General features: G+C 38.8%; 1 protein-coding gene across 3 annotated transcripts; it reads left to right on the forward strand.

Annotated features, from left to right (window-relative positions):
* The first annotated feature begins 27,392 nt into the window (after positions 1–27,392).
* On the forward strand, positions 27,393–57,810 carry SLC25A36 (solute carrier family 25 member 36). 3 transcript variants are annotated; one of them, XR_003684997.2, is made up of 8 exons: positions 27,433–27,699; positions 36,409–36,573; positions 38,924–39,001; positions 41,297–41,397; positions 45,299–45,400; positions 49,168–49,234; positions 51,627–51,916; positions 53,791–57,810. XR_003684997.2 is itself a non-coding variant. In XM_028518013.2 (7 exons), exons 1-7 carry the CDS (start codon positions 27,659–27,661, stop codon positions 53,982–53,984), a joined length of 936 nt encoding a protein of 311 aa, XP_028373814.1. In that variant the 5' UTR covers positions 27,393–27,658; the 3' UTR covers positions 53,985–57,810. The 3 variants fall into 3 exon arrangements, 1 of the variants encoding a protein (XP_028373814.1); XR_003684998.2 differs by having other exon boundaries at positions 27,434–27,699; positions 45,365–45,400; XM_028518013.2 differs by lacking the exon at positions 45,299–45,400 and having other exon boundaries at positions 27,393–27,699.
* Positions 57,811–72,089: the final 14,279 nt, after the last annotated feature.

The raw sequence follows: 72,089 nt of genomic DNA on the forward strand, positions 1-72,089 counted from the left end.
GTCCAAGGAGGAAGTTAGTTTGTTCCTTAAAGTCTTACAGCTCTTTGACCCTGACTCAAAATAGACCCTCAGAGTTCCTTGTTTGATCCTTACTTCCTTGCAATGAGTAATGTGCTTCACCTGAATTCTTATGCAAAACGAACCCAATAAAAGCCAGTTTGGACGGTAAATCGGCGCACTCCCCACTACAGGGGGTGGCCGTTCTGTCCCTACTTCTCCACAGAAACTGGTCTGTCTCTGTGCATGTTTTTTTCTTGCGTTTCGATGAGCCATCCGCAGTGTTCCGTGATCACTGCTGGCCAGTGACCAATGCATCATTATGATTTATTATTATGTCTCTATTTTTTGCACAAATTGTCCCAGATTTGGCCATTGGGAGCTCTTTCAAGTGACCCCTGTGTTTTTTTGAAATGTTCTCATCACTTTCTGAGTACTTCTTTGCTTTCTGCTTTCCAGCACAGTGAAATATTCCAGCCTCATCTTGTACTTTCCCTGGCCCAGACCTGCAGCAACCTTTGCTTCACACCCTTCAGTGACTCCCAGAGAATAAAATCCTGTGGTTTTGATGCCCTCCTGTGCTTCTCAAGTCTCAATATCTGACATTCCCCATTTGCTCATTTGCACTCTGGTGACATGTATACTCTGATGGTTCCTAGGACATGCCCAACTATTGGGACCTCAGCACCTTTGCATGGCTGGCTCTCCTTCATACTTCAGCTTTTACTTTGCACCACCTGCTCAGAAACTCAGAAAGGATGCCTTGCTGCCTCTACCTAAAAGAGCTCCCACCACTCACCCGCCCATCCTTAGCACTGAGTGTAATCTCTGTCGAGTTTGCTTTAAAACATATATATTGTCAAAACTTTTTCTTTACTTTTGGCATTGCGAAATGGGGACTAAATAAATATGAATGCAACCATTGTACATGCAGACCAATAGAGGAAATGCACATTGGGCATCAGTGCTGTCACTGGTGATGTGATTTCCAGCCCCTCGAACAACCCTTGGCAAAGTTCCAAACAAAACAAAGCACATGCGTAACAGTTGAACCCTTGGAAAATTCTGTGTTTATTAAAACTGAGCAGAAAATACTTTAGTGTTTATATATGAAACAGGATTAGGTTTTAAGCTCAGAGCATCATATATGAGATCAAGATTTTCACCTCCATAAATGTCAGGCAGGGTGCTTGGGAGTCACGTGCCACCTACAGCAAGTTTTCATTGGGTAAGACTGCCCTGAACTTCATGCCCCTGACTCTGCCCTGGCCCACCTACAATCCCCATTCATGTGCCAGGCAAATGGGTCCCCATTTGATTGAGGTTTCTAAAACATTGCCTGGGGTGGTGAGGGGCATCGCTTTTTAGGAAGTCCTGACAGGAACTGAAATTCATAGACAAAGTGAGAAGAGGGACCCAGGGGTGCCTTTTGTGGTGACCTCCCCACCTAGCCACTAGAAGCTATCTCAATATTAGAAATAAGCAGTAACTGTCAGGAAGATACTCCCAAGCAGGATGGAAACAGAGCACCTTTATGTGAAGTCCTCCCTCATCCCAAGTAGGAGTCACCTTGTTACAGAACACAACAAGGGGGGCCTGGGATGATATACTATTATTGAAAGAAGGCCCCGGGTCCGTTATGTCTGCCGCCAGAGGAAAGACGTCTCTCAATGCCAGAGATTTGTGAAAAGGAAAGGAAACGTTTATTTAATGCTATACAAACTTAAAGTAGTGACCTAATGTCTTCATCAAAAATCCCAAAGTCCCTTAAAACACCCACAAACAGACATAGTCCTTCCTTCCTTCCCCCTTTGCCCAGTCCAGAGTACCGTATCTCAGGAAAGGAATAGAAGTACATGGCTTAGGCAGTCCTCTGGTTCTTCCCAGTTAGTAATCCCTCTCGACTGGGAGACCTCCCTGGGTTCCCGGCACCCTCAGCTGAGTCGCCGGGATCTCTGCTAAAACCAGGTGGTGGTTCCCCCTTCTAAAGCTGTGGGGGTCCCCACTCTGCCAGGCCGCGTGGTTCTCTCCTCCATGGCTGCCACGTGGTTCTCTTCTCAGGGCTGAAGGAGTCTACACTCCGTCAAGTCCACGTGCTTCTCCTCCTCTCAGGGCTGCGGGAGTCTTCACTCTGCTAAAGACGCGTGGTTTTCTCCCTCAGGGCTGCAGGAGTCTCCACTCTGTCAAGTCCGCGTGGTTCTCCCCTCTCAGAGCTTCGCATAGTTCTCTTTTCAGGACTGTGCATGGCTCTCCTCCTAAAGCAGCATGATTCTCCTCCTCAATGTCCGCCAAATCTGGGTTTTAAATCCCCGAGGCCAATCTTCCTCTGCAGCCTCATTTCCGACTCCTCCCACACTCGGCTTCACATGCCGGAACTCGTATCCTTCCAGCTTTACTGGGCTGCCATCATGAGTCTGGGCAGGTGTGGCCCCATGTCCTGGAGCCAATCCTCTCTGAGCTCCCACGCAGGCGCTATAACGCAGGGGACCCACCCCTCTCCCCCAGTTACATCTGGGTGGGGAAGTTACTTCGATTCCCCTGTCTTAAAGCTGATCACAGCTACTTAACTTATCTATGCAACCAGTCAAAGGTTATAGATATGCCAAACGACAATGCCAGAGCTTAGCTGCAAGGCTGTTGCTATGCTAAACAGCTCTCAATGGCCCTGCTCCATTTGTCCCTTCCCCCAACCCACACCCTGGGGGGTGGGGGGGATGGAGACATCCCAAAATCTCCAGGACACCTTAAGTTCTGGACCCCATTTCAAATGCCTATTTGGGGTCCCCCCTCTTGGCTGCACCCTGTAACAATCTCTTGGAAGCACCTTTTCCTAGATATATTATGCTTCCAGACCAACATCTATTTAAAAAGTATAAACTGATTCACTTAGCCAATTACATTATCTGCCTCAGCCTGCCTTAGTGGAGAAGACAGGCACTCAGACTTACAAAGCTCCTACTCTGTACCTTGGGGTTCCATTTACCTCACCTCATGGAGCCCTCCTCACACATCACATGACAGCATTATTTCTGCCCTCAGATGAGGAACCTGAGGCTCAAAGAGGTCATGTGACTTACCCAATATCACACAGCTCAAAAGTGGCCTCTCTCTCTCCCCCTACCCCCACACCCTTGTTGCAGCCAACACAACAATAGCCGTCCAGTGTGAATGAATCAAACTTATAGCTATTTTTTGTCAGATTGGCAAAAAACATATTTTTGGGTAGGTGGCATAATTTCAATAATTCGTTTATATGTGCTGCGAGATGGAAAAGACTGAAAATCGCTTCTCTAGAGTCACACACAGGACTGTGCTTGTGGTGCAAGTCCCTGCACTGTGGCCCTATAGTCACGTGCTTTGAGAACTTCTGTAAATAATTGCCTTGGATGGGGTCCAAGCAACTTTGTATTGAGTTCTGGTGTATACAGAGAGGTGTCCCAGTGACTTGCGGGTGGGGGGGGCGGGGCAGGGTGTTTGCTTAGTGATGGAAAGGGTCACCAAAGCCAGGAAAAACCCAGAAATCACAGCTTCTACCATAGTCGCTAGGAGAAAAATAAAAACACCTTGTGTATAACCAAATGCTTTTGGAGTTTTCTGTGCCTATGACTATCAATTTGATATTGTAACTGGAATCTCTCTGTTGCAGACGACAAAAATGCAAATCCAACTAAGTACAGAAGAGAATTTGTTGGCCTCTGTAAATGAATATTTTGGGGAAACCCTCGGGTGTGTTTGGATATGAATGCAGAAATCTCTCTCTCCCTCTCTAGAAGCTGTTGTCTTCTTTTTTGCTAAAGTCATGATGCTGTAGTTCTGTTCGAGTATCTCAGGCAAACACAGACCCAGAACTTGGTCAGAGCACATGTGGAGAATGGTGTGCCATTGGGAAGTCACTCTCCAGGCAAGGAGTGAACAAATGCAAGAAAACATAGGTGGGAGCCACCTGCCCCTGTGGAAAGAAGGATTTTATCCCTGATATTGTTTAGAATCACACAAGGTAATAAAAAGCTTGCTGACCTTTAGTCAATTTGTATTACAATTCTTAAATTATCTATAGACAGTACTCCCTTAATCACTGCACCCAGGATGATGGCTCCCACCACCCTGCTGGCTTGCCACTAGGTGTACAAGCTTCTCTCACTCAGCACACTCTCCCTGAGAGCTAATCTACTGCCACAGCTTTACCTACCACCTCTTGGCTGGTGGCTTCCAAATCTCTCTCCCTAGGTGGCTGTAGGGGAGCTTTGTTCAGCAGAGCTCCCATAGCTGTCTCAGGTAAGAATAAGTCTACCAAGACATGATCTGTTTGTGGAGGAGAGGTAGCCAATCTGTCAAAGGAGTAGGGCCTTGAGCCTGTTCCTCAATTGGCTTGTATTGGATTCAATTTGCACAGGAATACAGGTAAAGCTCCTCGATCATTGTCAGGCAGTAATGATCAAACAATAGGTAACATTCAAAGAACCACGAGGGCTTATTCTGAGTTAGGGTCAGATAGCCAAAGGGCCATAAAACTTTGGGAAACAAATTCATTTTATACTTGAACCCTTATCATTTAAATTGAGGGTATTCTTAGCAAAGCAAGTTTCACAGGATTTTATGCATTCTTTCTTAGGCCTGATTGTCCCAGGAAACTGCCTGTTCCTACCCAGGGATGTACCACCCTCCGGCATTGTTTCAGGCTTAAGTTAGGCAGGGGAAGTAAGGCAGCCAAGAGATTAGGAGACTTCTCACAGACAGAATGAGGACTCAGGCTATGTCAAAGCTGAGGGCTGAGGGTCCATCACCCCCTTTTTCTATAGCCCCCCAAGTCCTTCCTTATGGCCCTATCACAACCATGCCTGTCTTAAATTGTCCCTCCCTTAAGGAATATTACCCGTCATTGGCTAACCAGTAATCCTCCAGGGACCAAGCAGGGTAAAGTAAATGGGGGCAGAAGTGGTGTCTCTGCTGGGAAGATAAGCTTTGTCTCCTTAGTGGCTTCTGGTCCCAAGGTCTCTTACTCAACCTTAGCCATGGGAGGTTACAGCTCTGAAACCAGGCAGGGTGGTTCCCAACAGGTGGCATCATCAGCTGCCTGTAGGAAGGACATTTCCACTTAAACATCCCACTGTGTCTGATACTGAACTCCACCTTGCTTCTGCCCCTGTGCATCTGATCTCAAAACATGCATTTGCATAACAAACAGTGAGGAGAGTTATCAGGAATACATGAGATTGCAACCCTAAACTTTAAGGCAAGTCAGCAAGGCCTTCCTCAAACTGTTCTGTGTTGCACATCCTACGGGGATGACTGAATGTGACCTGATATTGACATTTGTTTATTCACAAATCTCTTTCACAGACGTCCAAGATACAAAGAGTGTATGTTTTCCCCAGCCACTTTTCAGACAAGAAAAGGAACAAAGCACAGGTCACATTTCTCACTTTGTGCCTTTGTTGCCACGTGGGTTCCTGTTTTTGTGGTGTTTGGACCTGGAGGAGTCATTCAGAAATTCCTGAAGAGGTTCTCTGAGGGGACTCCACTTTGTGGTTGACCCTGGATCCCATTTGGGGAAATGGAAGCAGAGCTTGAGGGTAGGGGAACCCAACAGAGTTCAGTCATTTCTGAAATTTATCACCAAACCCGATACTTAGATACCAGAATTTCAAAGGGACTGTTTGGATTCAACCCCAACATTTACCCACTCCCACCCCTGGTCCTGACAAGACTGGTCCATGCATAATATTCATGAAAATACTTGCCAAGTGCCCAACAGTGTCTTTTACATTTACATACTCACCTATTCCAACCTGTGAAGGCTAGAAGAGTCATTTCCTGCCTTTAGAGAAGAGGAAATTAAAGCTCAACAAAATTAACATGACTTGGCTAAAATCCCAGAGCTCATGAGTGGGAGAGCCAGGACCCAAACCTGGACCTGTGTGCCAAGATCTCATGTGATGCTCGTTGGCAGGGAAGAATGTCACCACCCTGGGCAAGGCTAGTCCATTCACAGGCACCATGCCCCCAATCACATTAGCACTCTCAGAGAGTCTTCCCTTTGAGTAACAGCGTTGAGTTGTTATATAGTAGCTGGTATAAATTTACTTATCAGGTTGCCTCCTGAGATGACAACACTGAGGATGTGGGCATATTGCCAGGGAGAAAAACAGGCAGGCAGCTAAGAGCCATGTGGAAAGGGGAGACTCGAGGGGTGAGACTTTGTAAGGAACTGAGCACCCAAGGGCATGGGATTCTTAGAGCAGAACCAGGACTAGCCAAAGGACAGAAGGCCTAGATTCTAGCTGTGTCTAGATTCTCTCCCTTGAAACGGGCAGAGAGCAGGCATGACCCCTCTGACTGTCTGTACCAAGGCTTACTGTGCACATCAGGAGGACAAACATAAGAGGGGCCAAAAGGGATTATATACAGGGGTGGGCAAGAGTAGTTAATAATAATAATAATAATAATAATAATACAGTAATAAATAGTGCAAGAATAAACTGTTTCATGTACTCGCAATTATAAACCTACTTCTCCCCACCCCTGTCTGAGTTTGTCACACTGGTGTTCTCTCCCGAAGGCTGACTGTCCTACTCTGTCACGATCTTGGAGACATCGGCTCTAATCATGTTTTTAGCAATTCATTAATCCATTTGTTCATTCATTCATTCATTCAAAAATTGCCTGAGCACTCCACGCTGGCTTCTAGGGAGCCAGGGTGACACAGTCATACCCTCCAGGCCATCACTGACTTCCCGACCTCTTCTCAAAATTCCAAGCTCCTTGGTCAACTTGACCCTAGGGTTCCTTAAGCTAGAATCCATTGACTCTTATAAGCAATCAGTGGAACACTTGCATATTTTATTTATCATTATAAATTTTTATGGGGAACAGTCCCTTCCTTGGCTTCATCAGATACCCACCAAATGGCCTGCTGCTTAGGGTCATTACCAGAGTAGCACTTATAATATTATTCTTCTATGGATATTTCCAACAATACACAGTGTGCTGGAAATCCTTCCTGATGGCAACAGCATGCTCTGTAAAAGGAATAGATGCACTAATAAGCCAACCCTGAAATTTGACTTTCTCTATATAATGAGTTCCTTTTTGGATTGAGGACTAAATTTGTTCACATTTGGTAACAGGAAGCTAGAGCTGTCAACACAGACATTTATACAAGTCAGGAAGGCCCTAAAATAGCCCTTGCAGCCAGCCACTAGATTCCATAGAGCTGATGCCTTAATGGAACCATTCTTTTCTTGTTGCAAAATAGTCTCCACTTTGATAAACATGTTGTCAACTACAGAAAAAAAATGTATATTTGGGTTTTGGGATTTTTTAAAAAATAGTTCCACTGCTGTCTTGTAAGAAGGTCTGTTTATATTGTATTTCAGATTAATATTATATTGGTATATTTTAAGAAGAGTTTTAAAGCATGAGAGCCTGTTTTCTTCTGAAGAAGCAAGATTAATTCACACTGTTCTAAAGACATTAATCCAATATGGTTTAGTAACTTCCTTGCTGATTGCTACCAATGCTTACAGTTTTAGCAGTTATTTTGGAAACCAAACAAAATCATAGCTAGAGAAAGAACATACAAAACTTTATATGCAGACATTCTCAGCAGTGTTGTACTTAGCTGCTTTGCTCCCTATTCCTTCCTCTTTCTTCCCCTCCTGAAAGTCTTCTGAGCTCAGAGTAGGGCATTCACTTTGCAACCAGCTTCCCAAGAACATGTGATATCTTGAGCAACTTCCAAGTAATTACTGTATTGAACTTTACTAGAGCCACTTAGGAAAATGCAGTTAAAATCCAACTGTGAAGTCAGGACTGACACAAAATAAGCAGAAAGTAGCATAAGATGACAGGTAGGTATTAAATTATGAAAATTTATTTGTTATTTGAGCTTAGGGAACAGAGATGGCAATGTGGGCTTGATTATTATGATAGATTTGAAGTAGAGGTAAAATTGAGTTGGACCTTGAAAGAACATGGTAGTGATAAGACTAAAACCAGTACCATTCATAGAGGAAGAAACTAAATAAACAAAGTACCAATTTTACAACCTATTTCCAGTAAATGCTTTGTATGAATTATCTTACTTAATTTTCAGAGCAACCCATGTCACAGATGAGGAAACTGAGGCCCAGAGACATTGAGAACCTTGGCCAGTAATGTAATTCATTTTGTCTGCAACCTAAGCCAGTGTTCTTTCCATCATACCACATATATCACCTCCCCAAGATGTGGGCAACAGCACCCTTCCTCTTCTCTTGATGAAAACTGTCTTAATATTTTAGAATTGTACAACTAGAATATTAAGATTTAAGATCCATTGCCTGGAGGCACCCACATTCTCAAAAGATAGATATGTTTTGTTAGCTGGGTCAGAGAAGATCTGGTCATCCCTCTGGCTAAGAAGTGCCCTAAATTGCCTAAGGAGTAGAGTGAGAAGTAGGGGACTTCCACAGTTCCCCTAGAAACAAAAGGAGGGAAGCCAAAAAGGAAAGCCCCCACTCCTGAAGTAAAAAAGAGGCAGGTGTCAGGAGCCGACCAACAGCCGACCCTTGACACAGTCGGGATGGGTGAGACGCATCTGCACAGCAGAAGTGACTGTGGCCAGATCTCCTGTCTATCTCTTCCTGTATGCCTATCCCTACTAGCAATTCAATAGGTGGTGGGATTTTTGGATACCTGTGTGTTATAACAAAAAATCTGCATGATGCTTCTGATTCTGCACAAAATGACTTGCTGACCACAGAATAGAGACCCCTAGCAACCCTAGTGCTGCCTGCTTCCCCAACCTGGGAAATTAAGGACAAAAATTAAACTATGGGCAGATCAACTGCCAGAACACTGAAGGAAGCTATCGCTAGGAATGTTTCTTAAGGAGTCACCACTTAAAAGCTTAAGATTTATTAGAGTCATTACCCCTCCCATACCCTGGGCAGGAGTGTAAAGAAGCAAGGAGTTCTAGTTGAAAATAATAATCTCAATACATAGAAATGAATACAAAATATGCCCCCCCAAGATGTATAAATAAAAAAACCTAGGCAAAAAAGCAGTTACCTAACCTAGACAAATCTAACTGCAATGGACAATAGCTAATTTCTATATAACCTATAAATTGCCCTTTGCACCCTTTTAATTTAGACCAGTCCCTAAAATCTTAATTGACACCTAGTTACTAATTGGCACCTGAAAGTTTGTGCCCATATAGCTTTGTTGGCTATCTGATTGATAACCCTCTTGGTCAAAATAACCTTTGTTTAACATGGTTGATCTGTGGGACCTCCTGTACTTTTCGGTTATTTCTTTGTTTAACATGATTGATCTGTAAAACCTTCTGTACTTTTCGAAGTTATTTCTATGGTAACTGTTTCTGTTTTAATAATCACACTATGCATTGAATGTTGTATAACCTCCCCTATAAAAATAAAGATTGATTTTTCTCGGTGAGTTAGTCAGGCCTAGAGAGCCTGGCTGTCCTCCGGCACCCCACTGGGTGTCTCACTTCAGTCGCTTCGTCTGAGCTGTGCATCCTTCGGGGATCCTGAGACCTCGACCCCAGCAGGCAAGGAAATGTCTAGCTTTCTAAGATACCTGACCCAATGCTAAGGAGATCCAGTGAAGATAAGGGGCCTCATTGAAGCCACATCAATGTCTGAGAAACCAATGTCTATATGCCATTACACTTAGGATCACAGGTGATGCCATCCAATGTAACCATATGATATGTGGCACCCAGCCTCCAAGATGGTCCCAGTGATACCACTTCTTGGATTCACACTCTCATGTAGCCCCCATACACACACCCCGCCATACGGCACCAGGGTTGGTCTGTGTGATCAATAGTGTGTGATAGCAGTGACGGGATGTCAGTTTCGAGATTAGATTCTAAAAGACTGTGGCTTCTATGGGCTTTCTTCTTTTCTCCCCTTTCCTCCCTCCCCATTCTCCTTTCCCCACCTCCCTCTCTCCCTGAAGTCAGCTACCATGTCAAAAGCATTTTTTTGTGAAGAGGTCACATGGTGAGAAACTGAAGCTTACCAACAACCAAGTGAGTGAGCTTGGAAGCAGATTCTCCACCCTGAATCAAACCTGAAGAAGATTCTGGCCCAAGAAACAGCTTCACTGCAGCTGATTGGGAGACCCAGAGTCAGATTCACCCGGCCAAGCCACCGATTCCTGACTTCGGAAACTGTGTGAGATAATGTGTTTGCTGTGTTAGGCTGCTAAATTTTATATCACACAGCTAATATAGGGCAGGATGGGCCTTAACCACCAGATGGAAGAGATGGTCCTGACACACAGAGCCTAAAAGAAGAAAGTAAGCTGTGGGATTTTCCTGCCTCCGGGTCCCAAAGCTCACTCTCCTGCTTCAGGTTTCCACGCAGGCTATTGCCTCTGCCTGGAGCATCTTGCCCTACATGTCTTCCTGTCTGCCTTTCAGGCCAAGGCTCAAACATCACCTCCTGCAGGAACCCCCCCCATCTGCTCCACTGGGTGAGTTGCTCTACCTTCTAGTATCCCACTCTCCCTTCTCCCTGTGCTTCCTTCCATCAGAGCCCTGATTTGTCATGGCCTATTGACTTGTCCATCCATCCCACTAAAACCACTAAACTGTGAGCAGCATGAGGGCAGGACTGATCCCAGCATCTAGCTAAGTACCTGGCACACAGTAGGTACCCAGGAAGGATTAGAAGTCCTTCTAGAAGCTCAGAGCCATAAAAAGCTCCCGGAGAAGAAAACCAAGTAACTGCAAAACAAATGATGACTGGTTTGAAAGCAAGGAGAGAATCTTTAGGACAAACAAGAAAGGGACTTCCTCCTCTCAGAGAAGCCAGGGACGACAGCAAAGGGATCAAGGCAACCAAGCCACCTGCCTCGGATCATAAATGCCATTTTCAAACTGGACTGCTGAGAGTGACTTGGGTCCCACAACCTGGCCTGAGACCAGGAAGCCAGCTCTGGACAGAACACAGCACCCAGCTAGGCCTGTACCATATGCCAACCCAGTTGACCTTGGCCTAAAAGCCAGCCTGTCTTTATTTAGGATCCAGACCTAGCTGCTCTGAGGGAAAGGAGCCTGGGGCCAGGTGTGAGATCAGCAGGATCAGCCAGTCTAATCTGGGGACGAGTTTGGTTAATCAGAAACTAGGTTGCTAGACGAGGCTAAGGCAGGGGAGGAAGGAGAATGCTGCACAGAAGTTTTCCATTTGTTTACTTCTTAAGGTTTTATTTAGAAAAACTCAGTTCAAACTCATAAGAAGTGAATTTTTCCTACATCTTAATGAAGACGCAGGGGTAGCAAAAGCTATCTTGGGAAAAAAAATTCTCTTGACCCCACTGTCCTCCTGTCCAACTTTGATCTACACGAATACCCTCGACCCAGACATGTGAAGTTGATATCATCACCAGCAGCACACCAGCAGTCTGAAACCAAAGCTATTTGGTAAGTGCACGATTGCACTTCTCAGTCCAGGTGGGTCACTGACCAGGTGCGTGACGCCCTGTTAACATAAGTCACTCCTGGAGGTCCTGGATGATTAACCCAACCCAAGTCCAATCACCACCCACAGTCCTCAGAACATACACCTGTGTATACAGGTATACCCCTCCCCAGGCTCAGTTTTGAATTAACATAGGTTTGTATGTATACCCTGTTTCAGTTACAGTGCAAGGGAGACCAGGTTATAAATGTTTCCCCCAGTTTGTCACTTGTTTTTATTTTGCACATGGTATTTCTTTGCCCTGCAGAAAATTTTAATGTCTATAATCAAATTTATCAATCTTTTTGTGTGTGTGTGCTATCTAGGTTTTGTGCCATGTTTAAACTGAGCCTTCCTCGTCCCAAATCATCTTTTTGAAGTCTTCCATGTATGCTTGTAAAACTTTTATAGTTTCCTTTTTTAAATCAATTTTATTGAAGTATAATTTACATATGCTACAATGCACCCATTTCAAGTATATAGTTCAATCAGTTTTGACAAACATACAGAGCCGAGTAACCAGCAATATAGGAAAGAGCATTTCCCACACCTCATTGACTGAGTTTCTCTCACTGAGTCTCCACTGCCTTTACAGTCAGTCCCCACCTCTTACCCCACTGCCAGGAAGTCACCAATCTGCTTTTTCTCTGTTAAATGTGATTTTCTTTGTCTAGACTGTCACGTTGGAATCATGCAGTGTGTCTTGTATATCCAGTTTCTTTCACTAAGCTTGATGTCTGTGAGTTGTCTCCACATCATTGCGTGTATCCTGGTTGTTGTTGTTGCTGAGCAGCATTTCATTGTATGGACAAATCACAGTTTGTTTATGCTTTCACCTGTTGGATATTTCACAGTTTTTGAATATTATGAATATAGCTACTTGGCTTCAAGTTTTTGTTTTGTTTCTGGTGGTTTAATTTTTTTAAATAGACTTTATTTTTTAGAGAAGTCTTAGGTTCACAGCAAAAGTAAGTGGAAAGTAGGGAATTTCCATACACAACCTGTTTCCACACTGTCACAACTCACTATCAACATTCCCACCAGAGTGGTGCATTTGTTATCATTGATGAACCTACACTGACACATCACTGTCACCCAAAGTCCACAGTTTACCTTTGGGTTCACTCATGATGTTGTACATTCTATGGGTTTTGTCAAGTGTATAATGAAATATATCCACCATTATAGCATCATATAGAATACTTTCACTGCCATAGAAATCCACTGTGCTCTGCTTATTCCTCCCTCCCTCCTCTAACCACTGGCGATCACTGATCTTAACAATGTCTCCACAGTTTCACTTTTTCTAGAATGTCATATGTTGGAATCATACAGTATGTAGCCTTCACAGATTGGCTCCTTTCTCTAGTAATATGCTTTAAGTGTCCTCCAGGTCTTTTCATGGCTTGATTGTTGGGAACCACCCTGCCTGGTTTCAGAAGCTGTAACCCCCCATGGCTAAGGCTGAGTAAAAAGACCTTAGGACCATAAGCCACTAAGGAGACAAAACTCATCCACCCAGCAGAGGCATTGCCTCTGCCCCCTTTACTTCACCCTGCTTGACCCCTAGAGGATGACTGGTTAGCCAATGATGGGTAAGATTCCTCAAGGGAGGGACAACCTAAGACAGGCATGATTGAGAAGGGGCCATCACAGAAGATGCCGTGACCAGCACAGCTAGATCATCAGGTCCCAAGGGAAGACGGCGGGGGATCAAGAAATAAAGATACAGAATCAAAGCAGGGTCAGGTGGAGTCCCTTCTCTGGGATGCAGAGAAGGGAACTGTTTATTGGTGAAGGCAGACTGTATATATTGAGCCAGCTTTGAAGCAGAGTGTGAGGAAGACAAACCACGAGGCTAGGTACATTTTATTTTTTAAGAACATTTGATGCTCCTTCTTGGTACAGTGATATAGCAAGCAGTCAAGTCATTCTTTTCTTACAACAATCTATCAGGCAGTCTTCTGTGGCCTAGGGCAGCTGTGCTGAACCCAAGGCCTACTTCCAACTCCCTTGGCACAAATTATCTTGCTTGGCTCTCCACAGAAGGACTTAGGGGACTATAGAAAAGGGGTGATGGACCTTCACCCCTTTGTCATAGCCTGAGTCCTCATTCTATCTGTAAAAAGTCTCTTAATCTCTTGGTTACCCACATTCCCATGATTTTAAGCCTGAAACAATGCCGGAGGCAGGTATGGCCCTGTGCTGGTGTGGGCAGTCTCCAGGGGCAATCAGGCCTAAGAAAGAATGCATAAAATCCTGTGAAACCCGCTTTGCTAAGAATACCCTCAATTTAAATGATAAGGGTCCAAGCATAAAATGAATTTGTTTCCCAAAGTTTTATGGCCCTTTGGCTATCTAACCCTAACTCAGAATACACCCTGGTGGTTCTTTGAATGTTATCTATTATTTGATCTTACTGCCCAATAGTGATCGATTAGCTTTACCTGTATTCCTGCACAAACTGAACCCAATAAAAGCCCATTGAGGAACATGCTCAAAGCCCTTCTCCCTTTAGAGATTGGCCACCTCTCCTCCCCAAGAAGATCATATCTTGGTAGACTTATTCTCATCTGTAGTGGCCAGAAGGGCTCTGTGGGCACAGCCCCCCTACATTTGATAGCTCATTTCCTTTTACTGCTAAATAATATTCCATTGTCTGGATGTAATAGAATTTATCTACCCATTTACCTATTGAAGGACACCTTGGTTGCTTCCAAGTTTTGGCAATTATGAATCAAACTGCTATAAACATCATGCACAGGTTTTTGTGTGGGCATATATTTTCAACTCTCTAGGTAAATATCAAGGAGTACAACTACTAAATCATATGATAAGAGACTTTTGGTTTTGTAAGAAACTGCCAAACTGACTTCCAAAGTGGTTGTATCATATTGCATTCCCACCAACAGTATATGAGCACCCCTGTTGCTCCATGTTCCTGTCAGCATTTGGTGGTGTCAGTGTTTGGGGTTTTGGCCATTCTTCTAGGTGTGTAGTGGTAGCTCATAGTTTTAATTCATATTTCTCTGATGATGTATAATGCTGAACATCTCTTCATATGCTTACTTGCCATCTGAATATTTTCCTTGATGAAGTGTCTGTTCAGGTTTCTTGTCCATGTTTTTGTTTGATGGTTTTCTTATTGTTGAATTTTATGAGCTCTTTCTTCATTTTGGATGACAGTCCTTTATACAACATGTGTTTTGCAAATATGGTCTCCAGTGTGTGACTTAACTTCTCATTCTCTTAACTTGGCTTAACTTTTTGTATTTAAATCTTTGATCTGGAATTTGTTTTGATCCAAGTAGTGAGATTGGGAATCCAAGTTTTGTTTTTTGTTGCAGATGTGACAATCCAGTAATTCCAACATGATTTATTGAATAACTCATTTTCCCTACTATTTTGAAATATATATTTGGATCTAAAACTAGAATGCTTTTTAAAGTCCGTATTTCATCATTGCTTAAAAGAAGAGATGCCTATATACTATGTAACACTTCTTCCAATGTGACAACCCACCATACCCATTTTCATGCATGTGTTCACCATAGCCTAGAGTTCATTGTAAACAGTGATTGTGTAAGCTACATTGCTGAAATTTTCCCCAAGGACAAATTGGGGGTTCCTTGAAAATAGAGAACATTAGCCTTGGGCCCCCTTAAACTTATCTATCCCCTTCAAACCAGCCATTCCCTAAGGGAAGTATCAGCATGTCTCCACATGGTGAGGTATTGCTTTCCCTCTCAGGGAAAAGGGCCCTTTTGCTCCTATTAAGATGGGAATTCCCTGAATCAGAAGCTACAACACCTCTGAAAAATCACTGGATCCCTGCCCCACACACTGGCCATGCCTTCCTCCTTGTCGACTATTTCTTAAACTGTTCCTGGTGCTCTCTGAAGGGAAGGTGGCAACGTATACTGTGGTCCCAGTAAAATAAAGACTACTTCTGTTAGGTGTTCATTGTGGACAGTCCTCCAGGCCAGCAGAAAAACACCTGGGCTGAAGGAGGGCCTCCTCTCACCCCACAGCGGGGCAGCTCAGGTCAGGTTCTCTTTCCTCTGCTCAGGGGTCTGTGCAGGTAGAGAAGGTCTTCAGCTTGCCTTCCCCATGCTTACTGCACCTCCTCCTGGATAGTTTCTGCTTTCCCAGCATTGCCAGTTGCCATCACTCCCACCCTGGGCTTTTCCCTCTCTCTCCTTTCCTTTGAATATTTTGTTTTCCTTTTTGCAAAAATAAGCTCGCAGCTTCCCTCAGGGGGGCCGAAGCTGAGCAGAGCGTCCTCTGCATGGAGTGGCAGTCTCTGGGGAGACAGAAGGAACTGGGTGAGTTTCAGTACTTTCAAGATCACCATAACTCAGTTATTCACCACTCCCCAGAAACTGTGTTCACTAGAGTATATGATTAATATTCCACAGAGGACAAATTAATAAAACATGCAATGAAATGGCCCCTTCTAAAAACTCTTTCTTATTAAAGGCCCACAGCCTCAGGTTTGTAGTGTAGGGCTCACTCTGCTGGCCCATCTGAGGCGGGGTCAGCTGCTCAGGGGAGAAAGAGCCAGCAGCCCTCTTCTGAGCCCCAAGGGGGCGGCCTGGGGAGGGCCCAGGCCCGGGGAAAGAGCTGGCACTGAGGGGTGTCTGGTGTGGGGGCTGGGGGGCTGGGGGCCAGAGAGGCATTCTTGGCTCTGATGCTCACAGGCTGTTTCACTAGAGCCTCCATTCCTCATGCCTACATGACAGTGGCATTTCCCTCATATGGGATTGTCCTGAAAATGAACTGAAACCACAGAGAAGCAAGTATGTGCCGCACAGTCGAGGCTCAATGCATGGCACTTCCTGTTCCAGTCAAGCCATCCAGGGCTCACTAGAATGACCTTGCCTATTCATGGGGAGTGTTCCTAAATCAGCACCTTCTACACGTGGTGATGAGGAATCCTGGCTAAAAATTACATTCTATAAAAGGTACTGTGTACTTTCTCCCTCCTCCCTGTCACCTCCCTCTTCTCCCCCTCACCTTCTCACTACTCCTTTGAGAACACTCTGTCCAGCCATCACCTGCAGTAGCACACGCAGCTCCTGGTTCCTTTCTTGCCTCCCTTCCACCCAGTTTCCACACATTACCAGAGTGATCTTTTGCAGTTGAAAACTGATTCTCACACTAGCATGCTTAAAAACTTCCAGGGGCTTTCCATCTCACTTAGACTATATAATCCTGGCCATGACCTACATACAAGTGCTTACAGGAGCTGGGCCCTGGTCACCTGTCCAACTCCGTCTCCAACCAGTCTTCCCCACTACTCTGCTCCTGCCCCACTGCAGTTCCTTTTCTTTTAACTCACTCACGGTCTTTGAGTGTGCGATTCCTGGAAATGAACCTGCACCCTGTTGTAGACTGAATTGGGCCTCCCAAAATTCATATATTGATATCTAAACCTTCAGTACCTCAGAATGTGACTGTGTTTAGACAGAGGGCCTTTAAAGAGGAAATTAAAGTAAGATGAGGTCATATGGGTGGGTTCTGATCCAATGTGACTGGAGTCTTTATGAAGGGAGAGTAGAACTCAGGCATACACAGACCATGTAAGGACACAGTGAGAAGGCAACCGTCTGCAAGCCAGGGAGAGAGATCTCTGAAGAAACCATACTTGCCAACACCTTAATCTTGGCCTCCTAGCTTCCAGAACTGGGAGAAAATAAATTTCTGTTGTCCAAGTCACCCAATCTGGTGTATTTTGTTACGGCAGCCCTAGTAAACAAATACAAACTCCATTTTCACATGGCTGGTTTTGTATCACTGTCAGCTCTGAGCATAAATGCCTCCAGAGACTACGTCTATAAACATTCAGTCTAAACTACAAACTCCCATTATTTGTTTTTCTTCACAGTAAAAGTATGAAATTATTTTATTTGTTGATCACTATATTGTCTATGGTACACTAGAATAGAAACTCAATTAGGGCTTTTTTTTCTGAGAGAGAGGGAGAGAGAACGGGGAAGAGAGGGAGAAAGAAAGGGGGAGAAACATTGATGTGGAAGAGGAACATTGACTGGTTGCCTCTTGCACTTGCTCTGACTGGGGATCAAACCTGCAACCCAGACATGTGCCCTGACCAGGAATCAAGCCAGCAACCTTTCACTTTGCAGTCAATACTCAACCAAATGAGCCACATCCTTCAGGGCAAGAGCATTTTTTAAATTGCTCTTGCCTTTGTTGCTCTGCCAAGACAGTACCTGGCACAGGGAGGAACTTGGAAAATATTTATTGAATGTCCATAATGCCAAGTGCCAAAGAGGCTACAAAGACAAATATGAAATGATTCCCAACCTGGGGAGGCATGGTGCCTGTCCCATGCCAGGGCTCCTGGTGCTCAGGAAGTGCATGGGCCTGAGGAGTGGACAGGGCATGGTCTGGAGAGGCCAGCACAGAGCTGTGGAAGGACAGAGGAGGGAAGGAAGGTGTTCTACCACGTCTGAAAGCCTGGAGGAGTGAAGCAACTGTGTGAGTATGGGCAACACCAGCAGGTTAGTTGGCACAGAGAATTGATGCCTATAGGAAGAGGGGAGAGGATGGGAGGAAAAGGTAGACAGGGACTTCACCATGAAGTGCCAAGCTAGGGGAGTTGAACTTTCTTCTCTCTGTTTCTCCCTCTCTCCCCCTCCTCTCTCTCTTTTGTTCTCTTTCCCGTATTTCTTCATCTTTGACCTCTCGACCTCTCTCCTACTCTTATAAGTATGGGGGGAAACCCCAACCTCACCACTGTGTTGTGAGAACAGAGTGAGTTAATATGTGAAAGCAAACACCCATGTGTCAGATTCCTAACTGTTAAAAAGGAGCTGAATAAAAGTTAGTTGCATAACTGTAATAAACATTTCATTTCTTGGACTTGAATGGATGGTGCATTTCTCCTCCACACCCACAATTTTACTAACTTAATACTTCATCAATCACCTAACCATTACCTACACATATCTAGAAACTCACTACATTCTGTCTACACATCCTCTCTTTGCCCATAAAGAGTGGAATCATGCACACAGTTTAAAGGAATCCAGTACTCACTAGATGCAGTCAAACTTGAAACAATCCACTGTTCAACTAAAATTATGGTTTCTAATTTAATTCTGTAGTGATTAGGGAACATATATAACATGAGCCCTCTTACATTTTTTCAGATATTTTTTGTTGGTCCAGAATCCGTTCTACCTAGTAAATGTTCCTTGTTCACTTGAAAAAAAAAATGTGTATTCTGCTTTTGTTGAGCGAAGTACTCCATAAATGTCAATTAGGACAAGGTAGTTGGTAGTGTCATTAGAAGCTAGTATATTCTTTTTGATTGTCCACTTGTTCAATCAACTTTCTTTTGACTAAAGTTAGCATGGATATCTTTTCACTCTAAGATATCTGTATCTTAATATTTAAATAATAGGGAGTACATATAGTAGGGTTGTGCTTTTTGTCCAATTTTACTACTTACTCCTTTGTATTAGGGCCATTTACATGTAACAGTTAGGTTTGCTGTAGTTAGGTTTAAACCTATCATCTTGATATTTGTTTTCTTTTTGCTCCATGTGCTCTTTGTACCCTTCTCCTGTCTTTTATTTGAATGTATATATTTTTAAGATTTTACTTATCTATTTTTAGGGAGGGAAGAGAGGGAGAAAGAGAGAGAGAGAGAAACATCAATGTGCGGTTGCTGGGGGTCATGGCCTGCAACCTAAGCATATACCCTGACTGGGAATTGAACCTGAGACACTTTGGTTCGCAGCCTGCACTCAATCCACTGAGCTACGCCAGCCAGGACTGAATGTATATTTTTTATGATTCAATTCTACCTTTGTTGTTGGCTTATTAGCTATAATTGTTATATTAATGGGTGTTTAGGGGTTTCAGTATACAGCTTTAACTTGCCATGGTTTATTTTCAAATGATACGACTCTCCTTTGCATATATATATATATATATATATATATATATATATATATATAAGAAGCGTATAATAGCATATTTTGGGCCATATATTCCTGCTTTTTTGCATGCCTGGTAATCTTTGATTGAAGCCAGACATAGTGAATTTTACCTTATCAGAGGCTGGAGATTTTTGCATTCCTATAAATATTTTTGACCTTTACTCTGCATGAATTTAATTGTACACAGTTTAATCCTTTAACATCTCACTTCTAAAGTGTATTAAGCAAGACCATAACAGTGTTTAGTCTAGGCCTAATTCTTCCCCACTAGTGAGGCCCTTCTGAGTACTGTACCCAATACCCCATGATTGGTGAGATTTCTCATTCTAACTGATGGGAGTATCCCTGGCCCTCTGTGAATGCCAAGTACTGTTCCCTCTAATTCTTTGAGGTGTTTCTTTTCTTTCTTTATCTTTTCCCCTTCCTCAGGTAGTTCCTTCATGTGCATGTACTGATCAGTACTTGGGCTAATACTTAAGGAGGACCCTCTGCAGACATCTGTGGTTCCGGCACTCTGTCCCACAAACCATAGCTGCCTTGGTCTCCTGGACTCTAAGCAGCATTTTCTCAAACCAGAGAGTCAGCCAGACTCTGCCTGTTGCATCTTCCTCACTGTAGCCTGGAAACTCTCTCCAGGCAATAAGCTGGGGCAATCATGGCTTGGTTTGTTTGTTCCCACCTCTTAGGAATCACCTTTCACTGCCTATCAAGTGTCTTAATGCTCTGGCCGGGTAGCTCAGTTGGTCAGAGTGTCATCCAGACACACCTAGGTTGAAGGTTCAATTCCCAGCCAGTCAGAGCACTTAGGAGAGGCAAGCAGTGAATGCATGGATGAGTGAAACAACAAATCAATGTTTCTCTCTCTTTTTCTCTCCTTTTCTCTCTCAAATCAATCAATAAATATAATATTGTAACTGTCTTAAAAACCATAGGTGTATATGAGTTATGTTTTGCTGGATTTTAATGATATTTCTGATCTCTATTGCTCCATCTTTTTTAAAAATAAAAGTCCTGCAGAGCCAAAATTATGAAAAAGCTGTGGAAACAGCTTTTGGTATTTCTAGTCAATGAAAACATAAAAAACAAATCGTCTAACTGTGGCCAAGAAATTGGATGCAGATGGTCTCACAGACATCCTGGAAGAAGACATTAAAGGATTAATTGAGGAGCAGACAGAAACATTAAGTACAGAAAGTTCTTAGAAGCCTGTTTCCCTGGGAGATTTAAAGGCTTTCCACAGTAAGTTTGATGAGGTTGTGGGGCTTTGCCTTCCAGCACTGATCTTTGACCCTACTCCCAAGAACAATGAGACTCCCCAGTCCTGCTCTCCATTTTCCTTTGTTCACATCACTACTAAGTGGTATTTGAGGGCATAGCCTAGAGTGGAGCCTAGAGAAAGTTGCTGAACTGGTTCTCCTCCCTCGCCCCAACACAAAGAAACTGGCCACTTGGGAAATGAAACCTCTTCTCCACCAAATATTTGTCAAGTGCTGCTTCACATTGCTGCCTAACCTGATATCTGCCTTTTAACCATCGGCCCCTGACTGTGGTCACTAAGCCAGTGCTAACTGGTGCTGTGGGAGACAAGAAACATCAACTACACTTTTTGGCTTTGGAGGTTGAAAGCTCCAAATTAGCACACATGAAACCACTGAAGAGCACTCCAATGACAAATCCCAGATTTTCATTTCCAGACTGAAAGGCCCCACTGAGTACCCAGCACAGTGAATAAAGAGACCCCACCACCAACGTGGCACTTGTCATGAAATTCCTCCAAATTCGGGGTTAAAGGAAGATCCTAAAAGGTTAAAAGAGCAAAAAACATGTTATATATAAAGGCCACAGGTACAAATGGAGTCAAATTTCTCAATATTAGTCCTGGAAGCCAGCAACCATGGGGAAATGACTTCAAAAGTCAGAGGGAAAATGAGTCTCAATCTAGAATCTTATACTTAGCCAAATTATCAAATGTGAGGATACAAGAAATGCATGCAATATCTAGTAATAATGACAATACTAATAATACCTTCTATGCACCTTTTCTTTGGCAGCTGCTGAAGGATGTACATCAGCAAAATGAAGTAACAAATAAAAACAAGCAAACAAAACCCATGAGCTCCAGGAGACAAGCAGAGATGTAGATCCAAGGATGTTACCCATGTAGGTCAAAACCAGAAGATGAAAGAACACAGCAGGGACTTCTCTAGAGGGAGGGGAAAAAAAGGGGTTGATAACACTTAAAGTTAAACATTATGAAAATTATACTTTCAGGTCATTGTCAGATATGGTATACTATGTAGAAAAATTAAAGATAGGTATAGAAAATTAAGCAAATGGGGAAAATGTGCAACTCTTAACCAAGAAAAGTAAATATTTGTACAAGAAAAATATGTACACCATGTGGCTTTTCAGGGCACAAAATTTACATAGTCATAATAAGATTGAAAAATTCTCAATTTAAGTAAAAAATTGTGATGTGACTATTTGGAAGATGAAATTGGAAAATAGGAATAGAGGAGTGAAGAAGTTAAATCTGCATCTATTGTGATCAGAAGTGTAATAGATGATGTCTGAAATTAATAAATCAAGGAAAACAGCATGAACTGCTATTACTGAGAAATATGAAACTAAAGAAAAAGTGAAAAGTTGAAAGTGGCTACCTCTAGGAGCAAAAATGAGGAAACAGAAAGAATGAAGTGGACAGTCTGAGAGTTTTCATTATAACTATTCTAATACTGTATATTTACTTTATGATAACCAGGCACAGTGTTTTCACTTTTTTATTGTAGTAAAGTATCCATAAAATAAAATTTACCATTTTAGCCATTTCTGAGCATGCAATTCAGTGGCACTGAGTACATTCACATTATGGGACAGCCATCACCACCAACATCTTCAGAACATTTTTATCATCCCAAACTGAAACTTCATATCCACTAAATGCTACTCTCCTATTCCACTTTCCCCAGCCCCTGGCAACCACTATTTTATTTTCTTTCTTTATAAATTTAACTAGTCTAGGTATTTCATATAAGTGGAATCATACAATATTTGTCCTTTGATGATGCCTTATTTCACCTTACATCATGTCTTCAAGGTTCATCTCTGTTGTAATATGTGTCAGAATTTCCCTCTGTTTCAAGGCTGAATATTCAACATTGTATGTGTCATTCATACCATAGTTTGTTTACCCATTCATCTGATGATGGACACATAGGTTGTTTCCACCTATTGGCTATTGAAAATAGTGCTGCAATGAACATTGGTGTGAACCTATCTGTTTGAGTGTTTTCAATTCTTTGGAGTACCTAGCTAGATGTGGAATTGCTATATCATGTGGTAATTCTGTTTAAGTTTTTGAGAAATTGCCATCTATTTTCCACAGAGCTGCACCATTTTACATTCCCACTGGCAACTCTCAGGGTTCCAATTTCTCCATATCCTGGCCAACACTAGATATTTTCTGTTTTTGTTTGTTTTGTCTTATTTTTATAATAGTCACTCTAATGGTGTGAAATAGTATCTCATTCTGGTTTTCATTTGCATTTTCCCAATGAGTAGTGATGTTGAGCAACTTTTAGTGTACTTATTCGTCATTTGTAAATCTTTGGAGAACTATCTATTCAAGTCTTTTGCCCACCTTATGAATTGGGTTGTTTGTTTGTCTTTATTACTTTGTAATAAAAACAAATAATTAATACTAAAAGCAAGTGCCCAAAGCCAACAAATTTCAAAACAGGGACTTTTGGTAGGCCCTTGCATAGGTTCTTAAATGGGAGATAGGGTATTACTTATGTATTACTGTTACAGGGTGCAGCCAAGAGGGGGGACCCCAAATAGGCATTTGAAATGGGGTCCAGAACTCAAGGTGTCCAGGAGATTTGAAGATGTCTTCACCCCTTCCCCCACAGGTGTGAGTTGGGGGAAGGGGCACACAGAGCAAGAACATGCAGGGCAGCTTTGCAACTAATCCATGGCATGGTCATTTAACATACCTATAGCTTTTGGCTGGTCACTTAGATATCTAAATAGCTATGGCCATGCTCAAGGCCAGGGGGATGGAAAGGGACCTCCCCCCCCCCAAGATGGGACCTGGGAGGCAGGTCCCCCGAGTTACAGCACCTGCATGGGAGCTCAGAGAAGATTGGCTCCATGACATGGGGTCACACCTGCCCAGACCCATGATGGCGACCAGAAAAGCTGGAAAAGACAGCAGATTGAGGGCAAGTGTGCCTGAGTGTAGGAGGAGTCGGAAATGGGGCTGCAGAGGAAGACTGGCGCCGGGATTTAAACCCAGACACGGCAGCCATTGAGAGGAGAACCACACAGCCTTGACAGAGTGGAGACTCCCGCAGCCCTGAGGGAGAGAACCACGTGGCTTTGGCAGAGTGGGGAGACCCCCTTCCCACAGCTTTGTAGGGGAGAGAACCACATGCCTTTACCAGAGTGGGGACCCCCGCAGCTTTAGAAGGGGGAACCACCACCTGGTTTTAGCAGAGATCCCGGCGACTCAGCTGAGGGTGCTGGGAACCCAGAGAGGTCTCCCAGTCGAGATGGAGTACTAACTGGGAATAACCAGAGGACTGCCTTAGCCATGGACTTCTATTTCCTTTCCTGAGATACAGTACTCTGGACTGGGCAAAGAGGGAAGGAAGGAAGGAAGGAAGGAAGGAAGGAAGGAAGGAAGGAAGGAAGGAAGGAAGGGAGGGAGGGAGGGAGGGAGGGAGGGAGGGAGGGAGGGAGGAAGGAAGGGAGGGAGGGAGGGAGGGAGGGAGGGAGGGAGGACTGTGTCTGTTTGTGGGTGTTTTAAGGGACTTTAGGATTTTTGATGAAGACATTAGGTCACTACTTTAAGTTTGTATAGCATTAAATAAACATTTCCTTTCCTTTTCACAAATCTCTGACATTGAGAGACGTCTTTCCTCTGGCGGCAGACATGACAGACCTGGGGGCTTTTGTTCAATAATAGCATATCGTCTCAGGCCCCCCTTGTTTGTTTTGTAACGTTATCACAAACTGTTGAAGTCCCAGGCATTATCCAGATAAAATTAAAACATGTGTTACACCTTTATCTCCACAAAATCTACGTATTTCTTTTCAAGGTCTCCCCACTGTTCTAATACTCTTGTCCTAGAGAGTTAGTTTTTTTCCCAAGCCTGTTGGGACACACTCCAGAGTTGGTGGTCCCTGAGAGACAGTGTTTTTTCACAAGCAAACTGCTAATTCATTGTGGTGAAAAATCCATTTCTACAAACTCATTATCTGTTTCCAGTGCTATCTCTGCTTGTCACCTGTGTATTAGAAGAAACTTTAACTATCATAAACTAAAAATGTGACACAGAGAAGCTGATGGGAGTGGTGGCTCCATGAGATACCAAACATGCGTACAGGAGGAGCAACTGCTCTCGCGACTCCACCTGGGGCAGAGTCTCCTTCCACGATGGCATCTGAAGGAGGTTCAAAAGGAAATGTTCACATTATCATTGTTATTGCTTATTACGAAAATAACTGGTACTGCATGTGAGAGTTCTGGCTCCCTCCTTACCAGTTTCAGAAGCTTCATTAAATGTAATAACTATGGCATTCACTATGTCAAAAACATGGAGCCAAAGCTGTTGTCTTAAAAGAAATACATCTAAAATGGTGCAGTCACTTCAGAAAATAGTGTGGCAGTTACTCAAGGGGTTAAACATTATCTTATGACTCAGCCATTCCACTCTCAGGTATATTCAAGAGAATTGAAAACATATGTCTGAGCTAAAACTTGTACATAAATGTTCATGGCATCATTACTCATAACCCAATAATGGAAATAATCCAAATGGAAATAATCCAAATGGCCATCACTTGAGAATGGATAAACAAAATGTGACATATCTATCTATACAATGGAAAATGATTCAGTCATAAAAGGTAATGAACTACCAACAGACTCTTCAACATGAATGAACATTGAAAACATTATGCTTAGTTTTAAACAAAGCCAGACACAAAAGGCCATGCATCTTATGATTCCATTTACATGAAAAGTCCAGATTATGCAAATTCAGAGCAATAGAAAGTAGATTAGTGGTTGTCAGGGGGTGGTGGAGAGAATGGGAGTGACTGCTAACAAGTGTGGGGTTTCTTATTTGGTGAGAAAGATGTTCTGGAACTAAGATGTGGTGATGGTTGTACAACCATGAGAATCTAGTAAAACCCACTAAATCGTACAATTTAAATAGGTGAGTTGTATGGCATGTGAATGATACCTCAAATAAAGCTGCTACAAAAAGAAAGGAATACTCACTAAATGTTAATGTAATGGTTTTGGGCAAGTATGACTGGGGTGCCAAGTTTTATTTTTACTTTTCTGGTTTTTTTCAAATTTCCCCCCTCTAAGGGGCAGCTATTACTTCACCAACTAAAGCCCCAGAATCAGATAGACTCTGCTAGATTCAAATCCAAGCTCCTTCTGGATGACCTGGATAATACTGGGCAAGTCACTTAATTACTTTACACTTGAGTCTCCTCATGAAAAACTTGGGGGAATACTATCACATACCTCACAGGGTAGTTGTGAGAGTTTAATCAGAGAATGCTATAAAGTGCTTAGATCAGAGCCTAGCACATCAGTAAGTGCTCAAGAAATATCAGCTGCCATTTTTGTTATTAAGAATGCAAGGTGGCAAACTACTATTAATTATTCTATGTAGGCCTTATATAACAATCCTGTAGGTACTTTACATATTTTGACATAGTTAGTCCTTACAGATACCTTATGAGGTGGGTACTCTCATGCCTCTTTTACAGATCAACATTTACTGTGGAGTGGATGAACACTTGCCAGTGGCTTGTAGTCTATATATTTTGCAGGAATTTAAGAGAAGTAAAGATAATATATAACTGAGGCAATCAGGGAGGACTTCATGAAAGGAATGGCCTAGGAAGGAAAGGAATGTGAGCCCTGGGTCATCACACATAAGTAGGAAAGGATGGTTAGGACCTTGCAGGTAGAATGGGTTACCAAAGAGGTGAAAGATATTAACATTTGTTCAGTGTGGGTAATGAGTACAGATTATGTGTTATATTAGTCTGTACTGTTCTGCACCTTTGAAACAATTACTAATTAACTTTTAAATATTTAATCATCATGTTTTGGAGTAATAAAACATTTCTTTCCTTTAATCTTTGATCTTCTTGTGTGTGTGTGTGTGTGTGTGTGTGAAACATTTGCTGATTAGAAGAATGAGTAAATGTCTTTATTCTTTCTAAATAAACCTTAGTGTTTTATTTTCCTGTTTTAGTTAGTAGGCTTGGAGATTTTTTCCCCACACAGATCTACCCCACCCCTTGTCACACTTGCATAATATTCACAATAGGAATGTTTCATGATTTACTTTCCCTATTGATGCTAATTTTCCACTATTGGAAGCATTGTTTGTAAACACTGTACTGTTCTTTGTGATTTTGCACGAGCATCCTAGTACAAGCCTTTTCATGCACTGTTACTTCTTGATAAAGAAGCAGAAATGTGGGTCGTAAGTCCCATTTTTAAAAAGTGAATTAAAAAGTGGTCAATGGGAAATCTCAATTTTGTTGAAAACCAGTTTAGCTCTAAAAAATATCTTTAAAAAAAAAAAAATAAATCAGAGACTTGGCAGGCTCGTGCCCTCACTCTGCTGGCATACCAGGAACCCAGGCAGTTTTCTCCCGTAGTCGGGGTGGGAGCGTGGTGCACTGGATCTGGTGCGCCAAAGAGGGCGCAAAAGCAGCGGAGTGCTGTGAGGGCGGTTTAGGTTGGAGGGCACAAAGACCCACTACCCTCACAGCAAGCGTTCTGGCCCCGCCTACTGGCCCCTTTCATTGAAAAAAAAAAAAAAAAAACCCTCTTGGCGATCACGTGAAACGGGCATGCCAGAATCGTGACGTCAAGCGGCGCGAACCAATGGGAGCTTCTGTTTATATCGCGGAGGGAGCAAGGGGACGGCCCCCGACTTATTCACGCCCCGTACCGGGCCGCCCTCCCGTCACCTCCGCGCGGCTCTCCGGGTCAGGTCGCGAACGCTCTGCTCGCGCGGGAGGCGGCGCGGCTCCACGCTGCTGGGAGGGCCGCGCCGGTCACTTTCTGCAGCCTCCTCTCCGCCAGCTTCCTTCGCCTACCTTGGGTTGCTGTGCGGCTCTAGTCCCGGGCCGAAGCCGCCTGCCTCAGCGCCCGGAGGACATGCGGGAGAGAGAATGAGCCAGAGGGACACGCTGGTGCATCTGTTTGCCGGAGGGTACGGTCCAGACGGGGAGTGTGGACTGAGACCCCGGGGGCTGAGCGTAGGCTGAGGGCCGTGGCCTGAGATAAGGGCGACAGTGGGGAGGGGGGCTCTGGTCCGCAGGATGCGGGGATGCGGCCCTGGCAGAGAGGGATGGGAGAATGAAGCCGAGGAAAGACGTGAGGTTTTAGGCCTGCGGAGGTGGAGCGAGACTGGGGCCTGATCCTTGGGCCTGAGGAGCGGCAGGCGGGGCTGGAGTCAACGCGGGTACCTGGAGCCAAGGCTCACCCAGGCCTCGAGCGGATTCCTAGCCGGTGTCCGGGATGCAGGCCCACGGGTGTAGTGTAGTTGAAGGCCTCACGTAGGCTACTTGGAGGAGGGTAAGGGGAGAACCGGCTGCGAATTGCGAGGCCGAGGACAAAATGGGCGCTGGGGCCGCCGCCTCCTTCCCTTCTCTCCGTGCGGGCTACGGGGTCTCCTACAGTCGCTGGGGCTCCATCGCCTACTCTAGCATCCGATTTCTGGGCCCTGCTCTGCCGGGGTGAGTCCTGGCCCCAGATAGGTTTTGGTATTGTCTCTCCCGCGGTAACTGTAGGGTTCTAGCTCTTGGAAAATTTCCTTCGCGAGCTTTTCCAGGTTATGAGGTGCGTTGCAAAGTGGCAGTGCTTTTGAGGTCAGATCCTGTTCATTGAAGCACACTCTGCTGCACCAATTGCTTTTCCTTTGCTTGAAAGAGAAAAGTATGGGGGTAGGGAGAGGTTAAAAGCTTTGACGGTATTGCGTATAAAGGATTAGGACTGAACCGTAGTCGTAGATTGCCAGTCTGAGTGGTACAGGTATTTTATTGAGCCAGTTGAGGCTCCTTTTTAGGTTTGTTACAAATTATTTGGAGAATCGTCACAGTTTTAAGTTTAAGAGTTATCTGTAGGATCATAAAGTTATCAAAAATGGCTGTGGTGAATTATGCTGAGGCATAATTTCTTTTTTGCCTATATGACCATATAAAGTCGCATCCCCTTAAGCTATAGTTTGTTTTTAAATCGACCTTTTTAAAGAGTATTACGGTAATACATACACAGTTCTATTCACAACGTCTTGATTTCAGTTAGATATATGGACTCTGTTGCCAACGATGGCGTTACTTTATTTGGGTTGTTGGCACGTTCATTCAACAAACATTTGCTGCACACCACTGTTCTGACATTAAAAATATTCCTTTTAATCCCCGATACCCAGTTTAGGCAAAGTTTGCTTTCCACATTGCTGACTCATTTACCAATAATCTTAGCAAATTAAATCATTAAGAAAAAAACTCCATAGTGGGTTTTTTTTAGCCATATAGATGTTGTTGTAAAGATGCCTTGTTATGCAAATAATTGGATTCCCTCTTGTAATTACACCGCTAGCAAATGCCTTAAAGTTAGGAGAGACTGCACTACTCTGGCCACTATTTTCAGTGAAAAATGAATAAACCCTTTGATTTTAATTGCTTCATCTGTAAAGTGGGAAGTTGTACTATGTGATTTCTAAGGCCTTTTTCTAGGTTCTATAACAATTCTATTACTCTGAATTTGAGAGCTATACATCAAGTTTTCTTCATAGTAGGGCACATTTATTTGAAATGTTTGCTCAATTGCATTAATTTCCCAGGTTGGATAGGATCATCAACTTTGTTGTAATTCATACAGGTAAAGGCCCTTCTGGTTAGCCTTTTCTTTAAAGACAGGAGTGGAGGGGTTGAGGCTGTGCAGGTTCTTTAGAATATTGAACAGAGAGACTGGTATGTAGGGTCGGACACAAGGTAGGTACTCAGCCTGGTAAGTTCCCTTCCTTTGCATTTTGACTTGATTTTACATTTATAAGTGGTTGCATAAGTTGCTCAATATAAAACTTGGCTTATCTGTTTTAGAAAAACATTAGAACTAGGAAGGATGGTAAAAACCCAGTTTAATCCCCTCTGAAATAAGGAAAAAATACTGAGGTGTGAAAATTCGACTTACCCAAGGTCAAACAGTGTTTCATACATGCAAATGAGAAGTAAATAATCTCAAGGGGGGGGGGGGAATTAGGACAACTGTAATAGCATAATCAATAAAATTTAATTTTTAAAAATAAATCTCTAAAGATTCTTCCAGCTCTATATTATATAAAATCAATGCTGTAGAATGTTCTAGAAGTCTTTATGCTAAGCATCATGGGAATGCAAATCAGGTTGTGTCAGTGACATTGTTCTTAATTGAAGATGTCTAATTTTTCTGTATCTTACAGTGGCTTAGTCAGTTTTAGGATGTTCATCATAGAAAGCTAGATGTCATTATTTCTTTTATCCTGATAGAATCAAGTAAATGAGTTAGGAAATTTCATTTTTACTTTAATAATAATTAGAGAAAAGGAGAGAGGTTTTTTCGTTTGTTTGTGTTTTAAAGCTGTTTACCTGGGCAAACACAGCTATTTGGATTAAATTATGAAACAGTATATTTTAACAGAACTAAGTAACCATTCACAGTGTTAATTTTAGGTTAAAAATTGTTTGAATGTGGAGCCTTTGCATTGTTTTCCTGAGAATTATAACAGTATTTATTCAAGTATGTGTTCATCAGGACCTCAGAGAGATTTCTGATCTCCCTGTATTATTAAATCAGGAACATTTGAAACAGACCGGCGCTGGACCTCTGGTCTGGTGACATCCTCACATGCATAACTCGTGCTTTCTTTAAGACACCCTTTGGCCCCATTATGTTTTGCCAGAGTTAATATTCAGAGTTTGTAAGATCCTTGGTTACATTAATGAGTTACAGAGCCAACCCAGCAGCCTAGTCTGCAAAAGGATGTCAGTAAGGTTTAGTTTTAGTTGTACTTTCAATAACACTATGTTTGCATATGGATATATAAAAATTTGAAATACATTTCTAAATTCTTTAATAGAACTACCCATTGTCTAGTGCTGTGTGAGCAGCACACGTCCACCAAGACACAGTTTGCTTTTTTCTCTTCTGTTTGACAGAGAGAATGTGTCAAATGGGAGGGCTGAACCTTCAGTAGTTAAGTGGGTGTTTTCCTTTGTAGCTCCTAGGAAGTGTAGCTCCTATTAAGTGGGAGCTTAATACGTGTGTAATGAGTAATGTCTTAGATTATCTAAGAAACTTTGTTACAGAATTAATTAATCCATTTATTCATTAAGAAACTCCCACTTGAGTGTCAGGTATTGATTCTGCATAAATTTATTACATTCTTTAACCTGCTTCCTTGTAAAATCAGGGCAGAAATAAAATACTTAAAAGTATAATTAATGTGGTTTATTTCTACTTTATGTTTTTTATTAGCCTATTTTCCTAATTTTTACACCTTTTCTTATTCCTCTTTTCCTTGTTAAAATGTGTTCTTTTATTCTTGCTGATAGATTACAAGACAAGGGGAAGTTGCCTTCTCATGTTCTCGAAGCTATGTTTCTGTAACTGTGTTAGTGTAGTTACAGCCGCGTGGGTCATGGACCCCCAGAAATTCCAAAGACCCTTTCAGTTGTCTCAGGTTAAAGGTTTTTTCTTCTTAACAATACTACTCCCTCTAATTTACATTAACTAGAAAAGACAGAATGGTTCAGTTATACTGCAGGGTATTATTAACATTGTTCAGTGTTTGTGAGTAGCTTATTCTAACTCAACATGTTTTCCTATTCCTTCCAAAATAGAACATAGATAGCTGAAGTATTGTATACATAGGAGAAAGCATATGCGTGTGTACGTGCGCGTGCGCACGCACACACGCATATAGATAGATAGATAGATAGATATAGCTATTGTCATAAGAATATTAAGACATTTGCTTTTTCACTGTTGGCATTTGTACTAATGGTTCAAAAGCAGTGATGGGTAAGACTGGTGGTGCCTTACCATGAACCAAGGCACTGCCATCAAATTGTACTGGTACTTGTTGACACTTGCAGTTTAAAGCACCAATTTTACTTACAAATTTCTCAAAGCAGAAATACTAATTTTATGAGTTTTACTAAAATTTTCAAAAGTTAACATCTTTCTGTGTAACACAATGGGGAATATGAATAAAGTACTCCTACATACCAAAGTAGTTCTGTGGTGGTTTCCTTTCAGGCTGAACTAGCCTCTGTTTTTATGAGAACGGTTCTTACTTGAAAGAACAATTGATAGAATGACTATTCAGACTTGACTATTTGGCATACATTTTTCTCAAAAAATAAAGGAAGTGGGCCAGTTGGTTCAAGGAAAACCACTGATAACATTTTTGCCATATGATAAAATACAAGTTTTCAAGGAAAAAGTATGGTTTTTGAAATCTTGGATTCACAGGAAGTATAACTTTTATATTGTAATAAAGCATCAACTTCAGTACTTATTTTATATGCATACATACATACACACACACACAGGCAAAACACACAGAAGTATTGTGGGCCCAGTCAGAATAGGTTTTGTCCATTTATAAATTACCTTGCCTATTAAAAACAAAGGTCCTGCTCCATACATTCTCAGAAGGTAAAAACCAAGGAAATGACAACTACAGTCTTAAAACCCCAGTTCTTCTCCATGACCCACCCTTTCCTGAGCAGAATCCTGGGGTGCCTTGGTTTCCTCCTCTGGTCAGGTTAGTAAAAACTTCTTTGAAGCCAGGGAAACTGAAGGTTCAGTGTTCCTCAGCTTGAGGCGGTCTCACTGATAAGGTTTTGTGTTTGTGCTCATGACCTAGGGATTGATGACTCTTGGCGGTAATGTGGCTGAAACTGATCTGCCGGCTATTCCTGCTTAGTGAACAATTTCTCTCTTCTGTCTCCTTCACCTCTCCCAAACTTCTTAAAATTTGGGTGGGGGAGAGCACTTAGAAGGGCCCCAGAGGTCTCTTCTTTCTTAAGACTTATTTGCACTGATTTGTGTTTTGCTTTGTTTTTTAACCAGTCTCTTGGTTACATAGTGTCTGGCTTCAAAAAAAAAAAAAAAAAGAAAATCCATTCTAAGCAGCTTTTAGCCATGTTTTACTCAAGGGATCATAGGTCCTTAAATAGTAGGACATCTGGCACACCGGGATTTTTAAACAGTTCTTTCTCTAAAATCAGTGCACAGTTGCATGAGTTCGCTAAGCAGACTTGGTCTTCCTGTATCTTTAAAATATATGACATCTGCCTATAAAACTTTAAAATGAACACTGACCCAAGTAGTTTCACTAAGAATATATAGTATCAGGTGCTGTAACCTGCATATATCAAAGGCATGGTGACAGTGAATAGTTTTATTAGATTATTAGCCTTAGAAACTGCCCCAACTAGGTTTTTGATACTACAGGATAATGAACTAGGCTCTTCTGTCAAACTTGGTTGTTCTCTTGTTAGAATTCTTTGCATTTAGAGCAGAGGAGTGAGCAACTTTTAACTATAACTTTTTAATAGTAAAGCATTCAACTTAGTCTTTTTAAAGTTAAAAAAATTTTCCCATCACTTCATCCCCCCATACCATCTTCTACCTCTACCCCACCCCACCACAGTCACCACACTGATACCTGTGCCCTTGAGTTTTTATCTCTTAAAAAACCAAGTCCGTATTAGTAACAAATTTATTAGTGATACCTGATACTAACTCATCAGTCACACCACTGGATTAGAGGGGCTCAGGACCGATTAGAATGCAAGAAATAAAAATGAAGGCTTGCTTTAAGGCAGTGGCAGTGGGAATAGTGAGGAGAAATATAAAAGGAAGTTTTGAATGTAGAACCAGTGAGACTTGAGGAGTTGGATATCAGAAAGCCTCTGCATCTCTTTGTCTCAGTTGTAGCTGATTGTTAGCCTTCAGTACCTCATACCTAGATAATTATAGGAGCTTCTTCACTTGCCATCTTAAAATTGTGTACAGATAAAGTGTACAATATGCCTCTTGTACATGCCCTGACCTGGAATCAAACCAGTGACCTTTCACTTTGCAGGACCATGCCCAACCAACTGAGCCACACTGGTCAGGGCATCTTTCTAATTTTGGGGGGGGGGGTATTTATTTATTTTTAGAGGGGAAGGGAGGGAGAATGAAGCAGAGTAACATCAGTTTGTTGCCTCTTGCATTGCCCCGGCAGGGGACCTGGCCCACAACCCAAGCATGTGCCCTAACTGGCAATCAGTCTGGTGACCTTTCAGGTCTTAGGCTGGGGCTCAGTCCACTAAGCCACACCAGCCAGGGCTATTGCTAATTTTTTAAAATGTAATATTGGCTATGCAAATTGATGTTCATGATCAATTTGCTTATAATAAAAAATATTTAAATCAGTGTTCATTGCTAAGGAACTTCCTTGTGGGGTGAGTGAATAAGACATAATTTTAAATGTCATGATTTTTATATAGAATATTTTAAAAAGTAATTTCTAGTTTTTTCCATTACTTGTTTTATTATTTGCTTGGCTTAAGAGAATAATTGTGCAGCCCATGTCTTACAAATTCATAAATGAGACAAGCAGTATATACATACAAAATATATTTTAGTTGTGAGGCTGTGAATGCATTGTCCTTGGCTGTCAGCTATTAGGTAACACATTGCTTTAATCTTGTACTGAATTGACCAGCCCATAAAAATACCTGTACCCATAAGCTATACAAGATGTGTAACAATGCAGAAAAATACACTTTTTCCTCTACCATTTTTGGTTAAATTGCATTTAATTAGTACAGTGTTTCAAATTTTATAGCAACTCAGTCGATTATGAAATGCAATTTGGTTGGTTTGTGACCAGCATGTTGGTATGGAAAATTATACAATAATTAATAATACGAGAATAAGCTCTGTGTTTTACGTATTTAAAACTGTAAGCCTACTTTTGCCCACCCCATATACTGTTTCCTTTCTCTTAAATTCTAGATATTTAATGATACAGTTTTCATTCATTCATTCAGCACATGAGTGTTTGTTATGTTGCAAGCATTATCAGAGGTTCTGGTTCATAGTAGTGTATAGAAGTTGATGCTTTCCTAATGCTTATATAGCATAGAGGGACACAAGAATAAGTATGTAAAATATTTAGTACACTAAGTGGCATTTGGTGTGATCAGAAAGGACATCACTGAAAAGTGGCAGCTGAGCAAAGATAAGGAGGTATGGTAGTAACCCATTCCCATATTCCAGACACAAATTTTACAGGTAGAGGGAACAGCAAGAACAAAGGTCCTGAGGCAGGACCATGTTTGATATATTAAGCTCAGGTACAATAGTTAAGTTTGGGGAGAGTCAAATGTTATACGTGGATTTTCAACTACAAGGTTGTTGGGAGGTTGGCACCTCTAACCCCCACATTGTACAAGGGTCACCCTTGTGAGGATTTTGGCCTTTATTCCGAATGACTGAGGATTTCTGGAAAGTTTTGAGCACAGGATTGACTGGTCTGACTTAAGTTTTTAATACAGTCTCTCTGGCTACTATATTAAAGATATATTAGAGGAGCTGGGGCAAGGGTAGAAGCAAGCAGGCACTAAATAAAAAGTGGGAAACCAAAGTCTTCCAAAACCAAAACCAAAGTGGAAGTAGTGAGAAGTGGATGAGATTCAGGATTTATTTCTAAGTTCTGAGTCAGACAGTTACACACGATACACATCATTTTTTCATGGGGTCCAATGAGTTACAGAAATGTGAACACGTTCTCCAGATAAAAACCCCTGCTGTTTTTTAAAAACACTGCTAAATTTTTGGTAAATTACAAATAGAAAAAATGTTTTAAGAAGTTTTTTTTAAGCTGCTCAAAAATATTTAAAAAACAACATTCCCCAGTTTCTCCCATATCTTCTTCCTAGTGGGACCTTCTGTAAGACTTAGCTATTCCCGTTGAAATTTCTTCAACTTTCTTTTCTGGTAGATGAGGATTTAGTTACAGAATCACCCTCCTTCTTTCCCTCTTCTTTTCCTCCTCTCAATATGTAGTTATTTACATCACAATTTTTTGTTAAATCAGTAGTTGATGCTTCCCTCATTGTGACAATATAAATATTGTTGGCAGCACTCCTAAGTTAATATAGTCAACTTCCTTTTGAATAACTTCATTTTTCCCCCCAGAGTTAATAATTGCCCCACATTTTTTAATGTTTGCTTAGTTAAGTGAGTGGTTATGTTAATACTTGAATATTTATTTTCATATGGTCAAATATATTTGTCTGTTAGACTTTTTTTGTTTCTCCCCCTGGAGATCTTTATTCCTCTGAACTCTGTCATGAAGATCCTATCTGGATTAGTTATTTTTCTAAGTTTTGACATTTCGCCGTCATCTTGGGACTCCATCCTCCCTCTCCTGGATTATTCTGTTCCTGCATTCATTCACCGCCCTGCCCCTTCATTCTCCCTCCCCCGCCCCCGTTTTACTGAAATATCATTGACACACAACACTGCATTAGTCTTAGGTGTACGACATAATAATTTGATATATTCCCTCTTTCAGTTTACCCCCTCGTGGAATACATCCTTTAATAGCCAAGTAAGAAAGACTGCAAGATAGGAAATTTCTTGAATATTTCTTTATCTTATTTGACTAATTCTTGAGGTAGAAATTAAGCTCAGTTCTTTCTAGCTACCAAAGGTACTTGTATACAGTCAAAAAATAAAACATTTGAAAAATTGTTTAGTCTCCTAAAATAAAAAATGTTACATTTTAGTACCTTGGCAAAGCTTTGACAGCCTGCATGTTTACTAACTTATAAATTTAGTGGATAAGTTTTGTTCCTTTCATGTTTTGTAGATGTGGTGGTACCGTGGGAGCTATTCTGACATGTCCACTGGAAGTTGTAAAAACACGGCTGCAGTCATCCTCTCTGACACTATACATCTCTGAAGTTCAGCTGAACACCATGGCTGGAGCCAGTGTCAACCGAGTAGTGTCTCCTGGACCTCTCCACTGCCTAAAGTGAGAGCACAGTGTTCATGAATTTGTTTAAGTCTATTTTCTATTCTGTCGTATTTTAAAAGGTGTTTTACAAGCTTAATAACAGATTACTCTCAATTATGTTCATTGAAAAACAATCCTCCCTAATGGAGAGGAACAGTTAGTTGAATATAAAATGTATTATTTCTAAATTGCATGTATTTGGAATATTTTTGTATTTATTCCGTGGGTTTATTATCTAAAACAATTATTATAAGTATTTTACTTTGAATTAAGTAAGTGTATCCAATTAATATCAGTCTGTGACTTTTATATAACCTAAACAATAATTGAGAGTTAAAGCAGACTTCAACTGATTTTAAAATGGGATGCAGTGTTTGATATTTCTTGATGCTTTAAAAATTTTGTTTTTACCTTTTATCATACTTCATTATGTTATAAATTGAATTTGAAATTTCAAAATTATTGAAATTAGATTTTGTGTGTTTAAATTTAAGTATCTAACTGAATGCCTTATGTGTCTGCCTTATCAGTTCACTTAGGACATAATCTGTTTGAACTTAGTTCGGCAGTGTTTATTTTGTAGTGGCAAATAAACTCATACTGTGTGTTTACCTTCTCCACTAAAAGATTTTATCAGTCTTTTTTTTTTTTAAACTTACCTAAGTACATGAAGAAGTGGAGTAAAATTGTTAAGAATTTTGGATTAAAATGTCATATATAAATACTTCTTTCAGATTAATAATAGAGTATTTTAACGTGATTTTGATGTTCATTAGAGCTGATTACCTCTCCTTAAAGTTCTCCCTTTGACCTTTGTGACAATACTATATATTTTTATTCTGTTTTTCAGCGATTCTGCTTTTTCTGAATTTCCTCAGTGGAACTACAGGACCCTTTGGCCTCTGCTTTAATTTCTCACTTTTTCAGGCCCTCTTAATATGAGTCAATTGCAAATGTGTATATATATATGGGGTTTGGGGTTTTTTTGTTTGTTTGTTTTTTGTTTTTAGATTTTACTTATTTATGTTTAGACAGAGGGGAAGGGTGGGAGAAAGACAAGGGGGAGGGAAACATCAATGTGTGGTTGCCCCTCAAGCGTGCCCCCCTACTGGGGACCTGGCCCGCAATCCAGGCATGTGCCCTGATGGAATTGAACCAATGATTCTTTGGTTCACAGGCTGGCACTCAATCCACTTAGCCATACCAGCAGGGCACATAATGTATATATTTTTAAAAGGACACTTAACTTTCCTTAATTTCTCAAGGGGACTTTATTTTCCCTTGAGAAATTAAGGAATTTCTCAAGGAGAAATGTGATACAGAAAGGGCTAACAAGTACTGAATCTTCAAAATGTGCTCTGTAATTTTTCATTCTTAACTCTGCTCTGTCTAATCTAATTTAACAAAACTGGTTCTATATCAGGACCTGTGTCAATTCTGGGTGCACAGTAAAAATGCAAACAGCCGAGCATTCTCTTACATTTATTGAATCAGAATACAGTCATATCTCGGCACTTGCTGGCTTCAGACCTTGTCAGACATGGAACTTCGCATTTTTTTTTAATTTTATTTATTTATTTTTAGAGAGAGGGGAAGGGAGGGGGAAAGAGAGGGAGAATAACATCCATGTGTGGTTGCCTTTCTTGAGCCCCCTACTGGGAATCTGTCCTGCAACCCAGGCATGTGCCCTGACTGGGGATTGAACCAGTGACCCTTTGGTTGGCAGACCAGCACTCAATCCACTGAGAGCCACACCAGCCAGAGCAGAACTCGTCACATTTGGACAAGAAATGTTTCAGCACTTGCTCAGGAATCATTGCGCTTGCTAGAACTTATATGAGTCACAACGCTGCCCTGCAAGAGAAAATGTCTCATGGGAAAAATCATTCAGTACTTGTTGGTTTCGGCACTTATCGCAAGTTCCAGAACAAGTTAATGACAAGAGTACCAAGTGGCCACTGTATTTTGAGACCCAATAAGAGAAATTTGCATTTTAAGCAAGTGCTTATGACTGTGAGCTAGGTACTCTTTAAGCTTTTTATATATTAACTTAGTTATTCCTCATAGTAACTCCCAAAAAGGAGTACTGTTTACTGCTGATGAAAATAAGGATAAGAGAAAAGATATTAATTATTTTATGTTGACACAGCTTGTCAGTTAACCAGAATTGGGCTTCATATTGAGAAGTCTGGCCCCATAACTCAAATCCTTAATTAGCCATTATGCTTAATGGCCCTTCAAGAAATCATTCTTACACATCTAGATTGAGAGCCACTGGCCCAGTTTGTTAACTCTAAATTAAACTATCTACTGTACCACAGTCTCTGTTTCTCATCTCCAAAACTTAAATAATATTTTTCTCTTTCAGGGTGATCTTGGAAAAAGAAGGGCCTCGTTCCTTGTTTAGAGGATTAGGCCCCAATTTAGTGGGGGTAGCTCCTTCCAGGTAAAAAAAAAAAAAATTAAGTAAAATTGTCTCAATCTTTTCTTGTTTCAAGCTTAATGAGGGGAGATGCTGAAGTCAGGGTGGTAAGGAGAAAGCACTGTGGTGTACCAAACAGGTACCGGTAAGCATCTAAAAAGGACGAGCAGGTCACACCATGTGGAGGTGCAGCAGAACTCCGCGAGATCACTGAAGCGGTTATGGCACCAGGTTTGAAAGGCAAAAAACAAACTTAAAGGAATTAGCTAAAGAAAGGGGAAGACCTGGATCTCTAGAACTAACCCTGTATATTTAGGTTTAGGGGACAAAGTAAACAGATAGAATGGTTTCAATCTCTGTTAAAGAACCTGGAAAGGCCTTGATACTCTAATTTGTCCTTTTCCTTCGATATGTTTTTACCTTAGAGTGACTTCTTCCATGGCAGAACATGCCCAACCTTTTGCATCCAAACAGTGTACCAGATCCATTCTCACTATGTATTGGGTTTTGACTTCTTATGGCTGATTTTCTTTAAAAATTATCCAAAATTTCCTTCTATTTATAAAGACTTAAAAAAAAATGTGTAGCATAAAGCTTGGAATTCCACCTTAAACGCATCACCTTTTCCTCACCCAGTGCAGTGCTCCTTCCCACACATACTCTTCTCCTTACACAAAACAATCATGAATAATGTGGTGTAATCTTTCTTTAATTTATGTAAATAAGTCTTATTAAAATTATTTTGCCCAATTTGTCTTGTAGCCCTTTCCCATGAAAATATGTAGAGTTTTTTTAATGACTATTCCATCATTATTAAGCATTTTTATTGATAAAACTGTAGATTTATTTCCAGATTTTTTATCTTAAAAACAGTGGTTTTGTGAACTTCACTGTACTCTTATATTTGAGTACTTAAATTAGCATATTTTTTAGGATAGTTACCTAAAAGTAGAATTTCTAGATAAAGGATATATCACATTAAAAATAAATGGATATTGCTCATCTGCCTTCTGAAAAGGCATTCCATATTTTTACTCTCAAGTAATAAATTAGTTGCTGTTTATCCATGTATTACCAATGTTGGCTACTATTTTATTTGTCTTTACTTGCCAAATAGACTAGGCATGATTTTTCACTACTTTAACATACAATTGTTTCATTTTTGGTGCATTCAACACCCTCCTAACAATTACTCATGTACCTTTTCTGTGAATTACCTATATGATACACAGAAGTCTGTCCAGAAGGTATCCAGCCATGTAGTGTGAAAAATAGAGACATTTAATGAAGAAGATATATTATACTTGGGACTTCACACAGTTCTCCCACTCACCATTAGCTGCCCTGTCATATTTTCCTGAATCTCATTGACAGTCTGAAATCTCTTCCCTTTCAAAGGTGATTTTAGTTTTAGGAAATCCAAATGTCACAGGGTACCAGGTGACTTGATGGGCTGAGATACCTGGGTGATTTGATGTTTCAACAGAAAAACTCTACATGAGACGTGATGTATGAGCACACACATTGTCGTGATGAAGCTGTCAATCACCACTTGCCCATAGCTGCAGACTTCTGAATCATCCGAAGTTTCCATGGAGGAATTTTCAAGCTTAATGCAAAATTTGTTGCAGATTCATTGTTCTACTTGCACAGGCATTTTGAATACGATTGCCACACAATACACATGCTTACTCAATGGCGTCTGCCACCCCCACTGACTAGTTCAGTGAAGTTATCATTGTTCACACATGCATACTCCAGTCCACTCTCCTTGGCTGCCAGGTTACATTGATGTGGCACAAACTGTTCTTGTTACACATTAACAATGACTGGGCTTTTTCCTGGACAGGCTTTGTATAGTTTGATCAGTTGGGTCAGTTTTATCTTTCTCTGCTCACTACCCCTCCCAACAGAAATCTATGTAAGTGTTCAGACCATATTTCTTTAATTCATGTATATTTAATTTAGCCTTAATGTTACATAAGTGTTTCATTCTTATTCATTTCATGTATTTTCAAAATTTTGTACAAATACTTTTAGTTGTAGTTAGTTGCTCTAAAAGTATTGGAGTGGGTTGAAGAGGGTGTCTTAAGGAACTTTACATTTGAATTTGTCTTTCTTAATGAATCAGTACAGAAAGTACATCAGGGTCTTTGTGGAAAAGTGTGAATTAACCTGATGTGTTACTTGAGCATAGACAGCTAAGACTTTGTGTATGCTTTTAGATTATTCTAAAATTGTAGTGCTTAATTTACATGTCATTTAAATCTTATAAATTAAGAAACTTGCTTATTGATAAAATTTAAATCTTTATTTTAGAGCAATATACTTCGCTGCTTATTCAAACTGCAAGGAAAAGTTGAATGGTATATTTGATCCTGATTCTACCCAGGTACACATGATTTCAGCAGCAATGGCAGGTATGAATATATAATGTTAAAAAACAAATTTTCTGAAGCCTAGAGACTTAATATTGAATTTTGATTAATTTAAGTTGTGAGGTTAAGACAATGTGCTTCTCATTGATTAGTATCCACAAACATGTATTACACAGTAAATTTGATCAGGAGGTGTATGTAAGAGCTGTTGTCAGTTGGTATTTGGTAAAGGAGTTGTAATAGCATGCAGGTAATACAGTGTTTACATTGTATTGTGTAGTTCACTGAATATTTAGTCATTACTTTTAACAAGTTTTAAGAGTCCAACCATAATTACACTATCAGCAAGTTATGGAGCTATAATTTATTCTTCTCTCCTCAATTTCTGTTAGTGCCTTTTCCTTTTTGCTGCATGTTTTGGCTTCTGTCTGAAATGTGCCGGCAGTTCTTGGTAAAGTATTCATTTTGTCCCATGCTCAAAATGCTGAAATTTTTGTGAATGATGTCTTACTAGTAACTCAGAGTTACTGTAATTTATGTATTTTGAAAAATACATTTAGCACTTCATGTAAATGACACTGGATAGCACTTGAAACTTAGGCACTGGCTATGTGTACATGCTTGCTATAAAGTGTTTCCAGGAATTCTGTCATTATTAAGTGTATATGATTCTAAATTAAAACAACCAGTCCCGGGCCTCTGCCCTGCCTTAATGATAAACTGGTAGATTGGTTGTCCAGTCTGGTTCAGAAATCATTTTTTGCTGTGCATGTTAGACAAAGCCATGACCTTTGGTTCTCAATAGAATATTCTCTACAATTTTCTGAGATATGTTGTATATTGAACCATGCCTGACATGTCTAAATTATGCTATGGCTTTATAAAGTAAGTTATATCTACTTTCTCCACTTGTTGATCAATTGTCAATTGTGTGCTTAACAATGCGTGCCTTAAACTGTTAACCATTTTCTGTTTAGAAATAAATTGGATCAATTTGAACCACATACTTAACGAACTAAGTGTAAGTTTGAAATACTAATTTCTGAAAGGCCAATTGCCATGTAATCTAGCTGATTCTAGCATATATACCTTATAGAGTATTTTCAAAGCTTTACATAGTTAGTAATTGTTGACTAACTCATTGAAGTTTTAAAGTTGGCAGAGAAAACTTTAAAGAGGAAGGTGGTAAAATAAAATACTCTTGTTTATCCATGTGGAAAGATCTTGGGCAAGTTAAGATTTGTGTGAACTTTCGTTACCTTATCCTTAGATTGAGTAGGTTGCTTTATATAGGTTTGGATCTTTAGAATTAGTTCTTCAGTACCATAGAGGTCATATAGTTATTTACAACTAGAATTATTTTTTAATGTACTTTTACGGATGTTGAGTACCAATTTTCCCTCTGCACACTCAGGGGGTATAATGTAAAAATAGCTAATATCAAACTATAGAATCTTCACATATTTCTGGATTACCAGTATTTAAGCATTTTTGGTTTTTAACCCCAGAAGATTACAAAGGGATGTTAATCCTTCTTTTTTGAAAGAATTAAAATGAAGACAGTAGACAAGCAATAATTTGAAGTGGAGGATAGTTGTTACATATTTGGTATTGCAAATTCAGGGTTTCAGAATATCTTAATTACCACTGGAACATTTTTTCATTAGAACATAGTATCAGAATTTATTATTATATTTGTATCACATTGCAAAGAATTTCAGTGGAATTGTTATTTTGCACATTTTTCTCCAAATATGTACAAGTGTTAAACTTTGTGTGTTTTTACCTAAACAGTGATACTGTTTCCCAAGTTGAATGCTTTGAATTTTGGTTAATTCATAGTATTATTCAGAGGTTATTGCACTATATATTTATTGTATAATTTGGAAATACTTCAGTGTGTTTGTGGTGACATTTTTTCTAAGAATTGTGCTTTCAGAGTTTTCTTGCACTGTTGATGAACATTAACATTTAGCTTTGTGGTTTTTATACACAACTGCGTGGTTGGTGAAACTGAATGGTTCCATGCAGACTCACTAAGGTAGCCTTTTGCCTCCTTCATTCTTGAAACAACCTAGGCCAGATTGCTCTGGTTTTTCTTCAGGATCATATTTAGAGGTCTTAAAAATATGAATTGGGATGCAAAGTGCTTAGAGGAAATCATGTGAAAAATTGGTTTTGAATTAACCATTCAAAAAAAACTGCTAACCTTGTCACTTTAGTATCAAAAAACACACTAAATAAAAGTAGTCCATTACTTACATAACCTGCTATATTTTGCCACATCAAGCTGCACACACATTAAGGATTTAATAAAATATTTTCTACATAATTTTCTTTCAAGTAACCTCTCAATTCAGTTGCATATTGCATTTTATCCATATAAACTAGAGTGTTTAGATACTAAATCCTTTTATTTAAAAGGACACTTTGAAGTAGATTTTATTTTCATTTGTTGTAGTGTTTCAAGGGAATACAAAAGAATTTTGAGCCCTAAATTTGAGCTCTAAATTTTCATGCATTGAAAATTTTATTCAACTGTGAGGCTATTTAATCAAATTAAGTAATGTTGACTCTGTGCTTTACCTGCCTTTTCCCCCCCTACATATGACCTTTGTCAGAGTAAGAGAAACTTAGCTATTGAGGGTATTTGTTTTTTTTTACTTAAATGAACTTGCATATCCCCCTGTATATACCTGTACACTGCTGGGTATACAAAAAATAAAAGTATGGGTTTTTAAAATTTCTTTAAAATTTTTTTTACATTTATTTATTTTTAGAGAGAGGGGAAGGGGGGGAGAATGAGGGAGACAAACATCAATGTGAGAGAGAAACATTTCTCGCATGTGCCCCAACTGGGGGCTGCATCTGCAACTCACTCCTGTGCCCTGACCAGGAATTGAACCTGAACTGGCAACCTTTCCCTTTGCGGGATGACGCCCAACAGAATGAGCCACACTGGTCAGGGCTTTTTCTTTCTTAATAGTAATTCTCAATTTTTAAAAGTTTTTATCTGGAATATGCATATACTTTTATACACAGCATTACAGATTTAAAAGAAATGACTTGTGACTTTTATTGGATTATATATTCAAACAGTTACTGGTCAATTTTTAAAATACACCTAATCATTTAATATTTACTACTTTAACTAGTAGGTTTTATTTATAGCATTCACTGTTAATTTTTCAAGATATGTTCCTGTTTGACTTAAAATTCATTATTAAAGGTTAAGTTTTTGAGTGAAAACTTAAATAGGAATTTTGTCTTGCATCTACAAAATATTTTTTTAAATATTTTATTTGTCCATGGCAATTCATTGACCCAGATTGATGGTTGGACAGATGCTTTGTGTGTTTATATGTAAACATTTTTCCTGTTTTTTGTTTTGTAGAACACAAGAAATTAAATACAAAATAACCCAAAATATTCCATAAAAATGGATGTGCAATATTACTGGCCATAGTGCAAAAGGTGAAAGGTACTACTGTAGCAACATATACTATACTTTATTTCATTAAAAAAGACTATAAATATTTACAAAATGAAATTACTTGAATTTTTTAAAAGATTTTCTAAATAGTCTTATTGTTGTGATTTCAGCTTCGATCATGGTAGATGGTAATAGTAGGAAAATATTTTCTTAGATCCCCCATTGACAAGGTTAGCATTTTTTTCTTTAAGGCAAAACTGGTCTTCTTTTAGGTAAGTATTTGGACTCTGAACTGCTGCAGATGGCAGAATTTTCAGTACTCGTTGCATTTTTTTAAAAAATTTATGACCCGTTCTGATATTCCTTTTTTTTTAACTTAAAATTTTCAAAAGAGTTAGATCTCACCGTAAATATTTCTCAAATCCTTCCAGTGGGATTCATTTTGTACACATGTTTCTGATGAGGTGACTGCTTGTTGTTATGATACAGAAAAGCCTGTGTCTATTTTAGGCATTTACTGTACATTTCTCCCGAGAAAAGAGTGAGATCGTGTCATCTCATGCTCCCCATCCGCAGGTCACTCCTGTAGAAATATGGACTAACTTAAACCTCGTGAGTACTGATCTGAGCATCTCTTGCAGCCTCTAGTTATAAGAAACACCCCCTGGGACACCCCCTGGGATTTATAATAGCTTTGGAATTAATAGAAGGCGGGAAATGAACTTTTATTTCCAGAATTTGTGTGTGCATTTTCTGAATATTTTATGGAATTTGAATTCTGCTCCCTTTATAATATTCCTTCTAGAAGGATGAATAGACTAGCTTTTCAGTCATCATGCAATAAAAGCCTGGGGTCCTCAACTTGGTCATCATAGTTTTAACCACCAAAGAATTTGATAGCAGTATTTAAGATATACATAGTTGTAACTGGTGGTATAGTATTCTACGACTTTGAGAAAAAATAGTTCTGTTTGCTTAGCATAACATATTTTAAAAATCTATACAGTGCTTTCTGTTTTCTTGTCTGTTGATACTTGGCTTTTTCCTACTCTCTTGCAAAAACATCAATCTTAATACCTACCATTACTTTCCAGATAAATACAGGATTAGAATATATACAGTTTTAGTTGTTTTGTTTTAATTATTTTTCAGTAGTGTTAACATATTTCCCTTAGAAAGTTAGGTGGACTTTGTTCTTATTAAAGAAGTTAATTGAAATTTAAAAAAAATACTAAAAATGCAGTACTACAGGTATCACTCACTTAATGAAATAGACATTTTCAGCAAATTTAGTATATGCAGGATTTCTGGTAATCTGGTTTTTAATTGATTTATGTCAGCGATTTTCAACCAATGTGCCACAAGAATTTTTAAAACATGTGATATCTGACTCTTTAGTCAGGGGTACTGACCTCTTTTCCCTTAGATTGTCAAGTTAAAAAATGACAACTAATATTGCAACAGATGTCTGGTGTGGATAAATCAAAATTATTCCTATTGTCTTTTGTCAGATCAGCAAAAAATATATTTTTGGTATACCACAGAATGTTAGTAATTAGTTTAGTGTGCCATGAGGTGGAAAAGGTTGAAAATTGCTGGTTTATGTTATTAAATAGAGCCTTAGGTAAAGCAAAACTTTGAAAATTGTGTTTTGAAAGTTTCTTAAAACTTTCTAATAAAATACTAACCACACTACTAACAGTTTGGCCAACATATTGCCACTTTGCTTTATCTGACAGTGAAGCAACATTAATTCTTAACTTAAAAATAGATCCTTCATATGCCACTAAATCCGTTTTAATGTTTAACAGAGTATTCAGAAGATTGCTATGAATTAGCATATTAGTAAAAGTCACAAAATTTAAATGCCAAAATAAAAAGTGATTAGAAATTTGTAAATTTCAGGGGCACCATTCTCAGTATCTTTGTGTATGTTTTTCTTAGTAAAAATAGGAAATGTTGAGCTTTGGCTGTTTGTCCACTTCAAATTGCCTTGCCACATATTATAATTCTAAAATTTGTGATACTTTTTTGTTTCTTCCCACTTGAATTAATAGATTATATTTTTCTAGATTTAATTACCCTAATAATGTCTACTTAGTTTTTTGAAGTATCTTCGGTAAAATAAGACCAGTAGCTAAAAACCTGTGTATTATTTCTCAATTCTTTAACCTAATGGTTTGCTGGCAGTTAGAATAGTATCTTTATTAAGAGCCAGTTTATTAGAAAAGATCAGCCAAAACAACTATTGTGAGCACAGGTTTCTGATAACAGCAGTAGTACAGGAATTAGATGACAGTATTCTCTCACCTAGATTTGTGTTCTGTTCTGTAGATTAATTTGTGTCTGGAAATGAATTTTAGTTAAGTGAGAAATACCTGTTGTTTGCATCCTGTTTAATATGTACAGAGAATAATTAAACCTATACTTTTATGAATATTTTGGAATTTCATTTTTAATGATATATTTATTGTAATATTTTATAGTTTAAATATCTGGGACTTTTTTCAGCCTCTAATTGAGGAATTTTGTGACTTAGAAAGGTATTAGGCTTAGGGTACTAAGTTTATAGTTTTAGAAGTACAGTGTAATTATTTTTAAAAATAATTTGGTGCTTATCTTCTTTTCAAACAAAGTATAATAAATTGAATGAGATTTTTACCTAGACAGGCTGTTTTGTTTTTGTAGTTTAATATAAGAATTTCCTGTTTTAGCTTTTCAAAATTAATAAAACTTTTTAATTTTCACAAAATAATAAAAACCATTGGGAGTAATACAGACTATTTTGTTGGTTTGTCTGCTTAGCAGCTTTTCACTAAAAACCCCCTGATGTTGCTGTACATACACTTACCTAATTCAAATATTTAAGTTTAAAAATAAAGAATTATTAAGGATATGACCAGAATACTGATTTCTGGTTCATATTAGCTTTAAAATAAAATTTGAATATCTTTAGTTTGACTTTTACTTTTAAAAAATGAGGTTTAAGAGAAGAAATATATATATACTCTATAACTTTATTCTCAATTAAAATAGGCCATACAAGAGAAATCTTTTCCAAACATAATATTTAAATTGATCTGACAGTTTCATATTTTTCTTATCTCTATCCTGTTACCAAAGTATGTACATGAAAAGAACCTTATTTAAAAATATTCCTGACAGCCTATCCAACACTTTAAATTTTTATTGAGTCCTGATACTTAGAAAATCAGTGGTCCCATTTTAGTTTATACATATGTGTGTAGTATTAAAAGTACTTACAAGAAAAGGAGACTATATAACCATCACAGGATGATTAGAGGAATTATCAAATCAAACTTATTTCATTTATCTTGCTTGATAGACTCAATGTGAGCACCCCTTTTGGACCATCGGGCAATTTCTACAGTCACAGCGGTGGCCTAGGGAGTCAAGTTGGAGTTTAACTAATTACCTAACCGTTATGGAAAGGAAAAGAACCTGTGAAACTGAATTTCACTTGTATACAATGTAATAAAATTACTTTGCATTTATCCCTAATATGCACCACAGCATTTTTGTTTCTGAAAGTAGTTGACTCATATTGAATGTGCTGGTTATTGTCCGCCTGTCTAAAAATAAGGTGCTTGACCTGTTAGTATTTGATAGGAAGTATTTACTCCACTTTTAAAGTAAACTAGAGGTACCTCTCCCCTGAGTTTCTCTCTGCAGTGTCTATAAAAGTGAGAGGGGAATTCCCATTGTAAGTTTTTGAACTTTTGAGTTTTTGTATGTGTTTAAATGGTTGAAAAATAGATTTGTCCTGTTAATCCTAACAGAAACCTTACCTCTTTGATATTGTTATTTAACAGTATTAAGTGTATGTTTATGTAAAGTATTTGTAAGGCCAAATAACAGTCCTTTCTGTTACACAGTCAGCTTAATACCTACTATTAGTAAGTGTTGACATTATAGAATCCATTTTGAATATAGTGGTTTGTGATGTTAATTGGACCCCAAATAGTGGTTGTAGAGTTTGCATGCTAGAAAGCCCTAGAGTTAGACAATTTTTGTGTGTTTGTCTACAGTAATGGGTTTCTGAATTTAGTTAGAGAGTAGAGGGCATCCCAGAGAATAGCCTAAATATGTTGGGAGAAGAATTTATGCATAGTCAGATTTTGCTCTTAAAAGATTATCTTTTAGTTACTATGGTCAGAATTTGAAAATGTAGATTGGTAATAAAATACCAATGTTCATGTTTGTATGAATCTATAAAGTAGAAGTGTAAAGCATACATCAGTTAATACGTTAAATACTTATACTCGTGTTCTTTAACATAGATTTATATAATTTTATAACCCTTAAAGTTAATAATGTATTTATTCTTACCAGAGTTCATTTTAAACATATTTGTCTAGGTTTTACCGCAATCACAGCAACCAACCCCATTTGGCTTGTAAAGACTCGGTTACAGCTTGATGCAAGGTATGTTATTTCATTAATGGTTTCAACTAATTTATTTCTGTGAACTGTTGTTAGTGAGATTTCAGTGTCTCCTTTTTTGCTACTTATTTTATTTTGCTCTTTTTTTTTAAGAACCTTGGGTCCACCATCAGAAGCAAAAGTAATACAGTAGTTGGCAGGATGAGACTTTCCAGGAAAGAGAGTGTATTATGTGTTGTGTTTTTAAGTAAAAGGAGAAGAGAGAAGGGTATATTAACCTAGCCCAGTAAATGATACTTCTACTACATGGTAATTATAATCGGCCTCTCAACAGCTATAAATAACGCACATGATCAACTAGTCTACAACTAAATCTTTGAGGATCATCGCTCAAATTCAGTAACCTTATATACAGAAAGTCCTGGCCTAGGATTTTGCTTTCCTTTATTCGTAGACTTCATCTGTTACCACTGACAACTTTGTGCTAGCAAGATTCAGTCATTCAATAAATCTATATTGAGCAGGCACTTAAAGGTTCTAGAGATATACCAGGAAACAGTGATGACCAACTTTAAGTGGAATAGTCAAGGAATGGTTTTTTGAGCCCATTTTAAGCAGAGGCAATAGTCCATGCAAACCGTGCAGATTCTAAGTTTAGGGCATGTTCTGGGATCTGAGAAAAGGCCAGAAGCAGTGCAGCTTAGTCTTGCCTTCTCAAGTCCTATTGACCTTTAGAATGAAGAATGGGGAAAAAGCAAATACAGTTAAGTAGGAAGACAATCCTATCTGGTGTATAATGATAGCAATGTTAAAGTTTTGAAGTTGATTTAGCCTTTCAGTCTGGAGTAGACTATGCATAACAAATGTCCACTATTTTTATATTTTAGGGTTTGAGAAGTAGTGTTATATCTCGTAGACTATAAATAAAACCAATCTATGAAATTATTAACAATTATGCCTGCTTAAATATCCATTTTCCACATTCTGTCATGGTGAACTGTGTATTGTTTGGAGACTTGAAATGTCTAATTTTTTTCATCTGGAATAATTTTTAATGAAATCTTAAGCGTTTTAGCAAAATTCACAGTTTGTTTCTTAAAGCCAAAGATCTGAAAGGTAATAATGGTGAGTAAAACAAGGTTTTCTTAACCTTTGGTTAAGAAACAGTGAGATGCCAGTCTATATTAAACCATTATAAACTACCAATGGTGTTCTTCACTATGTTACAGGGTAGATTTGTAGGGGATCCAGGAAAAGCATGGCTTAAAAATCTTTAATATTATTATTATTTTACTTGTAATTATAACACAAGTCAACATACCTTCTCAGGTTTGGGATTATGGAATGGGATGTGTTGGGGTAATCATGAAACATTGATTGAAGATGCTAATTTATACAGCTGAAATCAACAAGAGGGCTAATCTATTTGTGCATTACTCTTTGGGACTGGCGGCTCTTTTAACTTTGTAAGGAAAGATCATACAGCAGAAACTCATTTCAGTTGCGTACATGGATTATTCATCTAAGAAAGTATTTATTCGGTGTCATTAGTTGAAGACAGTCCTTAGTTCATAAAATTGGAGGAATCTCTAGGTTATTGTGTAGGTTGTCTTAATTGTGGTTTGATTTTATGTCAGAAACAGGTTTTGTATGATTTATAAATAGGTAAATTCTTTCCCTGTGGGTAGCATTTTAAACCCATTTCTTATATGTGGGAATCTACTGGGGGGAATCACAGTATAAATATTTTTACAGACTCAGAATTGTATGCTTAGAAGAATGGAAGCTGCACCCTTAAGTAGCAGCACTAAGAACATTTACTTGGGCCCAGTATTCAGTAAATTCTTGGTAACTGTAGAGGTCCTCATTCACTACTCATTAGGATACTGCAATGAAAGATAAGGCCATGACCTTCAAAGGTTCATAGGGAGTTCATCTTAAATGTACACAGAAATTAGATTGGTCATGTTCCCTGCTTTTTTGTGATGGACCTATCATCACAAAATGTCTCTAAATCATTCTTTTTAATGTTATTAAATGTGAAAGAAAACTCAACCTGGAACTGGATTTAATATAATGTACCATTTGTTCATTTGCATCTTGAGCTGCAGCCACAGTATATTTGAACTAAAGGATTTTGTTCCTTATCCCTGTAATATACCACCTTCAATGAGGCCATCAAACTGAAAAGTCATTGTAGTGTGTTTTGCATTCAGTAAAACAGATTACTTACATGTTACCCATCTGATATGGCAAATTTGGAACAAAAGAATACGAAATCTAAAATGAATGTTTTAAAAATCTGATTTCACTGTTTCTTGAGTTAAAGGGATTCATTCTTTATATTAGTGGTATATTTCTACTATATTTTATTTATATTAAAACCTGTGCTACTTTATTTACATTAAAAATTGTTTTTCATTTTGCTTTTCAGGAACCGTGGGGAAAAGCGAATGGGTGCTTTTGAATGTGTTCGTAAAGTGTATCAGGCAGATGGACTCAGAGGATTTTATAGGGGCATGTCTGCTTCATACGCTGGCATATCAGAGACTGTTATCCATTTTGTTATTTATGAAAGTATTAAGCAAAAACTACTGGAATATAAGATTGCTTCTACAATGGAAAGTGATGAAGAGTCTGTAAAAGATGCCTCAGATTTTATGGGAATGATGCTGGCTGCTGCCACCTCAAAAACTTGTGCCACAAGTATAGCGTATCCACACGGTAAGAGAAGCTGAGTTTTACAGGGAATATTCTGTTAATTCAGAAATGCTGCTCCACCCCAGCCAATAGCCCACTTACTATTTATAATTTTACTGGATTTCAGTATAACAAAATTAAGTTCTTAGTATTCAATCATAATGGAATTAAATCTGTATAAGTAACGTCAGGCAATTTTAATAGATCTGTATATGTTATAGTAGCATGGTGGTGATTTAGCGTGAACTCTGGACAAATTTTAACCCAGAGTCAGATTGGGCAAGTTTCTTTTTTTTTTTTTTTTCCAGTATGGATGTAAGTAAGTGTTACATATATTTTATAGATGTATAGATACATTATATACATCACTGTTAATCTACATAAAAACCCTGCAAAGCCTGGGTATGCTAGAACATAACCAGAACTGTCTTCATTTTCAAGGGGGGAATAAGAAGTGTTAAAGTTAAGTGACTTGCTCAAGGTCATGTGGAGTACTCAGTGATGGACCCCAAATTTGAATTGAAGTCTATTCCCAAAGACCAAGCTCTTTTACATTATTTCATGTTGGCAAATATGTGAATGATTTCTTTTATTTCTATCTTTAAAGTTTTACAATGTTAGCTTCTTTCATAGATAACTAAGGAAATTACTTCAGAATTGTTCTCCAACATGCTGAGTTTTAAGTGTAGCCTTTGATTTTGGTGTGTTTGAGGTTTGTTTTGGTTCAGGTTTTTAATCTAAGTGCTTCACTTTTGTCAGAGGGATTAACATTGACATTCACCCTATAAAGCTAACGCTCTGGTTAAAGCTGTGTCAGGAAAAATGAACAGGTGTAGGAAATGAGCATCTGCTTTAAAATGTAACCTGTGGATGAAACCAGCTGTTTAACCAAGTTGGACTGTGAATTTACCCCAGTTTCCTCAGGGAAGTCCTAACTTCTTTGAGCCCCAAGAGGGCAGGACAGGCAGCGGCGTTGGGCTCAGGTCTCCCACGGGAGGACTGGCACCGGGGCCACCCGGTGAGAGAGTTTGGGAGTTTGAAGTGTTCTGGCCCTTCACGGAAGGTGATGGCATTACAAGAGAAAGTGTAGTTTATAAACAGTATATTGGAGTGGAATGTATAAATGGCATGAATTTTTAAAGTAGGACACAAGGTTTCAAATGTTCACATCGACAGTGGGAATGGCTTTAGGCCATTGTCCTCAGGCCCACCAAGAGTAGTGTGTGGGAAATGCGTGACAAGTAACCAACGTGGAAAGAACAGACTCTTTGTGGACCCCTCTGAATCTGTCCGGTCTCCGCCCTCAGCTGTTGAAAAACTCAGTAACCCTAATTTCCTCATGTTTTAAAAATGAAGAAAAATTGGATTCTTTAAGATCCTTTTAAGCCCTAAAATTTTATGATTTTTGCTTAGTTGCTCCCAGATAAGGCCTTTTAGCTGGCAACTTATATTTTAAACATTTTAACCCTTATCCACATGAATTTATGTTGGTCTATACAGACCATGTGAACAGATTGGTAATTCTGTTTTCTTATTGCACTCTCCACTTTCAGAACATCCTTCACTTGTTTCAGCTTTGGTAGCATCTCCACTCCCTTTCCTGGTTTTTATTACATCTATTCTCTTATCTATACCTGCTGTAGTATACAACTGATTCTTTTATTTCATTCTGTCGTTTACTGTTCAGAAACCTATGAAATTTCATAACAAGGCAGGATTTTAGCCAGCCATCTTAAAGTTTGGTGGTGTTACAGTGTGACTAGTTTCAGTAAGTTACACATTAAAAATTACTTACCCTAAGGTTACACTTACAGGTAAATGAAATGTGCTTAGTATTAAGAGGATATAAAGATATCAGTGCTGTTTTAAAAAAATAACTTTTTTTCCCCCTTAAACAGAAGTTGTCAGGACAAGACTACGTGAAGAGGGAACAAAATACAGATCTTTCTTTCAGACGCTGTCTTTGGTTGTTCACGAAGAAGGCTATGGGTCTCTTTACCGTGGTCTAACAACTCATCTGGTGAGACAGATCCCCAACACAGCCATTATGATGGCCACCTACGAACTGGTGGTCTACCTACTCAATGGATAGCGACGCCTGGCCGCCACGCTGTGAGGAGGGATGACCAGACGACGACAGTGGACCACGGAGGAGCAGGGCCAGCATGGTGGGCAGCAGACAGCGGGTCTGGGGACGAGTGACTGGGCCTGCGTGGGTGTCTGGCTGTCGGAATTAAAGCAATCACAACCACGTTACTCGGTCTCTTCAGTCATGCCAGTGAAGCCTGGGCTGCCTCCAAGAGAAGGCCTTTAGAAGCACTCCTTCCTCAGAATTGCCATTTTCTCTACCAGGTCCACGGGACACAGCTGCATTTTGTTTATTTGTGGCAGAGTATAGCGTTTCTTCCATGAATACCTTCTCAGTCTCCTAAACAAAGCCATCCTTACTTGTATACTATTTATAAACTATCCACAGATAGTATCAGCAGTCACAAATTTCTAACTTTTGGATTCTGCATAATTCTTACAAAATAACAAAAATAGTGAGATCCTGAGTAGTATTTTCACATTTCCTTTAGAGGATCTGGCCCAATACTTTAAAGTTAATTATTTGGCATTAGTAGTCACTGTTTTTGACAACTAATGAAATAGTGTCTAAATATCTTGTATATTTTTATCTTTAAAATGTTGAGGTTCCCACTGTTAACTAACAGTTGCTTGATTTTTAGCATAATGTGGACACTTAAATTGTTCATTAATATATCAAACTCAAATGTAAGAGTTTGGGACAATCAACCAGTAAAATACTGATTTTTCAACCAGTAAACTATTGATTTGAGACCATTTCAGTAACTTGAGCATATCCTCATGTCTTTTCTAACTCGACGATAAGTGAAAGTCCGCACATGTCTTCTCAGTGAGTTACAGGCTTTGAACGCCCGTGTCATACCTAAGCATCATTTTCTTAAAGTGAAAGAAATTTGCTACTTCTGAGTCTCAGTTTGCTTTCACATTAAGAATTTGAACCTTTGAAATATTATCAGGTAGTCTGTATAGATCGCATTTATTGTATAGAGAAAATGGTAATTTTCAGCTTTGCCCTTACAAGTTTGTTTTTTTTTTAAGGCGTCAAATACCTGGGGCAGTAATAGCATTATAGAAGAGGGCCCCCTGCTGTCTGATTGGACAGGTAGTGATCCTAATTGACTTATGGTTTTGTAAATGAACATACTGCTTTTGCAAAGAAGTTTATCCTAATTTCTTGAATGGTAAATCATAGATTGAGTTAATTCAGAGCAAGTGTGCTGACAGGATACAGCTTTCTTACATTTTGTTGTTAAGGTCAACTGCACATTTTAGTACTTTAAATGTATAACATGTACGGCCCTTATGAAGGTAGTGGCTGTAATTCTATTAGGAGACTTTAGCTTATGGTTGTTGCTATACTGGTGTAAGAAAATGTCTGCAATTAAACTCCATGTGGTACTCATTTCAGTATACATGAACTGTACGTTTTGTGCAATGGCTTTATCTTAAGAATGACTCTTTGTGGATGCACTTTGTGGCCTTTTGGGGGGCAGGTAGTCAGAATAGGAGAGAATTCCATGTTATTTTTTTAAACATTGATCATGTATTAGGCAGAAACAGTGTTCACAACATTTTCCTGGGTTTTAGGAATGTTGTTTTAGAGATCTTTAACGTAAATGTTTTAGGAATTCTTTGTACACTGCAGTGACCTGACATAGAAAATTGCAGCATGTCATTGCAAGCTTTCTCTGCTGTCACCAGTGAAACTCAGTGCCCTCCCAAACTCTCCTGCCTTCTTAGCTTCCTTGTAATCAACAGTAACTGGATGTTTTTGAGGTGCTTTGATTGGAATGTAAAATATTCTAATCTACTTGGAGACCAAAGGCAAATTCAATTTCACTACCTTTGGGATTATTCATAACTTTTATGGTAAATTTCAGCTTTGACACTTATTATGAGGAACATGCCAAAAAAAATCAACAAAACAGGGGTTTCTAACTTAAATCTGTAGAGAAAGTCTCCATCTATAGTGTTTGCCTTTTCAGTACAGTGCCACCCACTCATACTGCCTAACATGGTGCCATTTGCCTTGTGAAGATTCATAAATATTTGTTGTGTTGAATGTAAGACGGAGACGCCCTTATCTTTATGATTGCAGTACCCCACAGATGATTAAGAACGACATGGAAACCAGCAGTTAAGGAACATCTTATGTAGTTGTAGCAAATTCATGACAAGTGTCCTTCAAGGATGAACATGTATTCTATTCCTGTTGTATTTAGCAAGTACAACTTACCGTGACCTTTACTGCCATTATATTCATCTTTTAAGAGTAAGTTTTATGTATGTCCTGGAAGGAAACAATCCTGGAGTTTTAAATTTTGATTCTTTGTGCAGCAACTAGAATGGAGCAATGTCATTTATTTTAATTGTCTTTTTTCCCCAAAGCACAATCTGCTGTGGTTTACTTTATGTAGGACAGAGATGATTTTTGAAAGAAAACTATAAAAATTATTTCTAAAATTTGTCTCTGAACATTTCTTTAGAGATCTTGTTTTTAGTTGATGCAGATGTTTAAAAAGAAAAACATTTATACTTAAAGCATTGGGCTTTATAACATTTTATTTCTAACATAGCAGTAGTCAGCAACCTTCAGATGGGTGTGTATTTTTATTGTAGAATCCTCTCAGAAAATCAGACTGAACCTAATCAGGTTAAAGTAGTAGATACTGAATGCTAGCACATTCTCATAGAACAGAAAGAACTGGTATTTATGGCTCAGAAAACAGATTGCTAAATTTTAAAGTCCAAATCTGAGAATTACCAACCCTGTGATTGTGGGCTGCCATACAGGGCTTTTATTTATTTACTTTTTTAACTGTATTTTTTCCATTACCATTTAACCCCCTTATTACTGCCCCGCCCTCTCCCTACAGGTGATCACCACATTGTTGTCATGTCTGTGAGTCCCTTGTTTCCTTTTTGATCGATCCCTCCAGGAAAAAACTAACACCCAGGCCTTGTGTTAATTTTTATTCTGTATGTAACTTTATGGAACCAGCTTTACTGGATGGGGCCCACAGGTCACTGATTTGTAACTTTGAAACCAAGAAGAATATCATTAGATCATTTAATCCAAACTTTTGTGTCCTGAAATCTAGTGCTCATTGTAGGTTAGCATTCATATATTAGGACCAGCAGAGTTTGGGTTAAAATGAGTATTTATTCTTACTGGAGCATAAACATGTCAGTATTTTTAGATTTGTGTTACATCACTAAGAATACTGATTTGAACTTGAGGGATTTGAACGCTAGAAGTCAGTCTACCCTTTACTCTTCCATCATGCCCGTCTTCTGTTTACATGCGTCTGCCCAGGCAGTTAGTGCTATGGGGGCTCCCTTCGGGTGGATAAATAGGACAGTTCAGCTTCCTCTTCCTCTGGTATTGATCATGATTTTAACATTCCTAAGAAAATAGATAGATCTGAATGATTTAAATTGGAAGGAATTTTAATTATAGAAAAAGTTTCATGTACTAACTTTCTGCCTACTCAGATCTCTTCTCTGTCATGTCCTTAATTTCCCGTTCAGCTACATGCTGCTCTTCATGCTACTCCTTTTAGAAACTGAAAATTCTAGTTTCACTCAGTCTTTGTGTTAATAAACATTTTGAATGTGTACCCCTGCATATGTGAACAATTAAATCTTGACCTTTCAGTCATAGCTAAATAATCAACTTCAAGAGTTGATATCATTTGACCATTTGTATGAGGGTTGTTATTCTTGTATTCTATACGTGGCTGTAAATTACTGTGCATTTACTCTATGTTAACTAGCTGGATTTTATTTGAATTGTTAAAATTTTAAAAATTAAAATATGGTTATGAAAATGTGTTTTTTTTAATGTATATATATCTTAATATTTTGGTATGGCGAGGATCCAATCACACTTTTTTAGGATTATGTGTACGATAAACATGCATTTCCATTTTCAAGTTAAGTATGTTAGGCTCCTGTCTGCTAGACCTAGTGAAAACTTGAATCAAAAGGTCAAATAATTTAACTCTCTTAGTTCAGTAAGAAATTTCTGCACTTCCATATATTCTATAGGATTATTGATCTTTAAGTCCTGTACTTTTTACACATCAAAACAAAATTTGCAAAGGACATTTGAGACATTGGAGCCAGTTTAGGTTGATTAATACTTCCCTAAGGTGACAGGTTTTTTTTTTATATTTGCAGCTTTTTTGTTTGCTTTAGTTTTGGCCTTTACAAAAGCTAAGTATTTTAAAATTAAAAGTCAAAAGCTGGAAACTTGTTAGAATAACCAAATGAATCTACGTGTGCTAGGTTAACAAAGTAACACATACAAGTGCTATTTAGTATGTACCCAGTTTGCATTTTGGTATTTTAAGGTTTTCCAAGTTGTAATTACCATCAAACATCAGCCAGTTTAGTTGGTGAGGAAAGGACAAACTTGTGCTCCATTTCTGAAAGTACACACAAAGCAGAAATTGCCTGGCCTCACCTAATAGTTCTCTATCCACTGAAGACGAATGGTGGGTAGAGGGGAGGCACTGGCCAAATCATGGTTGAGGCCAATATGACTTAAATGTCCCAAGTTTACATTGTGTATATGTGTGTTCATTACTGAATATCAGGAGCTGTGATTAAAAAAGGAATTTGTGAGTTTATGATTTCTTAAGGCTCAAGTATTACATCTATACAACTGATAAAACACAGGCAAGCAAGCAAATTGTAGTTAAGTGATTTCCTTTGTTTTGCGTTACACAGACCAGCCAGCTACCTTAATGTATACAGAATCAGTCCAGTAATTTAAACATATACTGCTCTGTTTATACAGTGATTTCCTAATGGCCTATAGGTTATGAATATGCAAGCAATACTTCAGAGGGATATTGGTCACAACTGGGCTTTTATCACATGGGTGTTCTCAATATGTCTTTTATATACTAGGTTTTTTATCAACCCTTGGGAGGACACAGACAATTTTTTTAAACTTTAAAGGAAAGACCTATGAATTGGCTCAGAATGAAACATTGGGAGTAATGAGAAATGGAGCTGTCGATGGAAATTGGAACAGTATGAACTGTCTTTGCAGCTGATCTCTATAGAACTTAGTTTATATATATCCTGGTGCTACTGGGAAACCACTGGTTGTTTTTCCTCTAAACTTGCAGAGGTGTCCATCCTTTTGGCATCTCTGGGCCACACTGGAAGAAGAGGAGTGGTCTTGGGCCACACATTGAACACAAACGCTAACAAAAACTGGTGAGCAGAGAAAAGGTTTTAAGTAAATTTACAATTTTGTGTTAGACCGCATTCATAGCCATCCTGGGCTGCAATTTGGACACCCCTGCCCCTAAAGCATCTTTGTGACATCATAGAAAGTCAGTTAACATTGGGTTCAGTTTGTCTTACATGAACCGCTTGCTCTCAACTAGACCACCTCTCAGCCTCAGGAGTGTCCTGTGTTTTCTGGAAGTATTACAGTGATTCTTACAGAAAGATTGGAAAAGGTTGCCTGGAGAGCATAGTATTTTAACCAGGCTTTGAAACTGATAGAAATTGGGCAGACTGACAGGAGAAAAACTCAAAGTGTAGCAGCTTATCAGGAGTAATAGCCCATTTTCTTTTATTCTGGGAATTGACTCAAAACTGTCTGGAGATTGCAAAACTAGTTAGTAGACCCAGGGCTCTAAGCCTAGTGTAATTCAAAGGAGCCCATCACATCCAGCCCAATAAAACATGCCAGGCCTGTTTCCTGGGTTCTAGGTCCCTCCTCTTGCAAAGCACTCAAAACCTCCTTGAGTCTTTCAGTGTCAGTCCATTTCCCAAACCCTCGCAAGACTATCCAGAAGACTGCTCTCCTCTGTATGAACTTGCTGAGGTGTTTTAATGGCCTGGGTTATATGATGTGTACCTTCTTCAATTATGCTGATTTTGAGTTTTGTTGTCTTCCTCACCCCCAATAAGTGTGCTCAAGTAACTGGACGTCAACATGAATGAAAATGAACCATTGTCTCGCCATACACACAAAAGATAGGTGATAGATTAAAGGTAAAAATTAAAATTGCAAGCCTTCTGGAAGAAAATACCTTTGCAACCTTGGAGTAGACAAGGGTTAAATCATTAAAAGTAAAAATGCAGCCACAGAATGGGATAAAATACCAAATAAAACACACCCACACACAAAAGTGAAGACATGAAGTCTACAAAAACAAGCATATGAAGAGATGCTTAGGATGATCGGTAATGCAAACTAGAGCCAAAAGTGAGACTTCACTGCAGTGCACCCAGTACAGTGACGGCACATGCCAAGGATGTACAAACAGCTGGGAATCAGCAGTGCTGTGCAGAGTGTAGAGTGGTGTGGCTACTAGGCTATGGGCATCCTGCTAGAGTGGGGAAGGGGCTGCTCAGGTCACGAATAATGGGGTTCCAGACGTACAGAATCCCAAGTGCATGGTAGAAGCAAATCCCATTCATTTCTGGAAAAAGCAATACTTACCCTCTATCGTGACACCATGTCGGTAATTGTTTCAAGAGCTGAGCAGCACACAGGGCACAGGGAAATCACCCCACTGGTGACAATCCTCAAAAGAAAACAGATTTGAACTTAGATTGTAAAAATGCAAATAAGTACATTATTAAAATAAACATATGACATGCTTGAAATATCTAGAAGAATGGGACGCTAACAATGGTAGATTTGGAAACCAAATACAACTTCTAACAATAAAAAATAGAATTTAAAGTACAGTGGGTAAAACCGAAAGGAATTGAATTAACTGAAAGATGGAGCAGAAGAAATGCAGAATGCAGCAAAGAGAAAAGGGAAAGCACAGAGGAGTGGTGAGATACAGGGCAGAAACACGAGAAGGGCGCTGTGCGCTTCGTGTCCCAGAGAAGCAGAGACAGAATGGATTGCAGAGCCCATCGGAGCCCTGAAGGCTGAGAATTGTCCAAAATGAATGGACACTACACAGATTCAAAATCCCAAGTGATTTAAAATGATAAATAAAAATGAACCCATGTCTACACACAGTACCATGAAACTAGATTACTAAAGGCAAAAAGAAAATTGAGGATAAAAGCATCCAGACTTTTTCCTCTTACAGAGCCTTCAAAGCAAGGACAGCTAGACTGACAATTAACTTAATGTTCATAACAGTACACATTTTTCCAGTGTACTGCCAAACTAGAATTTTACACCCCTGCCCCCCCCCCAAAAAAAACAGGAATGAAGAATGATAATTTCAGGAAAATTAAAACTGGGAGTTATTTATCATTAGCTCAGCAAAGGAAATCCTAAAAGAGGTACTTTTAGGCAGAAGGACTGTGATATCAGACGGAAAGCAAGAAAAAAATGGTAAGCAGAAAAACAGTAAGAGGTGAGCAAATGCAAAAGGTGACTTAATCTATAAAAAGTAAGATTATTAAAAACAAAAGATAGAAAACTGTACATTACATACAGCTATAAAAGTAGAGAGGGCCATAAGTGGAGTTCAACTGTTCTGTGAATCTTATATTATCCAGAAGGAGGACAGAGATTTTTATTCATTTTAAATTGGTTAAGTCTACATTGTAAAACATAATGAAAGTACAGAAATAGCACCACTAACATACAGAAAGGAAAACATGAAATTATTCTCTTAAAAAATTCATTGAAAAGAAGGCCAAATGGGAGAAACAGCATGAAATAACATAGCTTAAAATCCACATATATTAGCAATTACATTAAAGTGGAAATGGACCCAATGCTCCAACTGTCAGACTGGATTTAAAAAACAAAAAACTATTTGTGAGACACATAGCTAAACCAAAGACATGTGAAGATACTACCCGAAGTAAAACGGGTATAACTATATTACTACCAGAGAAAAGCAGACTTTAAGGCAAGATAGCATTACTAGAATTCAAGAGTGTTGATCACAACATGATGATAAAATGTTTGCTTCACCAGATAGTGATACAAATTTTTCATAGGTCTAATAAAATGTCCTCATTGTATATAGCCAAAATTGAAAGAACTACAAGGAGAAACAGACAAAACCACAATAATAAGAAAATTTTAACTTCTCTCAGAAACTGATAGAACAAGCAAACATGGCATATAGATGTCAACAGTACAGGGGTGGGCAAAAGTAGGATTATGGCTCATATGGAAAAAGTTGTGCAAGTTAAATAAATAATACTACAAGAATAAACTGTTCCAGGTACTCACAACTGTAAGCCTACTTTTGCCCAGCCTTGTATAATAAGTAACCTTGACCCAATGGAAATGCATAGAACACTACATTCAGTTATCTGCAGAGCATGCACACTTTTCAAGCATACACAGAATATAAAAATTGATCCAAGCAACCTCATCAAGTCTGAAAGTATTCAAATCATACAGAAGATGTTCTCTGACCACAATGCAATTAAACTGGAAATCAAGATTATTCACACACTTCATATGTTTAGACACATGCTTCTAAATAACCACAGGCCTACTCAATCAAATGGACAAAATATTTTGAACTGGGTGATAATAAAAAAATTTAATGTCAAAATTAATGAGTGCAGCTTAAGCAGTCCTTAAAGAAAATTTAGAATTTTAAGTCCAAATATTTGAAAAGGAGAAAAGCTGAAGATTAATGAGGTAAGGATCTGTGTAAGTTAAGGTTGGCTGGGACACCAATGTAGAGACTCAAATAACACCCTAGCATAATAGACGTTCATTGCTTGCTCACTGAACAGAGGATCAGTTCGTTCTGCTCTAACAGTCCTTCAGGGCTCAGCTGACTGCTGCTCCGCTGTTCTCAGCAGTGGCCTTCCATGGTCTCACTGGGGCTGTGGTTCTCAAACCTCAGCATGTCTCCAAATAATGGGGAGGGCTTGTTTTGTCTTTCTGGTGGTGGTGTTTGAAAATAAATGTTCTTTCTCTTAAAGAAGCTGTAAATTAGTTGGCAAAATTCCATCATTTGGGGAAATAATTTAGAGAATAGAACTATTAGATATATATTCACCATACCATTACTGAAATATTTTCCCCCTGCTTTACTGAGATATAATTGATATATAACACTGTAAATTTAAGGCGTACAACATGATTCGATACACTTGCTTAGTGCAAAATGAGTACCATCCTAAGGTAGTTAATACCTCTATCCTCTCACATAGTTACCCTTTGTGTGTGTGTGTGTGTGTGTGTACGCGCGCGCGCGGGCCCATGGGATTAGAACTTTTTTTTTTCAAATTCATAGGAGCTTTAGTAGGGGACACTCAAATACATAGGCAAAGCACCTGCTCCCAGTAGTGGGTGGCCAGGGGAAAAATCACTGTGGTTAGAACATTGAGTACCTTTCAGCAACTTCCAAGTGTGTAACACAGTTTGTTACATAGCCACCATGCTGAACTTTGGATCCCCAGAATTTATTTATCGTATCACTGGAAGTTTATACCCCCTGACCATCTCCCCATTTCCCCCAGCTCTCTTAGCAACTAAGATTCTACTCTCTAATTTTATTTCAGCTTTTTTAGATTTCATATGTAAGTGAAAACATACCGTATTTGCTCTTCTCTGTCTTATTTTACTTAGCAAGACTTCTTTCTTTTCTACTGAGAACATTTCATTGTATATATCACACCACAACTTCTTTACCCATTCACCTATCGGTGGACATGCAGGTGGTTTCATGTCTTGGCATTATAAATAATACTGCAATAAACATAGGGCTGCAGGTAGCTCTTTGAGAGAGTGATTTCATTTCCTTCAGATATATGTTCAGAAGTGGGATTGCTGGATTATATAGTAGTTTTATTTTCAGTGTTTTAAGGAAACCCCATACTGTGGCTGTACCAGTTTATACTCCCATCAATGGTGTACAAAGGTCCCCTTATCTCCACATCCTCACTAACACTTGTCATTTCTTATCTTTTTTTTCATAGCCATTCTAACAGGTGGTGAGGTGATTTCATTGTGGTTTTGGTTGTCATTTCTCTGATGACTACTGATGTTGAGCATCTTTTCATGTGCCTCTTAGCCATTGTATGTCTTCTTTGGGAAAATGTCTATTCGGTTTCTCTGCCCATTTTTAATTGAATTGTTTGTTTTTTGTTATTGAGTTGTATAAATTATTTATGTATTTTATTTGTTAACTCCTTATAAGATATATGGTTTGCAAATATTTTTCCCAGCAATTTTTTAGTTTGACTTAGTCTCACTTGTTTTTGCTCTTGGTCACATCTAAAAAAATCATTGCCAAGACCAATGTCAAGAAAAATTTTCCCTATTTTTTTCTAGGAATTTTACAATTTCAGACCTTACATTTAAGTCTTTAATGCATTTTGAGTTAATTTTTGTGAGTGATATAAAATAGGGGTCCAATTTTATTCTTTTGCATGTGAATATCAGGTTTTCTTAATGCCATTTATTAAAGAGACAATCTCTTCCCCAGTAAGTGTTCTTGGCTCCTTTGTCAAATATTAGTTGATCACATATGAATGGGTTTATTTCTGGGTACTCAATTCTATTCCATTCGTCTATGTGTCTGTTTTTATGGCAGTTCCATACTGTTTTGATTACTACAGATTTGTAACATAGTTTAAAATCAAGGAGTGGGATTCCTCTAGCTTTTTTATTTCTCTGAATTGCTTTGAATATTTGGATGTTTTTGTGGTTCCAAGTGAATTCTACAATTGTTTTTCCTGTTTCTGTGAAAAATGCCATTAGAATTTTGATAGTGGTTTCATCGACTGTATAGATGGCATTGGGTCATATAGACATTTTAATAATATTAAATCTTTAGTATTTTTCATCAAAGTCTTGTAGTTTTCAGTGTACAGATCATTCACTTCCTTGTTTAAATTTATTCCTAAGTATCTTACTGTTTTTGATGCTATTGTGAATGGGATTGTTTTGCTGATATTTTCTGCTTTCAGATATTTTATTGTTTCATTTAGAATAATTATTTGTAGGTAAGGACTACTAATGCCATCTGATTAATTTTTGCTGCTGTTTGTAGTTCCCTTGTTCTCTTCTTCCTCTCTTGCTGCCGTGTGTGTGTGTGTGAACTGATGATGTTTGTTCTACAGTGGTAGGCTTTGATTCTCTCCTTTTTACTTTTTGTGAATCAGTCTGCTATGGATTTTTGTTTTGTGGTTACCAATACCTACATAAAGCATCTTATATGTGTAAGTCTACCTTACACTGGTAACAACTTAATTTTAGTCACATACAAAAACTCTACACTTTTACTCCCCCATCTTTTATGTTTTTTACATAACAGTTTACCTCTTTTATATTGTATATTAACAAGTTATTGTAGCTATATTATTTTTAATATTTTCTTTTAACCTTTATGCTAGAATTAAGTGGTTAATACTATGCCATGTTCTACAGTATGAGCACTCCAAATTTGACTATAAACTTATCTTTATCAATGTGTTATATTTTTCATATATGTTCATGTGTCTAAGTAGCATCGTTTTATTTCAGTTTGAAATTCTGGATGGCTTGTTAAAACACTGATTGCTAGGTGTCACCCCTGGAACTGGAGTCTGTAGGCCTAAGGGTATGGTCTAAGAATTTGCACTTCTAACAAGCTGCCATGTGCTACTGCTGCTGCTGCTGGTTCACTGACCACACTCTGAGTCCCACTGAACTTTGGATTCAAGGTAGCTGGAAAGAAGCATGACCTGGAAGAGTTCATAATTTCTGCTTCATTTCACTGGTTAGAACCCAGTCACATGATCACACCTGTTGGCAAGGAAGGCTGGAAAATACAGAGGAGCTGTTGGCCCAGGAGGAAAAGGACACAAATTTTTATGAAAATCTCTCTGACAGCATCCTTTGCAATGAATTAGAAAAAGAGAACAAGTCCAAATAGTTTAAAAATAATAAAATAATTAAGAACAGGACTTGAACCAAAATTATAAAACACAATAGAAACTCAAAAAAGCCCAAAACTAGTATTTAAAGAAGACTAATACTGATATTTTAGAATAATACCTAAAAATAAATAAACATCCCCTGGCTGATGTGGCTCAGTAGATTGAGTGCTAGCCTGCAAATTGCAAGGTCACCAGTTCGATTCCCAGTCAGGGCACATGCCTGAGTTGCAGGCCAGGTCCCTACTTGGGGGTGTGCAAGAGGCAACCACACACTGATGTTTCTCTTCCTCTCTTTCTACCACCCTTCCCCTCTCTCTAAAAATAAATAATATGTTTTTTTTTAAATAAAAATAAATATCCTAGAATAATAGCTAAAAATAAATAAAACAAAGAGGCAGATCTACTAAGTCAATACTGGAGATCAAATGGAATACACAGTCCAAAAGAAGCTGGAAAGAAGGCCAGGGGCGGGGGAATAGAACAAATGAGAGAAATAGAAAACCAATAGCAAGATGGTAGAGGTAGACCAAATCATATCAACAAGAGCATTAAATGTAAGCAGTCTGAACAATTGATTAAAAGAGGTCAGACTGGATAACAATGCAAAATCTAACTATGTGCTATCTGTATTTATTTTATTTTTTAAAACATTTTAATTTTGAAACAATATTTTTAAAAATACTGTAAAAGAAAATAAAGAGTTCTCGTATATTTTCACCCAAAAGCTAACATAGTTTACATTTATTAAAACCGGGAGGTTAACATTGAAACAACACTATTAACTAATTTATAGACTATATTCAAATTTCAGCAAAAACATTCTTTTAAATGCACACAGTATATTAACCAAGATAGAGTCATAAAAGAAGTCTCAGTAAATTTAAAAGTATATAAATATCAGAAGTATGTGCTTTACCCCAAATGGAATTAAATTATAAATAAATAGAATAAAGATACTTAGAATTTCCCTCATATATTTGGAAATTAAACAACATACTTCCAAATCACCCATACATCAAAGAAAAAGCCACAAGTTATATTAGAAAATATTTTGAACTGAAAGTATTTTAAAATGTTAGAAAATATTTTAAATTAAATTGTAATGAAAACACCATGTCAAAATGTATAGGATGAAGATCAAGGTGTGCTTTAAAGGAAAATGAATAGTTTACATGGTTAAAAATAGAAAAGAAAGGTATAAAACCTAAAGATCTAAGTTGCTACCTTAAGAAGCTAGAAAAAGAAGAGCAAATTAATTCCTAAGTAGAAGAAAGGAAATAACAAAAATAATAATAAAATCAATAAAATAGAAAATGGAAAACATCCATGACACCAAAAGCTGGTTCTTTGAAAGATCTAAAAGAGTGGTAAAATTCTAGTTAGACTAATAAAAAGAATATATATAAATAAATAAGCAATATCAGAAATAAAGCAGAGACCTCCTATAAGTACTACAGATACTGAAAAAATCATTAAAAAATATGACTAATGTATGCCAATAAGTGCAACAATTTAGATGAAATGAATACATTTCTTGTCATGGAAATCTGCATGCTGTTTCTCCCTTCCATTACCACCACCGGGCACCCTTCAGAGCCACCCTTCTTGTGTGTTCTGTGAGCAGCTCTAGAATGCCAGTGGCTGCTCCTCCTGGGGAAAGTGTAGGAGGAAGGTTATAAGATGAACTACAGCCCCCAAGCACTGCAGCTCACGTTGGAGATGCAGCTAATACTCATTGTTCCCTGTTCCACTATCCCTTTTGATTTCCCTCACTTTCAAGTCATATTTACTCTGGTATCAGTGGCATATGGGGTGGCATGACCCAGACCCTCATTCTGCAGGGTCTGCATCTCTGGGCACCACGCCCTTTTCAGGACAGTTTGCTGCACTTGTCTCGTCACCATCAAAATTGACATCCAAGTGGATCTTCTGGGCTGCCCTCTCACATTCCTCCCTGACTTTATTTTGCAACAGAAACCCTAACTTTCTCCTAATGATTTGGGTGAATCCCCCTTAAATTCACCCACTTACACATGAAATGTTACCGTAGGTCTTTTAAAATCAGGAACAAGTTAAGAATTCCTACCTTTACCATTTTTATTCAACATTGTACTTAGGATCCTAACCAGGAATGATTCAAAAGGAAGAAACTAAGCTATTATGATTATCCATGTGGGAACCTTAAAAGAATCTATAGATAAATTATTAGAATTAATATATGTTTAACAATGTTGCTAGATATGTAGAAATTATTGTATTTTATAGCAGAAATAAACACAATATAAATTTTAACCATTTACAATAGTAACAGTGAAAAATATAACTGAACCTAAAGTTCAGAAAATATGGAGAAAATGATAAAACTCTTTTAGAAAACTATTAAAGTCACAAATTGGAGAGATACAACATATCATGGGTAATAAATTAATATTAGAACAATACTAATACTAATTGTTCTAGTATTCTAATAGACCTATGGATTCTATCAAATTTAATCTCAACAGCATTTTTCTTGGAATTTAATTAAAATAATTGCAAAATGTACAAGCCAAAACAAAGGACCAGAATAACCTAGATGTTTCTAAAGTAGGATAAGCTATAAACTGACATTATGATAAGGTTAGACTAATTAAGATGAATGGTATTGGTACAGGGATATGTAACTAGAACAATGGAGCAGAATACAGAGCCCAGAAACAGACACCACTTACAGAAAGACTTCATACTGTCAGAGAGAGCATTACAAATCAGTGAGAACTGGCTGGACCATCCAACATGGTGCTGGTTCAAGGTTATCCGTGTGAAAAACTATGGACTTGGCCCTGGCTGGTATGGCTCAGTGGATTAAGTGCCAGCCTGCAAACCAAAAGATCACTGATTTGATCCCCAGTCAGGGCACATGCCTGGGTTGCGGGCCAGGTCCCCAGTAGGGGTTGCATGAGAGGCAACCACACATTGATGTTTATCTCTGTCTCTTTCTCCCTACCCACTCTAAAATAAATAAATACATAAACTCTTTAAAAAATGAAAAATTATGAACTTGAATATTCATACTCAATTGGTGGATGCCTTACAACCATACTAAAAGGATCCATTTCAGATGGATTAGACTTAAATGTGAGAAGCCAAATTTTTATAGTGTTAAGAAGAAAACATAGGAGAAAGTCTTTATAAACTAGTACTACATTAAACCTTGTAAGTTTTCTTCAAAGCACTTCAAAAATAATGAAAAGAGAATTCCAAAGCTAGAAGAATATATTTTAAAAAAAGAATATACCACAAAAACAGTGAAATTTATTTATAAAAAATTGTGTATTTATTGTAACATGGTTAAATTTCAGTCACCTTCAACGTACTCTCTATATGATGCAATACACTTACGGAGACTTTTTCCACTGCACAAAATACTTTTTAAACCCACAGATTTTGGTGCTTTTTAGTGCTTCTGCCATTTTTTTTACCTTGTACACATCAGCAAAATGCTTCCCCTTGAGGATTTTTTTCATAAAGGAAAACTGACCAGAAAAAGTTGCTCAGGGTGAGAGTAGGCAAATAGGGAGGGTGGAGCACAGGAGTCATGCCATTTTTGGTCAAAAACTGCTAAATGCAGCATGGTGTGGGCAGGTGAACTTGTAAATCACCCATCATGAAATGCGCAAACGTATTGCAAGAGTCTTCAAAAAACAAAATTCACGAAGTCTAATGTGCCCTCTCACAACAATGTCAGCTGGTACACTGACACAGGTGGGTTCCTAGAACACTCACCTGGCAGCGGAAGCTTGTATTACAAAGGGCCTGCCTTCCAGATCATTCCAGTATTTTAAGGGGTTCCCCTTCATATATATAACTAGGAAGTTATAGTATCAGTATATATAAAGAGTCTATCAAGAACTCCTGTACATCAATTATTAAGAACAACCAAATAAAAACCTGTGCAATAGGTAAACCCGGCTCACCTCCTTGCACAACCACATCAAAATTACAATTAAAATATAGAACAACCATCACTCAAACCATCAGAAATAAAGTTGAATGAAAGTCTGAGAACTATGGAATTAAAGATACTACATCCGTTCAGACTGTTAGGAGGGGCACAGATGTGGAAGGGGCTAGTCCCACAACCACATGTGGTGGATAAAAATTCAGGAGGGATATCTCGGGAGCAAGGAGTTCCAGCCCCACACCAGCACCCCCAGCCCAGGATTCCAGTGCCAGGAAGATAAATCCCCATAACTTTTGGCTGCAAAAACTAACAGGATTTAGTCAGTGGAAGAAACTTCTTGGAGTCCCAAGAATTTCCTCTTAAAGAACCCACACACAGACTTACTTACATAGACTTACTCCCTTTGAGCTCCAGCACCAGGGTAGAAGCTTAAAAGGCACCAGTGGCATACAAGGAGGAACTGTAGTGTCTGACATCAAGGTGAGAGCTGGGAGATAGCTTTCCCACAGACAGAAAGGCAGGCAGAGGCCATTGTCCCTTTTCTGAATCCTCTCCACATGGAGCCACAGAGCCAGCAGGCAGGTGCCATATCTCAGACTCTATCAACCTGGCTAAAACTGTTTGACCGACCATGGAGATCCCCAGACACTGTCCTATCCAACTTACAGGCCCACCCAAACCACTTTACCATATAAATTGCTGGTCTTGGCTCATGCTTAAAATTTTTCTAAATCCTCTTAAAACAAGCAATAGCCACCCTCAGTGAGCCCCCAGTCCCCATACCTCTTGCTAAGTGGCCCCAGACCTGACACTAGCAGCAGCCAGCCTAGATTCACAATTTGTCTTTGCCTGGGAATCTCCAAACCCAGCACAAGTAGCAGCCATCTCAGATTGCTTTATAGCTCAGGAGTGTAACCCTGGGCAAAACACAGGTGGGGACTCACCTTGGCCTGCACTGCCCAGCAAACCCCAGAGTATGTGCACCCAATGGACAGCTACAGATCACGTCAGAGAACCACTACCCTGCCCCCTCCACAACTGATCCTCCACAGAGGTTGGTGGTTGGTGGTTGGTGGTCAGTGATCATAGCCAGTCCTTGCAGCTGACTGGCCTGGGTAAACCCCTCCTATTGACCTTCCAACAGCAACCAAGGCTCTATTACAAGCAAAGGGGGTACTCAGTCCACACAAGGGGCACACCTCAAGTACCCAGCTTGGGTGATAGAGGAGGCTATGCTACTGGACCCTATAGGACACCTACTACATTAGGCCACACTATCAAGACACGGAGTCAAAGCAGCTCAACCTAATACATAGAAACAAACACAGGGAGCTGCCCAAACAAAGAGAAAAAAGAAACATGGCCCAAATGAAAGAACAGATCAAAACTCCAGAAAAAGAACTAAACAAAATGGAGATAAGAAATCTATCAGAAGCAGAGTTTAAAACACTGCTTATAAAGATGCTCAAGGAACTTAGTGAGGACCTCAACAGCATAAAACAGATCTAGTCAGAAGCAAAAGATACACTAATTAAAATAAAGAACAATTTACAGGGAAACAACAGTAGAGTAGATGAAGCCAAGAATCAAACTAATGATTTGGAACATAAGGAAGCAAAACAAACAAACAAAACAAAAAAACAAAAACACAACCAATCAGAACAACAAGAAGAAAAAAGAATCCAAAAACTGAGGATAGTATAAGAAGCCTCTGGGACAATTTCAAGCATTCCAATATTTGCATCATAAGGGTGCCAGAAGGAAAAGAGAAAGAGCAAGAAATTGGAAATCTATTTGAAAAAATAATGAAAGAAAACTTCCTTAATTTGGTGAAGGAAATGGACATGCAAGTCCAAGTAGCACAGAGAGTCCCAAACAAGATGGATGCAAAGAGGCCCACTACAAGACACATCGTAATTAAAATGCCAAAGGTTAAAGATAAAGAGAGAATCTTAAAAGCAGCAAGACAAAAGCAGTTAGTTACCTACAGGGGAATTCCCATAAGACTGTCAGCTGATTTCTCAAAAGAAACTTTGCATGCTAGAAGGGATTGGTAAGAAATATTCAAAGTCATGAAAAGCAGGGACATACAGTCAAGATTGCTCTACCCAGCAAAGCTATCATTTAGAATCAAAGGGCAGATAAAAAGATTCCTAGACAAGAAAAAAAACTAAAGGAGTTCATTGTCACCAAACCATTATTATATGAAATGTTAAAGGGACTTATTTAAGAAAAAGAAGATCAAAACTATGAATGATAAGATAGCAAAAAAATACAAATCTATCAATGACTGAATCTAAAAAACAAACTAAGCAAACAAAAAGA

This window comes from Phyllostomus discolor, chromosome 7 (genome assembly GCF_004126475.2).
Source record: "Phyllostomus discolor isolate MPI-MPIP mPhyDis1 chromosome 7, mPhyDis1.pri.v3, whole genome shotgun sequence".
Taxonomy (NCBI): Eukaryota; Metazoa; Chordata; class Mammalia; order Chiroptera; family Phyllostomidae; genus Phyllostomus; species Phyllostomus discolor.

Bases quoted from the DNA above. Each gene is read 5' to 3' on its own strand.
- SLC25A36 (XM_028518013.2), top strand. From the start codon at position 27,659: ATGAGCCAGAGGGACACGCTGGTGCATCTGTTTGCCGGAGG. The intron at 36,574-38,923 runs GTGAGAGCACAG...TTTCTCTTTCAG, and splicing joins GGACCTCTCCACTGCCTAAA to GGTGATCTTGGAAAAAGAAG. The intron at 49,235-51,626 runs GTATGTTATTTC...TTTGCTTTTCAG, and splicing joins CGGTTACAGCTTGATGCAAG to GAACCGTGGGGAAAAGCGAA.